Source organism: Tamandua tetradactyla, chromosome 5, assembly GCF_023851605.1.
Source record: "Tamandua tetradactyla isolate mTamTet1 chromosome 5, mTamTet1.pri, whole genome shotgun sequence".
In the NCBI taxonomy this organism is placed as follows: Eukaryota; Metazoa; Chordata; class Mammalia; order Pilosa; family Myrmecophagidae; genus Tamandua; species Tamandua tetradactyla.
In genome coordinates, this window is record NC_135331.1 from 166,340,561 (window position 1) to 166,412,649 (window position 72,089).

General features: G+C 36.7%; 1 protein-coding gene and 1 pseudogene across 1 annotated transcript; one reads left to right on the forward strand and one right to left on the reverse strand.

The window, feature by feature from the left end:
• Positions 1-2,389: 2,389 nt before the first annotated feature.
• On the reverse strand, positions 2,390-49,748 carry OSTM1 (osteoclastogenesis associated transmembrane protein 1). The gene is made up of 6 exons (XM_077162565.1): positions 49,254-49,748; positions 36,884-36,998; positions 18,268-18,365; positions 8,463-8,630; positions 7,058-7,223; positions 2,390-4,471 (listed from the first exon to the last, which is right to left on the reverse strand). The coding sequence occupies exons 1-6, from the start codon at positions 49,638-49,640 to the stop codon at positions 4,416-4,418; spliced, it is 990 nt and encodes a 329-aa protein (XP_077018680.1). The 5' UTR covers positions 49,641-49,748; the 3' UTR covers positions 2,390-4,415.
• A 5,335-nt stretch (positions 49,749-55,083) lies between these two features.
• On the forward strand, positions 55,084-58,506 carry LOC143683376 (store-operated calcium entry-associated regulatory factor pseudogene; annotated as a pseudogene).
• The last annotated feature ends 13,583 nt before the right edge of the window (positions 58,507-72,089 follow it).

Here is a 72,089-nt window from a genome sequence, read left to right on the forward strand (position 1 = left end):
TCAAGTGTACCAATATACACATTATAGAAATTTTAGAAGGAGAAGAAAGAAGAAAGGAGGCAGAGATAATATTCAAAGAAAAAACAGTCAAAAGATATCCAAATTTAACGAAAGAAATAAATATACAATTCAAGATGTTGTGCAAACTCCAAACAGGATAAATCCAAATAGATCCATACCATACCACATTATAATCAAACTGTTGAATACCAAAGATAGAAGATTCTGAAAGCCATAAAAAAGAAGCAACATGTTACATACAAGGGACCTGCAATAAGATCAAAGTGCCAATTTCTAATTGGAAGCCAAGGAGACAAGAAGACAGTAGGAAGGTAGGGAAGACAGGAGAAGAAGGGAGGGAGGGAGGGAGAAAAGGAAGGAAGGAAAAAGATACAGCAAAGGTGGCAAAATGTTAAAACTGGTGTATGTGGGTGTCTGGGGATTGAGGGCAAGATGGAATCCTATATATGGGGTTTATACTATTTTTGCAACTGTCCCAAAATTTGAAATTATTTCAAAATTAAAAGTTGAAAAAATCTATTAAAAAATACTTCTGTTTATCATAGAAAAACATTTTTAAACATCACTACTGATTGATCTTGAGGCTTACTCTTCTGAAAAACACCTGTAATGAATAAGCTAAGCCTACTTATAATTATGCCTAAGAATTATTAAATTTCCATAGAAACTTTTGTTGCTCAGATGTGGCCTCTCTCTTCCTCTTTAAGCCTGACTCTGCAAGTAAAATCATACCCTCCTCACCACATGGGGACATGATGTTCAGGGATTTAAGTCTCATTGGCAATGTGGACATGACTCCCGGGGATAAGCCTGCCTTGGGATCCACAATGCTTACCTGACAGAAAGGGGGAAAAGAAATTTAACAAAATAAGGTATCAGTGGCTAAGAGATTTCAAATAGAGTCAAGAAGCTATCCTAGAGGTTACTCTTATGCAAGCTTCAGCCAGATGCTGCTAACTGCTATGGTATACCAAGCCCCAACAAACAATATTCCTGTAAAGCCTGAAGAACACTCAGGACTCTATGTGACATTCTATAAAAGTTAACTCACTAAGTTCATTTTTCGAAAACCTATAACCTCTGGATGGTTCCTAGACCAGAAAAGCCCTGAAACCCAGAGTTACCAGTCTGTCCAAGAGCATAACCAGTTGTACCTCCCTATCCCATAATGCTGAGACCCCTTCTCAACATGAAGAAGTTAGAATGGCCATCGCTCAAATATCTCTAAAAAGTGGGAGAAGGATCAAAGGAGAAGGAGGAGTTGTATTAGAGAAGGTAAGATTTAACAAATGAGTATGACAGAATCATTATATTGATATTTCTTTTTAGTCTCCAGTGTCTTAGAGCAGCTAAAAGGAAACACCTGAAATGGTAGAACTGTAACCCATGCCACACTTTGAAATCTGTTCTAAAACTACTTGCCAAAATGTACTTTGAGATTTATCGCCTTTTTGTATATATATTTCACAATTAAAAATGTTTAAACATTTTTAAAAATCACTATTGAAAACGTCCATACTTTAAGAAGTAATGGTTCAGTAAACTTATCCTTAAAAAGCCTTCTTTAATTCCAAGAAAACAAAGAAAATGATTAGTAATTAAATGTATTGTATGTATGTATGACTCATATTTATCATAGGCAATGTAATAATTTAGAACAAGAAAGCTTAGTAGAATTGCAATTTTTATGTGCTACATGTGTAATTCAGCTTAGGCCAAAGTTCTTTTTATAATCGTTATGATCATTTTATGGAATTTGTACATTTAGAGTGGTAGTGGAAAAAACACTCCATTAGGCATCTTAGGCCTTATTTTTAGAGTTGACTATCCCACAATAGTTTAGTCATAAATAGAGAGTTCTATGATGCTCTACAACCTTAACTTTAAGGATAGGGAAATAAGTGACACGCTTTGTAGAGGGAATCCAAGCAATGACTAGAAGTTTGGATTAGGTCATCTCTAGTTAATCCAGCTTTGAGAGTCTATGACTAGATGATCTGTAAGGTTTCTTCAAATTCAGAAAATACATGAATGCGGAACACAGGGTTTTTTCCATTTTAAACTGTCACAGAGGACATTAGTATATTTTTGCTTTCACAATTCACTGCTGATGGTATCTATTATTTATCTGATGGCAAGCCTTTGGTCAGGAATGCAACCCCAATTACAACAATGTTCCTATGGGAAAATATTTTACTTTATAAGAAGTACATTGGAGTAAAAAGTAAAGCCCCTCCACGAAATATTAGAAAATACTGGTTCCAATTACTAGTTAACATTTAGCAAACAAACTATAGTGTTATTTACCAATTTCTATTTATACTTTAAAATATCTGACTTTGACCTCTCAAATTCAACAAAAAATAAATAATCCAAAAGTACACTTTTATTTACAGCAAAATTACAAGATAGGTGGAACTTTTAAAATAGGCATTTAAACTAAATACCTGAAAAAGTGAAATGTAATGCTAAAGTTACATCTGAAGTTTTAAAAATGTATAAAAAAATCAAACACAGCATTACAATTTTCTTAAGACGATCTATTTTAAAATGTCAAAAAACCTAAAGATGTTCTTATGCATACACATATGCTATGTGTATTAGAATTCAGAAGTATGCAAAGGATTTTTCAATATGTCTAAAAAAGAAATATTTACACACTTTAGTGTAGCACTTTATACTTATTTTTGAAATCTATTGCTGATGCTACTTCTAAAGAGCAAAGACATAACCAGAAAAATATTAAAGGCTGCCTTCTTTTTAAAGTGCTTATTAGCAACCATATCTAAAAGCAATGGTTTTTACAAACGCATAATACTGAAAGGTGCTCAAAAAGTCACCACTTACAGACTTGAATCTGATTTTCTACTCTGCACATGTAAACTGGCTTTATCTGCATTAATGAAAGATTGCTTTCAATTGCCCTCAAGCATACGCTTCAAATCAGGATAGTGCTATTAGTATCAGCAGCATGAAAAGCGACAGCAGAACAAACCAAAATACATTTTACATGGATCACAGCTGACCAGAAAACCTGTTACCTGTTTACATATTCAAGGATGAGCCTTCTTTCACTCAGCATATACAGTAAACATTAAAAAATAAAAGTATCTTCTTGTTTCTCTGTAGAGAACTGCAACAATTCAAACTCTTGTGCCATTTAACCCAAACTTTTGTTTCTACTTAAATTAAAGCCTATTTTCACCAAGACAGGAAGAATAAATGGATCGCTCAAATCTAAAACCCTGAGGGAAAAATTATGGACAATTCTAAAACAAAGCTCTTTTTAAAGGTTAAAACAAACATAAAAAATAAAATTTGTTTTCTGACAGAAGAGAGTGAAAACCTGACTTCATTTCAATCATGTCACTTTTATCTGATTTAAATTATTTAGAAAAATAAGCATCATCTTAATCTAACTGCTTTCTGCATCACTCGCATTCTGATTCACGACCCCAATACCTCTCCCAGTGAGGTAAGCATCCCCACAGGTACATGTCTATGTTCTGAGCTTTCAATTTTATTTACTCCTCCTGACTCTTCTCTCAAAAAATCTCCATATAGTCTAAGAGAAAATATCCACTAAGAAAAATCACAATTTAAATACAGTATGGTAATGCTACATTTGATTTAAAGTAGTAATAACTTATAAAATGTTAAATAATTCAATGCAATTCACAATGAAAATCCCTGGTATAAAAAAAAAATCCATTTTGCCCTGAATATAACACAACATTACAGTGATGTCAAATTACTTTGAAATAAAAGCAAAAATAAAGTGTAAAATACTATTTATAAAAGTCAAGTAATAAACCTGCTACCATAATTTTTTTTACAAAGATATATGTAATGTGACTTACTGCTTCCAAAAATTGTTAGGGAGGTGAAATTAGAGACCGAATTATATGCATTTTGTGACATATTAAATATATATGTAACACTAATACTACAATGTAGAGTAATTTAGTCTTTGGAATTTGCTACCTTTTGGCAGGTATATTTCCTTCTCAAAGTTTTCACTATAACTGATTAATTTTTAAAAGTTAGTTTTCAAAAACTCTGCCATTTGAGATTCTTATGTTAATAGAGAGACATTAGAAGTCTCAAATAGTAACAAAATGCTTGCAAAATAAAATAGATTGTTCTTGCCCTTTGTTTTATTGTTAACAAATACCCTTTAAAATAGACAACATGCTATGCCTGTGAATTAAAAATACCTAAACACTTATAAAAGGGGTGGAAACGAAAAGAAAATTCCTATTTAAAAGTAAATGTGAAGTCCTTCCATTTCTTAAGATTGACTTGTCAAATCGCAGTTTATCTTCTTTCTGACCACATCATGTCTTCCACCATTCATCCATGCAATACACTGTCAATTCCATACTTTGTAGGTTTCAGCTTGAATTTTCTTGAATGTTCACAAGGCTGGTACTGGACTTGAGACGTTTAGCTAAATAAATCAAAAGTATTATATTTAAACTCAAGTTTAGTTCTCTAAACACGATTATCATTATTTTTATATAAACTGCAGTATTTGTCTATTAATTCCGTTTGAATCTGAATAGGGCCACTATTCTAAGAATCCCAATATTCCTGATACAGAGTTAGTCTCACCCTCCTCTGTAGTCAACCACACTGTACAGCCTCCACTACATCTGCTGTAATATCTGGACCATGGTTGGGTGCACACCTTAAGTGCATGGATTGTGCCGTCTCCTTTTTGTAATCCCTTATTCCTACCACAGCGCTAGCACTAGGAGGTGTGCAGTACCTGCCTGAGGAAGGATGGCATTAGGAAAATGAAAGTACTGTCCATGGGAGGTGTGAGCATGAACTGTTTGCTTATACTAGCATTTCCTTAAGTGTGATTCATAAACATTGTTTCTGTGAAACATTGATGGGTATCATGCAAAGAACAAAGGTTCCATTGTCAAGTTCAGGGAATGTAATCTCAGGGCCTTTAACTTATATTCATGTACATCATGATGTTTCATGAAAAAGACATGGTATGTGACACTTCCCAAGTTTATTTGATTCATAACCTTTTTTTGCACAGAATATTTCACAGACTTGTATTTAGTATGTAGAGGAACATACTCTAGGAAATGCTAACATTAAGTATAATATACTTTTATTTAACAAATATTTTTAAACCCCTACTTTCTAGATGCTGGTGATATGGTGGTGAGCAAGATAAAATAAGACCCTTGTTCTCATGGGGCTTACTGTCTAGCCAGGGGAGACAAACAAATAAGAAAGGAATATATGACAAAGCTAATTTAGATAGTGATTAGGTTCTAGTAATGAAAGAAAATGATACAGAAGAATAATGGGACAGTACATATGTAGATTGGGGTGTCATGAAAGTTCTCCTTGAGCAGGTATTCTTTGAGCTGAGAAATGACAAGGAGCCAGCAAAGACAGTGGGAAGAGCAAGTTTAAGAGCTCTGAAAAGAGGCTGTGTGAATGAGCTTGGTAAAAGAAAGAAGGCTGGCCTGGCTACAGCATCATGAACTAGGAGGAAAGCAGATGCAGTGAGTTTAGAAAGGTAGGTATGGGCCAGATCACATTCACCTTGAAGAGCAGACCCTGGAAATAAGTTTGGATTTTATTCTAGGTGCAGCAGGAACACGTGAAGCATTTTATATGGGAGAGAAGCAAGGTAAAATTTGCATTTAAAAATTTACTCTAGCCACTATATGGAAAATGGATTACAGGGGACAAGTAATGTAAACAAGGATATCAGTAAAGATAAGAGATGATGATGGCCTGGGTTTGGATATTATCAGTGGAAGTAGAAAAAAGACAATTTAAGATATATTTTTGGAGGTACAAATGGCAATACTTGCTGTGAACTGAACGGGTATGAGGAATGTAGGAATGGGGAAATAAAAGAAGAACTAAGAACTGATAAGAAGGTTTGTTGCTTGCACAAGCAGATAGATGGTAGTAACTTTTACTGTGTTAACAAATCCAACAATCCTGTTCAGAAGCAGTGCATACCTTCCACAAAATAAACAGATCTACAAGGCAAATAAGATGCTAAACTTTAGAAAGTACACCAAGCCCTGTAAAAGAAAGTTTCTCAGTAGCGAGATCCCCACAATACTTTGCTGTTATTCTAAGTGTTTTTAGGCCTGAGCTACTACATTATATACAGAATGCTGGTGGTCTTCAAAAAACTTAATGAATATACCCATGACAAAGACTCTTCCCTCTAGGAGCTAGCATTTTAAGGTGTTAAGGCATTACAATTTCTGTTCAAACTAATCTACAAGTACCTTTTTTTTTTTTTTAAAGTAAGATATTAGAAACAAATTCGCTAAACCATGAAGAAATCCTGTAGAGAAGTTTACAAGGGAAAGAATTTTCAAATCTTAGGAATATTCCTAGACTAGAAAGAATATCTGAGAGAAAAAAAGACTGATTTTTTCTCCCAAAAGAGTCTTTTTTCATTCTTATAATAAACAAGAAAATCATGAGACTCAAAAGCCACTCTGCTTCAGCTAGATGGAATCTTCTAAAGTAGTTAGGGCTTTTTTGCTCTGCCTTATTTTATGGGGAGGAAGGAGGAATTCATAAATATTTAGCACATATTATATGTCAAGCAACATTCTTGGAATTATAATGGTTCATAAACAAATTGCCTGCATGTTAGTTATAGTTTCTCCCTGCCTGCGGCACTCTGAGGTATGTCTACTATGGCTCCAACATGCTTAGGAGCTGTCTGCATCCCTACTAGCACCATTTCAGGCCTGCAAAGCCAGTCAGTTGCTATTTCTCTGCTGTTGTCAACCCATTCCAGGCATAATCTAGCTTTCTAAATTAAAGTATTTGAGATGTACTGTACTTTGAGTTTTGATTACCTGGACTTCTAAACTTCTCCCATTAGTAAATAATTGTAAAATTTAAAGCAGAGACATTTTAGGTTAATATACTTTAAGTTCACGAAGTATTATAATATCTAAAACAGGCCCACATTTCTTAAATACAACCCTTCATTTAAATAAATGAGAAACTGCAAAAAATAACTTACGTAAGATAAGTTTGCGTTTCTTTTGCTCCGAATGAAGAAAACTACTAAGGTAGAAGACAACAGGGAGAAAGAGAATGAACACAGAAACAGCAATTACAGGTACTGTGTCACTGCAAGGGACTGAACAGTTGAAAGTTCGACTCCAAAGTTTTCGAGTAATGTTCATCTGGAACAACAACAAATAACATTATTCTATTTTACATTTAACTTGTCTTCAATTCTATACAATTACTTTGAAATCACCCAGAATTTAGACTAGACACACATCCCTAAAAAAAAAAATCTATTGATGACTGAGGACAATTTCTTCTGATAGAGAAATAAGCTGGTTCATAATCAGTCACTGTACAAAATGATTTATAGAAATTTCATACTCTAAATTCAAAATACTGTCCAAAGTGTCCTAGAATGTCAATCTTTCATAGATTTCAGAGAACTTGTGAAACAACAAGAATATTATTTGTTTATCAGAACTCATTTATTATTTATTGAGAGTCTACTAGAAGCCAGGTACTGTTCCAAGCAGTAGGAATGAGCAGCAAAAAAAAAGACAAAAATCCCTTTCCTCATGGAGTGTCCATTTTAAAGGCTTTTTACTACCCCAAATAGTATTCATCTGCTATATTCACTCTGAGCTTCCAAAATATTTCACACTCATCATTTCTAACCATTAAATTCATCCACTTTGACATTGAGTTATTACTGTTAGCCAATTTCTCAGTTTCCACTGCCTACTCGGGTGCCCTATTGCCTTCACAAGGAATGATCGCCATCTATTGGTAGACCATGTCAAGGCTGACCTATACAATGAGAAAAAAAGCACTTTTTTTGACCATTCATTCAATTAGGGCCTGCTATAGGCCAGGCACTGTTCTAAAATAGTTGAACAGTGAACTAAAAGGACAAGATTCTCTTCCTTACATGGATTATATTTTAGTGAGGGAAGACTAATTATAAATAAGTAAATGAACAGATATTTTCAGATGGTAAAACATGTAAAGAAATAATCAAAGTAAAAGGATAGGAAATGACTGAGGAATGACTTCACAAACACATTGTAGCAAAACCTAGAGACTGCCTAAATCAGGCAACACAGGAATCAGCAAGAAACTAAAATGCAAACATATAACAACTCCCAGGTCTCTGAAAATGGCACATATCATCAAATTTTAAAAACAAAATGTCCAAATTATTAACTCACTTATGAAGTACTCGATTAATTTCCATTTCAGTTTTATAGACCAGGATATTCTAAAACTGTATTGCCTTATAACAATTCATGTCTGGTAAGAGATAGCATATGTAGATTCCAATGTACCTCCAAAAGGGAAAATAAATAATAAATAATTATGACATCATGTTCAACACTGCAAAATATATATCAGATCAGAAGCAAGGTACTTACTGCATCTTCCACATCAATGCATAAATGTGTTCCTGGTTCAGCCTTATTCTCAAGTTCATTCATTTTTTGCATTTCATTGTACAGACTACTCAGAGTTTTGTATGCTTCGTGACAGTTTTTACATACTTCTGAATAATTTCTTGGTTGTGGAAGACTATGTGAACTCTCCTAAAATGAAAAAGTGACATGTAACACCCAAAATAAACATTACCCACAATAACATTACAGACAATATCTCTTTAACATAAGCAATTTGCTCTTCAAGAGGACAGGAAACAATATGGTATGTTCAAGTCCCAAGCTGTGATGCTGGGCAGGTTACTGCATCACCCAGAGTTTCAGTTTCACCATCTATAAAATGGGGCTACCCCTACCTACATTTTATGTCCCTAGGATTAGGGACCTAAGGTATGTAAAGTACATAGCAATATATATGGTACTTTCTAGGTGTCTGTAAATTTTGAAAACTACTTCACTAGCCAATGTTAACTGAGGACTCCACCAACTCATAGGCCAAATTACTGATACCTAAATTCCAAATTTCCTAATAATGTTGTCATTTAATATCTGCACTGATCTATCCTTCTCTCACCAAATTAATATGTTATTATTATATATTTATATTTTGAATATATAAATATATATATATGTCCCTGCTTTGGCTGATTTCATCAGCAAAGTTTTGCCTTACTGAGACAGAGAAGACTTCTTTTAAAAAACTTTTTAAATGTAAAATATAACATATATACAAAGCAAAGAAAGAAAAAAGCAATTATTATCAAAGCATATGTCAATAAGGAACATCAAAACAGATCCCAGAGTTTGTCATGGGCAACCATTTCATCATCTCAGAGTTTTCCTTCTAGCTGCTCCTAAGCACTGGAAGCTAGAAGGAATATTAATACAGTGATTCAGCAGTCACACTCGTTTGCCAAATCCTATTCTCTCAGTTATACCTCCTCCTTCTCCTCTGATCCTTCTCCCAATCTATAGGGATCTTTGGGCAATGCCTGTTCTGACTTTTTCATGTTGAGAAGGGGGGGTCAACACTAAAGGATGGGGGATGTTATTAATTGTGATAATTTTGAAGAGATTGGTCCCTCTGAGTTTCAGGATTTATCTGACCTGGGAACCCTCTGGGAATTACAGGTTCCAGGAAGGCAAATCTAGTACGTGAAACCTTTATACAATCTCAGTTTGAGCCCTAGGTATTCTTTTTTAAAAAAATTATTTATTTTTATTGATATATATATTATATATTCACATGCCACATAATCATCCAAAGTGTACAATCCACGGTTCACAATATCATCATATGGCTGTGCATCTATCATCACAATTGACTGGCTTTTTTTGTGTGTGAAAAATAACACATATACAAAAAAGCAAAAAATTTCAAAGTACATTGCAACAATTAGTTATAGAACAGATTTCTGAGTTTGGTATGGGTTGCAATTTCATAATTTTAGGTTTTTATTTATAGCTGCTCTAAGGTATTGGAGACTAAAAGACATATCAATATAATGATTCAGCACTCATACTCGTTTGCTAAACCCTACCTCAGAGGAGACTTTTTTAATGCAAAAGGAAACAGCACCAAAACTACATACCCACCTTTACCACAAAGCTTGTAATTCATGCTTTTCTAGTCAACAAAAAAGGACGAATACCAAAGAATTGTATAACTTATATTTAACAGGAATACCTCAATAGTACCACACCAACACTAGGGGTAAATAATTAGGGGGATGGGGATAAGAATTACAGAGTGCTTTGGTGTGGCTGTGTCTAGATGTTATTTTTCTCTTTGGAGCAATGACAGTTGTCTAAAATTGAGAGCAATGATGACTGTAAAACTAAGCAAGGATACTGAGAGACACTGTTTATTTTGGAGAGAATATATGTTATTTGAATATATCTCAACAAAATCTACATATAATAAATAAATAAATACGCAAATAAATAGGAAGATTCAAGTGCTGGAGAAAATGTGGAGAGAGAGGTATACCTATTCAATGTTGGTAAGGTAGCAGAAAGGTGCAGCCCCTCCAGGGGGTAATGTGGCAGAACCACAGGAGGCTAAAATAGGATTGCCATATGATTAGGTAACCTCGTTACTAGGAATATACTCAGAAGAACTGAAAGCAGGGACTTGAATAGACATGTGCACACTGATGTTTATGGCGGCATTTTTCACGATAGCCAATGGATGGAGGTGGCCGAAAAGTATATCAACTGAGGAGCAGAAGGGTGAACTATGGTGTATACACATGATAGAATATTGTGCAGCTATAGAAATAAATTAAATCATAAGGCATGCAGCAAGGTGAATGAACAATGAGGACATTAAGTTGCACAAAATAAGTCAGAAACAAAAGGACAAGTATTGTATGGTCTCGTTTAGAAAAATACTTGTAAGAAAATTGGGCCTCGACTGTAAGCTCTTAAGCTGCAACATTTATTCTTGAGTTTAAAATGTTATTCCTAAATTCTGAGATGCTGTGCTCTATGTGTATAACCTGGTATTTCCCTAGAACTTTCCCTAGAACCTGTGTGACATCTAAGACTCAGAGTTAAGAGTCCTGCAGCTCTGAAAGTCAGCACGACTCCACACAGCAACTCTTAAAGAGGCTGAAAAAGAGATCAGACTTTAATTAGAGACATGAACGAAGCTGAGCAGGTTGGGACTAAGGTAAATCAGAATACAGGGTAAAGGATGATAATGTCTATACGGTAAAACTTCACTTCCTGTGTGAGCCCAAAGGAAAATATGCTTATTTGTCCAAAAACCTAAATTTTCTGTAGCATACAATCTAGTTTAACCTGTCTGGTCAGTGCATTTAAGCAACTTAAACACATGGAGCCTAGAACAGGGAGTAAGTCTTATAATTCTGTATAGCTTATGTAATACCCTGATGTATTCTAGAGTATGTTGGGCAGATGATAAAAATTATTTGCAAAGTCCCTTGAGGTACTGGAGAACAAATATGAAACAAACTTCCCCATCTGGGAAATTCCTAATACTCTCTCAACCATTGGGAACCCCCAATTTAATAAACCAAGCCCTCAATCTTGAGGCCTGCTCTTATGAAACTTATTTCTGTAAAGGGAAGCTAAATTTACCTATAATTATGCCTAAGAGTCACTTTCAGAGAACCTCTTTTGTTGTTCAGCTATGGCTTCTCTCTCTAAACTCAATTCTTCAATTAAACTCATTACTGTCCCCATTAGGTGGGACACACCTTCCAGGGTGTAAGTCTCCTTGGCAAAGGGGGATGGGACTCCTAGGGATAAGCCTGGCCCTGGCATGTGGGATTGACTAATGCCTCCTTGACAAAAAGGAGGAAAAGAAATATAATAAAATATAGTTCCAGTGGCTAAGAGATTTCAAAACAGTCAAGAGGCCATTGTGGAGGTTACTCTTATGCAAGCTTCATCCAGATATTGCAAATTGCCATGATATGGCAAGCCCTAACCAACAGTATACTCAGGGCTCTATCTAAGACTCCACAAAAGTTAAATTCACTAAGTTTATCTTTCAGTAGCTTAAACCTCCAGATTGTTCCTGCCAAATAAGCACAGAAACTCAGAGGCACCAGTCCCAATGCCTGTTTTTCACCGAACCACAATGCGTTTAGCTAAATGTGTGCAATCAAAATGAATTACAGAACTTTATGGGGGTAGGGTAACCTATAGCAGTTTATATTAAAATTTAAAATGCACAAACCTTTTGACATAGCAATTCCACTTCTAGGAATCTCTCAGATACTCATACAAGTACTTTAAGTCACATGAAAATTTTCTGTCCATGACAGCAGTTTATAACAGTCAAATACGTAACCAAACTAAGTCACCACTAATACAGGGAACGGCCAAAAAATAAAAATAAATTTTAAAAAATGGTGGTGTAGCCATATAATGAAAAGTTATGCCACCTTAAAATGAAATGAGGAAGTAAGATCCTGAGAAGATGATGACATAAACATGTGCCTTGCATCCCGGTTTCTTTATTGAAGACAGTCAACAAAAGAAGGGAAAACCCAGGCACTCAAACAGCCCTGTAAAATGTAATGCACTACATACACATCCTCATCGTGGGGAAGCTGGACTACAGCCGCTACACCACTTTCCAAAGGGAACAGCCAGAACCAGACCCAAGCCTCTTATAAATCTGTATCCGCATGCAACACCCACAGTCTTTTAGAGATGCAGGAGGCTGGAATGAAAGCCCACTCTGCCTGCCTGGCTACCCTTTCACACACAAAAAGCAGCCTCTCAAAGTACCTAAAACTGGAGAACTGTGTTCCGGTAGCCATGTTTCTTGACGATGATTGTATAATGATATAGCTTTTGCAATGTGACTGTGAGATTGTGAAAACCTTGTGTCTGATGCTCCTTTTATCTGTGGTATGGACAGATGAGTAAAAAATATGGATAAGAAAATACAAATAATAGGGGCTGAAATAAATTGAGTAGATTGAAATACCAGTGGTCAATAAGAGGGCAGGGTAAGGGGTATGACATGTAGGAGTTTTTTCTTTTTTCTTTCTTTTTCCAGAGAGATGCAAATGTTAAAAAAAATGATCATGGTGATGAATACACAACTATACAATGACATTATGAGGCACTGATTGTAACCATGTCAAGAATGTTTGTTTGTTGTTTATAATAAAAAAGAAAGAAAGAAAGAAAAGCAGCTTCTCATAGCCACCAGAAGAGTCCAGGCTCCCAGGGAAGCCACCTACAAACAACTGCTACCCAAACAACACTTTGTCAGGAACTTAAACCCACCTCCCTGCCACTCACTGAGCAGGAAGCTATTGCCACAGCCAGCAATTCATTTCTACCCCTTCTCCTCTTATTTTCCTCTATTAAAAGATAGACTCTAGATCAAAGAAAAATATTAAATCCATACATATGTGTTACTTATAACAGAAACATTTTTTAAAAATTAAGAAATGGGCAAAGATACAGGAAACATGCAAACAAGAACAGGGATGAAATACTAATATTAAAGTGGAATTCAAGGCAAAATTATTCAACTGAATCAAGATACCTTATATTTTATATATTTATAATAAAAATACTAACCAAAAAAGACATCAGACTCATAAATCTTTATATCTTCTACAAAATAGTAAAAGCAACACTTTCACAAACACAAGGGAAATTCATCAAAAACTAAATCATACATAGAAACTGTAATACATCCTTCTCAGAATAGGCCAGATCAGATCAATACAAATAAGGTTATCATGGATTTGAATTATACCAATGTGGGATATCTTACTAATTGTCTCCCAAACAATTTGCTCCTTTTTTCCTAGGTAACAGAGCTTTCCGAGTTTCAGTGGGGCACAAGGCCACCCCGTTCAGTATGGTCATTGGCCATGTTCTCACCAAGGAAACAAAAGCACATAAAACGTGCAACTTTGCAAAATTCCCTTAAAAGGAAATGGCTTGTGTTTCTACTTTATTTCTTTCCCCCATCTCTTCCCACAGAATAAATGTGGACATGGTGGCAAGCTTGCTTCAGACATATGAGTACAACTCCTTAGGGGAGGGTGGAACAATAAAAGAGAAGAATTCTGTTCCAGGACAATCTCATGGAACACAGTTTCCTTCTACTTCTGGACTGTTACTTGTTTAGGCTATTTTATTTGGGGATCTTTGTTATACCAGTTTAGCTTTGTATCTTTGATAATCGCTAACAAGTTTGACTTAAAAAATATATCCACCTGGCTATTCCCAGAAACTTCAGGTATTTATGTGACACCTGAGACTCAAGAGTTAGAGCTCTGAAGCTATGAAAGTCATTACCCCAAACAGGAACTGTTTAAAAAATCGAAAAAGTTATCAGACTTCGACTAGAGATATGAATGAAGCTGATATGCACAGGACTAAGGTAAATCAAAATACAAAGTAAAGGATGATATGCTCCATTTTAAAACTTTAGCTTGTGTTTGAGACAAACTTTAGCTTGTGTGTGGGAGACATGTTTATTTGATGTAAAATTTATATTTTGGGTAGCACACTACATAATTTAACTTGTATGGTCAGTTTAGTTGAACACTGTGCCGGTTTGAATCTTTTGTGTACCCCAGAAAAGTCATGTCCTTTAAGTCTCACTCAATATTGCTGGGTGGGAGGTTTTTGATTTTCCATGGAGATGTGACCTACCCAATTGCGGGTGGTAACTTTTGATTAGATGGTTTCCATGGAGTTGTGTCTCCAGCCATTCAAGGTGAGGTTGCTTACTGGAGCCCTTTAAGAGGGAACCATTTTGGAAACAGCTTTAGAGTCACAGAGCCCATGTAGCCAGAGACGTTTGGAGATGAAGAAGGAAAACGCTCCTGGGAGAGCTTTATGAAACAAGAAGACTGGAGAGAAAGCTGGCAGAAGTCACCATGTTTGCCATGTGCGTTTCAGTTGATAGAGAAACCCTGAATGTCATGAGCCTTCTTGAACCAAGGTATCTTTCCCTGGATGCCTTAGATTGGACATTTCTATATCCTTGCTTTAATATGGGTATTTTCATGGCCTTAGAACTGTAAACTTGCAACATATTAAATTCCCCCTTTAAAAGCCTTTCTGTTTTGGGTGTATCGCATACCGGCAGCTTTCAAACTAGAACAAATACCGTAAGTATATGGAATCTTGAAAGGGCATGGGATCTTGTGGGTTTTTGTACAGGTTAGGGTTATGCCCTGATATGTTCCAGAGTAATGTGGGCAGTGAATAAAATAGTATTTACAGAGTCCCCTTGGAGGACTGAGGAGAAAGGAGGAGATACTCAACTTCCCCATTTGGGGAATTCCTGATATTCTCACAAACAGTGGGTATAACCAAATCAAGAGACTGAGCCCTCGACCTTGGGGTTTGCCACTATGAAACTTCTTCCTGCAAAGGAGAAACTAAGCCTATTTATAATGGTGTCTAAGAGAAGCCCCCAGAGAACCTCTTTTGTTACTCAGATGTAGCTTCTTTCTTCAAGCCAACTCAATATGTGAAACTCACTGCCCTTTCCCCTAAACAGGAAATGACTCCTAGTGGTGTAAATCTCCCTAGCAATGTGGGACAGAAGTCCCAGGATGAGCCAGGACATGGCATCATGGGCATGAGAAAGTCTTCTTGACCAAAAGGCGGAAGAGAAAAATGAGTCAAAATAAAGTTTCAGTGGCTAAGAGATTTCAAACAGGATTGAGAGGTTATTCTTATGCATTATATAGATATTCCTTTTTAGTTTATGGTATATTGGAGTGGCTGGAGGGAAGTACCTAAAACTGTTGAGATGTGTTCCAGTAGCCTTGATTCTTGAAGAGGACTGTATAACAATATAGCTTTTACAATGTGACTGTGAGACTGTGAAAACCTTATGTTTGATGCTCTCTTTATCCAGGGTATGGACAGATGAGTAAAAAAAATAAGGATAAAAAATAAATAAATAATGGGGGGGATAAAGGGTGAAAAATCGGGTAGATTGAAATATTTGTGGTCAATGAGAGGGAGGAGTAAGGGGTATGGGATGTATGAATATCTTCTTCTTTTTTATTTCTTTTTCTGAAGTGATGCAAATGTTCTAAAAATGATCATGGTGAGGAATACACAACTACGTGATGATAATGTGAGCCACTGATTACACACCATGTATGGACTATTCGTGGGTGAAGATTTCACAATAAAAATATTTTAAAAATATATATTTAATATAGATTATACATATTATTATATAAAATATATACTTATATATAATTACATAATATATATCATTTTGTATCCTATAAAAACATTCTTTTTTAATGCCATGGAGCATTTTTTTTTTACTAAGCAGAGTGTTTATTTTTTTTAATTACTTTAAAAAAAGACTGTTTACAGAGATGTGGATTTACGTAACCTGGCAACATTTTAAAAATGTATAGCCTATTTCATACTATTGCACTTACTCTTTAATAATATATAAGGCATTTTACTTTACATAACTAAAGGATAATGTATAATACCATACCACAAGTGTGGTGCCAATTAAGTCAACCATAAAATTAAATGAGGTGTGAATGGGAGGATGGCTATGAAATCCTACTTCAACCTACTTGAATGAAATGAGAGGGAAATGAAATGAAACTTACTTCAACCTTGTGGAATATTCTTATAACTACGATTAACATGTTATAACACATATTTACCTTCATAGCTTATTGTGAATGGCTAACGAGTTAAAAACCCCAAACAATGCAAGTTTTAGCAGGACAAAACCATTAGCATTCACTTTAGGACCTGTGGAAATTTATTAGACTAATTAGAGAAACACTAGTCATGTCTAAACACTGAAGACAAATAAATAAGGTGAATTTGGAGGCAATTTTAGAGTCAAAGACAGTATAGTTTTTTGCTTCTTCCCTTAAATTCTGTCAGTCAGGGAACCATTCTGAGATCTAACAGAAATGGCTGATAACTTTATCATAGCTCAGTAAGCAAAAAAAAAAAAAAACTTCTTCATTTATGAGGATTAGGGACTATCAGAGGAGATCTTTTCTGTTGTTCCACATTGCTCTAGAAATTCCCGGCTGTTCACACATCACTGTGCGTTTCAGCTATAAGAGTAGAGGCAAGAAATAGTTTTCAGTGTTAACTTCAAATAGTCTTTCGTCATTTAGGCAAGAAAGCAGAAACCAAAAAACTGACCCCAGAGACTTAAAAAAAAAAAAAAAATCTAGCATGCACCCTGTATTGACTTCCTATAGTATCCTACCTATAATTCTAGTGAAAAGTAGAAACTAAATTAATCCAGTTTTACCAACTCCTGTACTTCATTCTACCCTGTTATAAAATGAGAAATCAGGGCTCAGGTAAGCCATATATTTCATGCCATGGAAGCTTTTTTTTAAAAAATGAGCATTGCATCACAAAAGCATCTTAATAATTTTAAAATGTAGACATGCTACATTTTCTGGTCACAATGAATGCAATAATACTAGAAATTTCTAAACAGAACAGAAAGAATGCCACTCAAATAAAGAAAAATACTCTTCTAAAGAACTCTTAAAGAACAAGTCAAGGTAAGAGCAGTGGTGGCTAAGTGGCAAAATTCTTGCCTGCCATGCCAGAGACCTGGGTTCGATTCCTGGTGCCTGCCCATGTAAAAAAAAAGAATAAGTCTAAATTAAAATAACAAACTATTAAAAAATAAGTGGGAATACTACGCCTTTATGTCAGAATCTATTACTGGATAAGGCTACAATTATAGAAATAAACATATGATCTGAGAATTATTTTATTGTTGAACAACAAAAACTGAAAATAAATTAGCCATTCAAGAAACCAGGAAAAATGACAAAATTAACGAAAAGAATATAAGAGGAATTCATGAATGCAAAAGCACAAAATGCACACACACACAAAAAGTGAAATAAATAAAGCCAAATGCAGGTTTACAAAAAGATCAATAAACAGATGTATATCTGACAAGTCTAAAGGAAACAAACCAGATGGTAAAAAGGACAAACAAAAACAGCATTTGGAATAAGAAACAGAATGTAGCTACATATGATATAACTTTTAAAGTTTAGCCAGTTACTACATGAAATGTGGTATCCTGGATTAGATCCTGAAACAGAAAAAGGACATTGGTGGAAAACTGATGAAATCAGAATAAAGTATGGAATGTAATTAATAGTATTATATCAATGCTGATTTCTTAATTTTGACTAATGACAAACTAAAAGTTTCCTGGTTTGGTAAATACTTTGGTAATATTATTCATTTGTGCAAAGCAGCATTTTAATTTCAAGTATCATATATAAGATACCTGAAGGTTATGTTCAAAGCAGGTCAAGGTGTGATTAAACAGACTGAGGAAATATAAAGTGCTGTTTGATAATTCTTCACTGGTGTTGGTTAAACAATCTGTAAAAAGAAAAAAAAGAGGCACATATGAACATATCTCAAACAACAATTATATGTTGTCATTTATCTCTTAAGCTATCATCTTCTGCTTTGTACTATAGTAATTCTTTATTCAAACAAGCACATAGGAGAATTTTCCAAATATATGAGCTTGCCCCTTTTAGTTACCAAACTTTTAGAAAAATATATTGCCATTTGAGGATCCATGATGGTAGTTTAGAGAGGTGTGGAATTTAATTTGTCCTCCAGAGCAGCTAATAAATAGCCAGAAACAGTACAGAACAACTGTTGGGGCCACATTGGTGACTGGACACACAGCGTACCCCAGTCTGGACAAGCTGGACCGGCTGTGAGCCTACCCAGAATTCCCCAAGCCGCGGCAGCTGATGCCCCTCCCCAACAAGCTGGTCCCCAGAGGGGAAAGGAAAGAGCTTTTACTAACAGCAAGGGGCTAAGTGCAACCAAGCTCCAATTGTGAAATTAACAAATTCTGACTACTGAAAATAGGTCCCCAGCTCAGATAAACCTCGAATAAGAGCTAAAGTTACTAGTTTTTGCCTGATGCAGAGGGGACAGGGCTGACAAAAAGACAAAACAAAAAACAGGTTTTCCAGATGGGACAGCAGTTTTCCAGATGGGACAGCACAAGATACTTGAAAAGATCAGGATCCTAAAAAAGGGGGCGGAGGCACACAGGACCTGGAGATAAATACAGCAACAAACCAATTTAAGCTCTCGATTAACAAACTGGAGGAGCAGGGAGTCCTGATGTGAAAAAGGTTTTTTTTTTTTGCTTTGTTTCTACTGTTTAACCATTCATTAGATACAACTGCAAGGCTTCTCAGGCTCCAACTGCTCCAACTGCCCCAGGCAAGGGCAGAATTGAATTTGTCTGAAAGACAAAGAGGCTGGTTAGGTGAAAGGAGTTAATACCCTGGAGGCTATGCCTTCCCCAGGAGAGGGGTGGGGCCCAGCTCAGGTGGAATCCCCCTCTCAAGGAATTCAGACCCCAGAGTCTGGAAAACTGAAGCGATTAAAGCAAGCCTACAACCTCTCCTCTGTCTCTACCACGCCCCCAGCAGGGACAGTCTGCTGAAGTTAAAGGTCATATTATGATGAAATTAAGTTAAAGCATCATCTTATGCTGGTGGGACCTGAAGGCAGAAAAGCACCACATACTGGGCAAGACAGGAAAAGCACAGAGTCTAGAGACTTCATAGCAAAGTCTTTCAACCTGCTGGGTCTCACTTTAAGGGAAAACTGATGCAGGTGACTCTTTCTTCCTGAGAGGAGGCCAGTCTGGTCTGGGAAAATCTGACTGGGGTCTGTAATAACTGAGTAGACCCTCCTCAGGAAAAAAAAAAAAAAAAGGCACAATATGGCAGGGCAAGACACAAGAAAACAAGAACTGAAAAATTCTGATCCATTAAAACCTATGCTAGAGGTCTAGAGGTCTAGGATAAGTTGAACTGAATGTCAAAGAAAAGGTAGATAACAAGGTCATGGAGCAAGAAAATTTTAGGTAAAAGAATTAAAACAATCTCCAGAATAAACTAATTAAGGAAATTAAATGTCTAGACACCAGCAAAAAATAATGAATCAACTAGGAAAATTGAAGATATGGCCCAGTCAAAGGAACAAACCAACAATTCAGATGAGATACAGGAGTTGAAACAATTAATTCAGGGTGTTCAAACAGATATGGAAAATCTCATCAAAAATCAAATAAATGAATTGAGGGAGGATATAAAGAAGGCAAGGGACAAACAAAAAGAAGAAATCAAAAGTCTGAAAAAACAAATTACAGAACTTACGGGAATGAAGCATACAGTAGAAGAGATTAAAAAAAGCACAACGGAAACCTATAATGTTAGAATTCAAGAGGCAGAAGATAAGATCAGTGAACTGGAGGAAGGGACATCTGAAATCCAACAAGTGAAAGAAAATATAGGGAAGAGAATGGAAAAGTATGAGCAGGGACTCAGTGAACTGAATGACAACATGACGCATGTGAATATGCATGTTGTGGGTGTCCCAGAAGGAGAAAAAAAGGGAAAAGGAGGAGAAAAACTAATGGAGGAAATTATCATTGAAGATTTCCCAACTCTTAGGAAAGACTTAAAATTACAGATCCAAGAAGTGCAGTGTATCCCAAACAGAATAGGTCCAAATAGACATACTCCAAGACAATGTCAGATGTCAAAGAGAAAGAGAGAATTTTGAAAGCAGCAAGAGAAAAGCAATCCATCAATACAAGGGAAGCCCAATAAGACTATGTGTAGATTTCTCAGCAGAAACATGGAGGTGAGAAGAGAGTGGTATGATATATTTAAGATTCTAAAAGAGAAAAACTGCCAACCAAGAATTCCATAACAAGCAAAACTGTCCTTCAAAAATGAGGGGGAAACTAAAACATTTTCAGACAAAAAAATCACTGAGAAATTTTGTGAGCCAGAGACCGGCTCTGCAAGAAATACTAAAGGGAGCACTAGAGAAGATAGTAAAAGACAAGAGAGAGAGGTGTGGAGAAGAGTATAGAAATGAACAGTATCAGTAAAGGTAAAAAAGAAGACATAGATAAGATATAAAATCAAAAAGGCAAAATGGTAGAAGAAAGTACTGCCCTTATAATAACCTATATGTCATTGTATTAAACTCCCCAATCAAAAGACACAGACTGGCAGAATGGATTAAAAACAGGACTCATTTGTATGCCATCTACAGGAGACACATTTTAGACCCAAGGATAAGCATAGGTTGAAAACGAAATGTTGGGAAAAGACATTTCATGCAGACAACAATCAGAAAAGAGTAGCCATACTAATACCCAAAAAATTAGACTTCAAATGTAAAACAATTAAAAGAAGGACACTATGTGTTAATAAAAGGAACAATTCAACAAGAAGATATAACAATCATAAATATTTATGCACCAAGCCAGAGTGTTCCAAAATACATGAGGCAAACACTGAAAACAGAAATAGATACATCTACCATAATAGCTGGAGATTTCAATTCCCCATTTAATGGACAGAACATCTAGACAGAGGATCAATAAAGAAACAGAGAATTTGAATAATACAATAAACAAACTAGACTTAACAGACATTCACAGAACATTACACCCCACAACAGCAGGATACACTTTTTCTCAAGTGCTCATGGATCATTCTCAAGGACAGACTATATGCTGGGTCACAAAGCAAGTCTCAATAAATTTTAAAAGATTGAAATCATATAAAACATTTTCTTGGCTCATAAAGGAATAAAGTTGGAAATCAATAATAGGCAGAGGGCCAGAAAATTCACACATACATGCAGGCTCAACAACACACTCTTAAACAACCAGTGGGTTGAGGAAGAAATTAAAAAAAGAAATCAGTAAATATCTCGAGGCAAATGAAAATGAAAACACAACATATCAAAATTTATGGGATGTAGCAAAGGCAGTGCTACAAGGGAAATTTATTGCCCTAAATGGCTATATCAAAAAAGAAGAACCAGCAAAAATCGAGGAATTAACTGTCCCCTTGGAAGAAATAAAGAAAGAACAACAAACTAACCCCAAAGGAAATAAAAGGAAAGAAATAATGAAGATTAGAGCAGGAATAAATGAAACTGAGAACTTGAAAGCAATCGAGAAAATCAACAAAATCAGAAGTTGGTTCTGTGAGAAAATTGGTAACATTGATGGACCCCTACTGAGGTTAACAAAAAGTAGAAGAGAGAGGATGCAAATAAATAAAATCAGAAATGGAAGAGGTGACATAACCACAGACCCTGCAGAAATAAAGGAGGTAATGAGAGGATACTATGAACAACTTTATGCTAACAAACTCAACAATGTAGATGAAATGGACAACTTCCAGAAAGGCATGAACAACCAATACAGACTTCAGAAGAAACAGACGACCTCAACAAACCAATCACAAGTAAAAAAACTGAATCAGTCATTAAGAAGCTCCCCAAAATGAAATGTCCAGGACCAGATGGCTTCACATGTGAATTCTACTGAACATTCCTGTAGTACCAATCCTGCTCAAACTCTTCAAAAAAAATTGGAAAGTAAGGAAGGCTACCTAACTCATTCTATGAAGCCAAAATCACTCTCATACCAAAGCCAGACAAAGATAATACAAATAAAGAAAATTACAGAAACCAATCTAATGAATATAGATGCAGAAATCCTCAACAAAATTCTTGCAAATCAAATCCAGTAGCACATTAAAAGAATTATACACCATGACCAAGCAGAATTCATCCCAGGTATGCAAGGATGGTTCAATATAAGAAAATCAACTAATGTAATACACCATATCAACAAATCAAAGCAGAAAAACCACATGATCATCTCGATTGATGTAGATAAGATATGTAACAAAATTCAACATCCTTTTTTGTTGAAAACAATTCAGAAGATAGGAATAGAAGGGAACTTTCTCAACATGATAAAGGGAATATACGGAAAACCCACAGCCAACATCATCCTCAATGGGGGAAGACTGAAAGCTTTCTGCCTAAGATCAGGAACAAGACAAGGATGTCCACTGTCACCACTGTTATTCAACATTGTGTTGGAAATGCTAGCCAGAGCAATTAGACAAGAAAAATAAATATAAAGCATCCAAATTGGAAAGGAAGGAGTAAATCTCTCACTGTTTGCAGATGATATGATACTGTATGTTGAAACCCTGAAAAAGCCACAGCAAAACTATCAGAGCTAATAAACGAGTACAGTAAAGTGGCAGATTACAAGATCAACACTCAAAAATTTGTAGTGTTGAATGAAGCTGAATGTGAGAATGATAGAGGGAGGAGGGCTGGGAGCATAAATTAAATTAGAAAGAAAGACAGAAGATAAAGATTGAGATGGTATAATCTAGGAATGCCTAGAGTGTATAATGATAGTGACTAAATGTACTACAAATTTTTTTAATGTTTTTGCATGATGAAGAACAAAGGAATGTCATTACTGCAGGGTGCTGAAAATAGATGGTAATTAATATTTTAAAATTTCAAATTATGTGCGAGACTAAAGCAAAATAATGTTTATTTGGTACAAAATTTACATTTTGACTATTGCATTTCCTAATATAACTTATGTAGACAGCTTAATTGAACACCATAAGTACATGGAACCTTGAGTAGGACATGAGATTTTGTGGGTTTGTCCAGAGTGATGCCCCGATAAATCCCAGAGTGATTTGAACAGTGAATAAAAAAATACTTGCAAAGTCGCCTTCGGGAAATGGTGAGAAAGGGGGAAAATTCAACTTTCCCAAGTTGAATTCTTGATATTCTCACTAGTGTGGACAACCAAAGCTATAGGCTGAGCCCCCAGTCTTGGGGTTTGTTCATATGAAAATTAACTCCACAAAGGATAGGTCAAGCCTACTTAAAATTAGGCCTAAAAGTCAACCCCAAGAGAACTTCTTTTATTGTTCAGATGTGGCCTCTCTCTCCAGCCAACACAACAAGCAATCTCACCACCCTCCCCCTGTCTACATGGGACATGACACCCAGGGGTGTGGAACTTCCTGGCAACGTGGGACAGAAATCCCAGAATGAGCTGAGACTCAGCATCAAGGGATTGAGAAAAAACCCTAGAATGAGCTGAGACTCAGCATCAAGGGATTGAGAAAACCTTCTCGACCAAAAGGGGGAAGAGTGAAATGAGACAAAGTGTCAATGGCTGAGAGATTCCAAACAGAGTTGAGAGGTTATCCTGGAGGTTATTCTTACACATTAAGTAGATATCACCTTGTTATTCAAGATGTAGTGGAGAGGCTGGAGGGAACTGCCTTAAAATGTAGAGCTGTGTTCCAGTAGCCATGATTCTTGAAGATGACTGTATATATGATATAGCTTTCACAATGTGATGTGTGATTGTGAAAACCTTGTGCCTGATGCTCCTTTTACCTACCTTATCAACAGATGAGTAGAACATATGGAATAATGGAATAAAAATAAATAATAGGGGGAAAAATGTTAAATTTAGCTTGAAATGCTAGTGATCAATGTAAGGGGTATGGTATGTATAAATTTTTTTGTTTTCATTTTATTTCTTTTTCTGAATAGATGCAAATGTTCCAAGAAATGATCATGATGATGAATATGCAACTATGTGAGGATATTGTGAATTACTGATTATATATGTAGAACAGAATGATCAAAATAAGAATGTTTGCATTATTTGGTGTTTTTTGGTATTTAAAAAATAATAATAAAAAACAAAAATAAAATAAAATCTGTAGTGTTTCTGTACACTAGTAATGAGCAATCTGAAGGGGAAATCAAGAAAAATTCATTTACAATTACAATCAAAAGAATAAAATATTTAGGAATAAATTTAACTAATGATACAGAAGACCTATACAAAGTAAACTACAAGAAACTGCTAAAAGAAATCACAGAACACCTAAGTAAATGAAAGGGCATACCGTGTTCATAGGATGGAAGACTAAATATAGTTGTCAATTCTACTATATTTAAACTGATTTACAGATTCAATGCAACACCAATAAAACCCCAACAACTCACTCTGCAGAAATAGAAGAACCAATAACCAAATTTATCTGGAAGGGCAGGGTGCCCCAGATAGCTAAAAGTATCCTGAGAAAGACAAATGAAGTTGGAGGCCTCACGCTACCTGACTTTAAATCGTATTACAAAGCTACAGTGGTCAAAACAGCAGGGTACTGGTATAAAGATGGATATACTGACCAATGGAATCAAATAGTGTTCAGGTATAGACCCTCTCATCTATGGACAATTGATCTTTGATAAGACAGTCAAGCCAACTCACATGGGACAGAACAGTCTCTTCAATAAATGGTGCTTGGAGAACCGGATATCCATATGCAAAAGAATGAAAGAGGATCGATATCTCACACCCTATACAAAAATTAACTCAAAATGGATCAAAGATCTAAACATCAGAGCTAAGGCCACAAAAACTTTTAGAATAAAATGCAGGGAGATATTATATAAAACTTGTAATACGAGGCAGCTTCCTAGATCTTACACCCAAAGCACAAGCATTGAAGAAAGAAATAGATAAATGGGAACTCCTCAAAATTAAACACTTTTGTGTATCAAAGAACTTTGTCAAGAAAGCAAAAAGGTAGCCTACACAATGGGAGACAATATTTGGAAACGACATATCAGATAAAGGTCTAGTATCCAGAATTTATAAAGAGATTGTTCAACTCAACAACAAAAAGACAAACAACCCAATTTAAAAATGGGCAAAAGACATGAACAGACACTTCTCAGAAAAGGAAACACATATGGCTAAAAGGCACATGAAGAGATGTTCAATGTCCCTGGCCATTAGAGAAATGCAAATCAGAACCACAATGAGATATCATCTCACACCCACCAGAATGGCCATTATCAACAAAACAGAAAATGACAAGTGCTGGAGAGGATGTGGAGAAAGAGGCACACTTATTCACTGTTGGTGGGAATGTCAAATGGTGCAACCACTGTGGAAGGCAGTTTGGCAGTTCCTCAAAAAGCTGAATATAGAATTGCCATATGACCCAGCAATACCATTGCTGGGAATCTACTCAAAGGACTTAAGGGCAAAGACACAAACGGACATTTGCACACCAATGTTTATAGCAGCGTTATTTACAATTGCAAAGAGATGGAAACAGCCAAAATCTCCATCAACAGAAGAGTGGCTAAACAAACTGTGGTATATACATACGATGGAATATTATGCAGCTTTAACATAGAATAAACTTATGAAGTATGTAACAACATGGATGGACCTTGAGAACATTATGCTGAGTGAGACTAGCCAAAAACTAAAGGACAAATACTGTATGGTCTCACTGATATGAACCGACATTAGTGAATAAACTTGGAATATGTCATTGGTAACAGAAACCATCAGGAGATAGAAATAGGATAAGATAATGGGTAATTGGAGCTGAAGGGATACAGACTGTGCAACAGGACTGGATACAAAAACTCAGAAATGGACAGCACAATACGACCTAACTGTAATACAATTATGTTAAAACACTGAATGAAGCTGCATGTGAGAATGATAGAGGGAGGTGGGCTGAGGCCATAAATGAAATCAGAAAGAAAGATAGATGTTAAAGACTGAGATGGTATAATCTAGGAATACCTAGAGTGTATAATAATAGTGAAATGTACAAGGTACAATTTTAAAAATGTTTTTGCATGAGGAAGAAAAAAGGAATGTCATTATTGCAGGGTACTGAAAATAGATGGTAATTAATATTTTAAAATGTCATTTTCTCTGTGAGACTAAAGCAAAAAATGTTTATTTGCTACAAAATTTATATTTTTACTAGTGCATTTCCTAATATAACTTATGTAGATAGTTTGATTGAACACCATAAGCACTTGGAATCTCAGGTAGGACATGAGATTTTGCTGGTTTGTCCAGAGTGATGCCCCGATGAATCCCAGAGTGATTGGATCAGTGAGTGGAAAAATATCTGCAAAGCCCCCTTCGGGGAGTGGTGAGAATGGGGAGAAATTCAACTTCCCCAAGTTGAATTCCTGATATTCTCACAAGCAATGTGGCAACCACTGGAGGTTACTCTTATGCATCAAGTAGATATCATCTTGTTATTCAAGATGTTATGGAGAGGCTGGAGGGAACTGCCTGAAAATGTAGAGCTGTGTTCCAGTAGCCATGTTTCTTGAGGATGATTGAATAATGATACAGCTGTCACAATGTGACTGTGTGATTGTGAAAACATTGTGTCTGATGCTCCTTTTATCTACCTTGTCAACAAAGGAGTAGAACATATGGAATAAAAATAAATAATAGGGGGAACAAATGCTAAAATAAATTTAGCTTAAATGCTAGTGATCAATGACAGCGAGGGGTAAGGGGTATGGTATGTATAACTTTTTTTCTGTTATCGTTTTATTTCTTTTTCTAAATCGATGCAAATGTTCTAAGAAATGATGAATATGCAACTAAGTGATGATATTGTGAATTACTGATTATGTATGTTGTTTTATTTTGTTTCTTTGTTTTTTAATTAATAATTTTTTTAAAAAGCCAATCAGAATAAAAAAAAAGAAAGCATCTCCGAAAAATGAAAAAATTAAATCTCTTCTATTTTATCAACAGCCATTTTTTTCATTTAAAGTAATTTGAAAATTAAACTAAAAATTACTAATGGACTGGCCTTCTTGTTAAGTACTCCACTAATGCAGTACTATCAAATTTTTTCTATGATCAGTAGACAGTGGTATTATAAAGCACAAAGGAGATCTTTATATAATGGGATTTAAAATGTCATCCTTATTAAAGGGCCTTGACTTTCTGATTCAAAACAAAAGAATTCCAGTATTATTCCTATTTTATGTACTTACAAGAATTGGAAGCTTAAGGGTATAAGCAGAGAGAAATTAAACATTAGAAATTAGTAAATTAAAGGATTTTAGTAATAATAAAGTTTCCTATAAGCACTAAGTGAAGTGGTCATTACGAATTTTCCCCATCTCAGATAATCAATGGAGTCTCATCAAGGATAAATTATTATAACCTCTTTCTCAGTGAATGCTCAGACATCAGCTCAAGAGGCATTTTTAAAGGTATTAAGGATTCAAGTTAAGATCTTACATAGAAACCTAGTGCATTGCCATTACAGGAATTATGCATCCTTAAATAAAGTATTCAGCATCTATTAGGAGCTTGTATAAAGATTCCTGTTGTTTTTCAAAACAAAATTTATAGAAAACAACAGAGACAATCACCAATTTCTAGAAAATAGTGCCAGTTTCAGAAAATATACTATAAATTGTGAATCTCTGTTCCTGAACTTACTTACTTAACATAATTAATTAAGTTTAGCAGATATGAAAACTAAGACATTTTAAATTGTAAAATACAAATAAGTGAACCTAATGTTCAGTTCATTTCCATTTAGATAAAATATTGGAAAGAGGGTCACAGAGGGGTTCTGGTTAAATAACTTTTTGATTAACCATTAAGTTTTATTACCGATTTTTTAAATCAAAAGACATAAGTTATACTAATCAAAAGTTAATTTTCCTTTGATGAACCAGAATGTACACCAGGATTATATAGTATTTCAAATGTATCACTGTGCTTATAAATTATCACTCTGATCACTCTAGATATACTAAGTGTCTCCTAAATAAAGAATAGGTTTTCAGTATATAAGAATGAATATCTGATAATTCAGTATACAAGAATGAATAACTGAGAACCACAGAGCACACAGCCAGAGACCTTTGGAAATGAAGAAGGAAAAAGCCCCCAGGGAGTTCATGAAACAAGAAGCCTAGAGAGAAAACTAGCAGATGTTGCCACATTTGCCATGTGCCTTTCTAGTTGAGAAACCCTGAAGTTCATCGGCCTTTTTCAAGTGAAGGTAACCTCCTATTGGTGCCTTAATTTGACATTTTTATAGACTTGCTTTAATTGAGACATTTTCACAGCCTTAGAATGATAAAATCCCCCTTTTAAAAGCCATATCATTTCTGGTATATCACATCCTCGCAGCTAGAAAACTAGAACAGATTTTGGTACCAGAGAAGTGGGGTGCTGTGGTTTGCAAATAGCAAACATGTTAGAACAGCTTTTTAAATGAATAAGGGGAAGATTTTGGAGGAGTTGTGAGGAGCTTGACAGAGAAAGCCTAGAATGCTTTGAGGAGACTGTTGGTAGAAATGAGAACTCTAAAGATACCGCTGACGAGGCCTTAGACAGAAATGAGGCACGTATTATTGCAAACTGGAAGGATGGTGATCCTTGTTTTAAAATGGGAGATAACCTGGCAAAATTCCAGCTCTGGCTGGAAGGCAGATTTTAAAAGCCATGAACTTGGGTATTTGGCAGAAGAGATTTCAAACTAAATGTGGAAAGTATAGCCTGGTTTCTTCTTGCAGCTAATAGCAAAATGAGACAGGAAAGAGATAAGCTGAGAACTGAACTCTTGAGTACAGAGAAACCAGAAGTTGATGTTCTGGAAATTTCTGGGTTTCCAGGAAGGGAAATCCCAGAGAATAGTGCCCCACATGAGGATTTAATCAAATGTGGAACCCATCAGCCATTTCAGAAAAAGCCAGGATTGGAGATAGAGTTATCCAGGAAGGATGTGCGGAAACTCCTGCTGCCTGATGGGCACAAGCCTCGCTTATTAAATAGAAAGGCAACAAGAGTGCTGTCAGACCAGTATAAACTGAACCACTGCCAGTCTCAACTGTGGCTCAGAAAAGGGAAAAAGTAAAGGTAAAATGTCTTCAGAGGCACAATCATGGAAGCTGGGGTCTGAAGTCAAGAAATCTCGGGCCAGGAGAGTGGACCCACCCATGCATGTGGAGAGGGTGAGTTTGCCCCAAAGGCAGAGGCTGGGCCTTCCACCCCATTGCAGTGAAAGAGTTGTGCCACCTCAGAACTTGGAGAGGGTGGAGCACATTCCTTGGGGATTGAGGAGAGCCTGGCTGCCACCACATGGAGGAGTTGAGTTTGTGCCCTCGAGATGGCAAAGAACCCAGTGCACCCCAATGCTTGGAGAGGGTGGAGCCAAGAAAAAGGCAGTCTCCCCAGTGTCACCCAAGGTTGCATTCGGAGAAAGGCAGGCCACTGCATAGGCCCTTGGAAAGGGTGGGACTGCTGCTTTCTAAAGCCCTGAAGATAAATGACTCTCAGACTTTGAAATCTAATAGAATTTGCCCTGCGGGTTTTCAAAACTGCTTGTGTCCTCTGACCCTCATACCACAGTACAGGGCTTATTGTGAAGCTCAAGTGAAACAACAGCTATGAATGAACTGTAAATTGTGAAATAATAATTAATTCAATTGCTGGTGTGTTATTCACCTGGTTTAGTTCTCCACCTTTTCCTTCTTTTAAATTTTTTTTCTCATGTTTCCAATCTCTAACTACTTTGTAAGAGAAGACTATGTTGCTCCTAAGAATGTTTTATTAAATTTTGGTAGAATTTTTAAGCTAATTTTCAGAAAATGTTCACATTACCTTTATTAAATAGTAACGCAGAGAGGTTGACAAAAAGAAGAAGAGGGAGAATGCAAATAAATAAAATCAGAAATGGAAGAGGAGACATAACCACTGACCTCACAGAAAAAAAGGAAGTAATGAGAGGATACTATGAACAACTTTATGCTAATAAACTCGATAATGTAGATGAAATGGACAACTTCCTAGAAAGGCATGAACAACCAACATTGACTCAAGAAGAAATAGAAGACCTCAACAAACCAATCACAAGTAAAGAAATTGAATGAGTCATTAAGAAGCTCCCCAAAAAGAAAAGTCCAGGACCAGATGGCTTCACATGTGAATTCTACCAAACATTCAAGAAAGAATTAGTACCAATCTAGTCAAACTCTTCAAAAAAATTGAAGAGCAGGGAAAGCTACCTAACCTATTCTACAAAGCCAATATCACCCTCATACCAAAGCCAGACAAAGATATTACAAAAAAAGAAAACTACAGACCAATCTCTCTCATGAATATAGATGCAAAAATCCTCAACAAAATTCTTGCAAATCGAATCCAACAGCATATTAAAAGAATTATACACCATGACCAAGTACGATTCATCCCAGGTATGCAAGGATGGTTCAACATAAGAAAATCAATTAATCTAATACATCATATCAACAAATCAAAGCAGAAAAACCACAGGATCATCTCAATTGATGCAGAAAAGGCATCTGACAAAATTCAACATCCTTTCTTGTTGAAAACAATTCAGAAGATAGGAATAGAAGGGAACTTTCTCAACATGATAAAGAGAATATATGAAAAACCCACAGCTAAAATCATGCTCAATGGGGAAAGACTGAAAGCTTTCCCCCTAAGATCAGGGACAAGACCAGATGTCCACTATCACTGCTATTATTCAACATTGTGTTGGAAGTTCTAGCAAGAGCAATTAGACGAGAAAAAGAAATACAAGGCATCAAAATTGGAAAGGAAGGAGTAAAACTCTCATGGTTTGCAGATGATAGGATACTATATGTCAAAAACCCCAAAAAAGCCACAGCAAAACTACTAGAGCTAATAAATGAGTACAGCAAAGTGTACAGGTTACAAGATCAACACTCAAAAATCTGTAGTGTTTCTATATACTAGTTAAGAACAATCTGAGGGTGAAATCATGAAAAAAATTCCATTTACAATTGCAACCAAAAGAATAAAATATTTAGGAATAAAATTAACTACAGAGACAAAAGACCTATACAGAGAAAACTGTAAGAAGTTGCTAAAAGAAATCACAGAAGACCTAACAAATGGAAGGGCATACCGTGTTCACGGATTAGAAGACTAAATACAGTTAAGATGTCAATTCTCCCTAAATTGATTTACAGATTCAATGCAATACCAATTAAAATCCCAAAAACTTACTTTTCAGAAATAGAAAAACCAATAACCAAATTTACCTGGAAGGGCAGGGTGCTCCAAATAGCTAGAAGTATCCTGAGAAAGAAAACTGAAGTGGGAGATCTCACACTACCTGACTTTAAGGCGTAATACAAAGCTACAGTGGTCAAAACAGCAGGGTACTGGCATAAAGATAGATATACTGACCAAAGGAATAAAATAGGGTGTTCAGATATAGACCTTCTCATCCATGGACAACTGATCTTTGATAAGGCAGCCAAGCCAACTCACCTGGGACAAAACAGTCTCTTCAATAAATAGTGCCTAGAGAACTGGATATCCACATGCAAAAGAATGAAAGAGGATCCATATCTCACACCTTATACAAAAATTAACTCAAAATGGATCAAAGACCTAAACATTAGATCTAAGACCATATAAAACTGTTAGAAGAAAATGTAAGGAAATATCTTATAAATCTTATACTAGGAGGTGGTTTCCTACACTTACACCCAAAGCATGAGCATTGAAGAAAGAAAGAAATGGGAACTCCTCAAAATTAAACACTTTTGTGCATCAAAGAACCTCGTCAAGAAAGTAAAAAGACAGCCTACACAATGGGACACAATATCTGGAAATGATATATGAGATAAAGGTCTATTATCCAGAATATATAAAGAGATTGTTCAACTCAACAACAAAAAGACAGACAACCCAGTACAAAATGGGCAAAAGATTTGAACAGGCACTTCTCAGAAGAGGAAATACAAATGGTCAAAAGGCACATGAAAAGATGCTGAACTTCCCCGGCTATTAGGGAAATGCAAATCAAAACCACAATAAGGTATCATCTCACACCCACCAGAATAGCCATTATCTATAAAGCAGAAAACGACAAGTGCAGAAGAGGATGTGGAGAAAGAGGCACACTTATCCACTGTTGGTGGGAATGTCAAATGGTACAACCACTGTGGAAGGTAGTTTGGTGGTTTCTGAGGAAGCTAAATAAATAATTGCCATATGACCCAGCAATACCATTGCTAGGTATCTACTCAGAGGACACAAGGGGAAAGACACAAACGGACATTTGCACACCAATGTTTATAGCAGCATTATTTACAACTGCCAAGAGACAGAAACAGTCCAAATGTCCATCAGTGAATGAGTGGCTAAACAAGCTGTGGTATATACATATGATAGAATATTATGTAGCTGTAAGACAGAATAGAGTTATGAAGTATGTAACAACATGGATGGACCTTGATGACATTATGCTGAGTGAGATTAGCCAGAAACAAAAGGACAAATACTGTATGGTCTCACTGATACAAACTAGCATTAATGAATGAAACTGGATAATTTCAGTTAAGAACAGAGGTCATCAGGAGATAGAAATAGGGTAGATATTGGGTAATTGGAACTGAAGGGATATAGATTGTGTAATGGGACTGATTGTAAAAATTCAGAAATGGATAGCACAATACTACCTAACTGTAATACAATAATGTTAGAACACTGAGTGAACCTGAATGTGAGAACGATAGACGGAGGAGGCCTGGGGGCACAAATGAAATCAGAAGGAAAGATAGACGATAAAGACTGAGATGGTATAATCTAGGAATCCCTAGAGTGTATGATGATAGTGACTAAATGTACAAATTTAAAAATGTTTTGCTCCAGTAGCCATGTTTCCTGAATATGATTGTACAATGATAGAGCTTTCACAATGTGACTGCATATTGTGAAAACCCTGTGTCTGATGCTTCTTCTATCTACCTTTTGGACAGATGAGTAAAACATATGGATTAAAAATAAATAAATAATAGGGGGAACAAATGTTAAAATAAATTTAGTAGATTGAAATGCTAGTGATCAATGAAAGGGAGGGGTAAGGGGTATGGTATGTATAATTTTTTTGTTTTCTTTTTATTTCATTTTCTGAATCGATGCAAATGTTCTAAGAAATGATATGATGATGAATATACAACTATGTGATGGAAAAAAAAGAATGTTCATATTGTACGTTGATTGGTTTTAGTAATAAAAATTTTTAAAAAAGAAAAAAAAATAGTAATGCAGAGAACATGACCAGCAGTGTTTCTACGTAAATTGGTACAAGTTACAAAATTCTAGTTAAAATAATTATTTTAGAATGCCCAGCCCAAGAGAAAACAAGTGAGAAATTTAGGGAGTCTAAATTCATAGTTATATTTTATTTCCATTTAAAATACAGAATATGAATTATGATGAAATTTCAAAATGTGAATGAATCAATGAATGAAAGACAGGGGTTTTTTTAATGCATAATCCTGGAAAAGAAATAGCCAATCTCTGATTACATCTAATATATAATACTCACCCTAGATTTGAGCATTTTATTCAATCTTTTTACAATTTTACATATTTTTTAAATAGCTATTAAATCCACATGGCATAAAATCCAAATGGTACAAATGTTAATACAGTGAAAACTAAACCTTCCTTCCTTTTCTGCCCACTCAGCCATCTAGTACATATGTACTTTTAGAACAAAAGTTTCTTTCAGTTGATCATGTGTCTTGGCCAATTCAATTTTAGTTAGGAAGTAAGAGCCTCTGAATAATTTATATCTAATTCCTCAGCAGTTCATTTGTTCTTCAGAGGAAGTTCAATCTAAGGAATATTTTCAAGATAGGATACCTAATAGAAAACCAAAGGAATCCTAAAAATTTATTCTAGAGTTTTATAACCACCACACTCAGTTAATATGCTATAAAACATCCCCCCCCCTTTTTTTGTTTTGTTTTGTTTAGTTATATGGACAGGCACCAGCATACAAACCTGGGACTCTGGCATGGCAGGTGAGAGCTCTGCCACTGAGCTACCGTTGCTCGCCCTCCCTTTCTTTTTCTTCTTTTTTTAAAACTAACTAGAAAGCCACTTTGAATTAGTGAAGTCTTCATCATAAAATACATTTCAAAAGAAAAGATATTTTACCTCTCTTAAGTACATAAAATAAATTAGTCAAAAGAAGCCAACTTCTATTTATTCTAATAAACATTTTAAATTATCATCCTTTTCTTTATTAATAGATTTTTCCAAAGCATTTAAGAAAACTTAAAAAAAAGGAAGCCCGCCTGTATATCTTAAACAAACTTTCTTCAACTTTACCATACTAGAAATTTTCACTCTAAAAAAGTAAAGGTTTTGCTTTAAATAAAGAAAAAAAGTTAAATATTAGCCAAGCCTCTGTTCAAATAGCTGGAAAATTTGAGTTAAAAGAAAAAAAAATTAAAAGATACAATATTCAACATAACATGGTATTCTGCAAAGGAAAAGAAACATGGCAGGAGTCTTTTCCCCATTTTTAGTTTTTCTTCATTGGCACTAAACAAAAAGACAAGTCCTTAGGAAAGTTAATCTACTTTATGATTTATAGGTACACAGAGTTTTTTTGTGTGTTTTTTTTAAATCCATCTGCTCTTTCTATTTCCACTGCCCTTGCCGTACTTCATGTTTTCACTGCTTCTTGATTAAACCAGTATAATAACCTCCTTACTGGTCTCTTCTCTTTCTCTTCCTGAAGGGTTTCATGAAAAAAAGTTCTTTGTAGTTGAAAAATTTTTAAAAGCTTTAAAAATGCTGGATTAAGTGACATCAAAAAGTTGTTTTTTAATCTGCAAGACTTCTCAGTGGCTTTGATAATCCGTACGTCTTGTAATGCTCCAAGATATTGTAGCATACAAACCTTTCTTAATAATCTGCTGGTATTTGAAGCAGTATGAAAACTGTTGGCCCAAGTGATATATTCCTATCAGTAGAGGTCCTACTTTCCCTTTCCAACTATATCTCCGGTTGTGTTTACAGGACCCTGGTACATCTATCACCCTTTTATGCGTCTAGCCTCTGTCCATGATGCCTCTCTATGTGCAATGCCCTTCCTCTCATTTCTACTTGAAATCATGCCCTGTCATAAAGGCCTAGGCTCAAAAGGTACCTCCTCAAGGAAGTCATTTCAAATCCTCCCTAATTAGAATTATTTTCTACTTCCCCCAAGGACTTTATCACTTAATTAAGGCATTTATCTATCTGCTTAGGTGATATTTGTAAGTGTATATATCTTTCTCCTTCACCAAATTATAAGGCAAGACAAAAATTGCCTAACACATTAAAAAACACTTCTGATGAGTAAAACATGTGGATTAAAATTAAATAAATAATAGGGGAACAAATGTTAAAATAAATTGAGTAGACTGAAATACTAGCGATCAATGAAAGGGAGGGGTAAGGGGTATAGAAAAAAACAAAGGTTAAAATATACTGGGTAGATGGAAATACTAGTGGTCAATGAGAGGGAGTGGTAAGGGGTATGGTATGCATGACTTATTTCTTTTTTCTTTTTATTTCTTTTGCTGGAGTGATGCAAATGTTCAAGAAATGATCGTGGTGATGAATATACAGCTATGTGATGATACTGTGAGCCACTGATTGTACACCAAGTACAGAATGTTCATATGTTAACAATGTTGATGTTTATATGTTGTTTTGTTGTGTCAATTAAAAAAAACACTTCTGAATTGAAATAGTGATTTTAATTTTTTCAAAGAACATCTGAAATTAGATCTCATTTTACTATATAAACACACAAAAACCTGCAAAGTTGGTAGAACAGTTATTATCCCCTCATTTGACAAATTATCATAAACATCATAATTATTACCAAACAAGCAGTTAACATTTTTTAACATTAACTATGTATCAAACACTGAGCTAAGTGTGTTATACAATTTATTTTATTTCATCCTCAGAATAACCCTATAAGGTAAATTCCAATGCTACCTCAATTTACAGATGAGGGACTGAAGTTCCAAGAGGCCAAGTTACTTGCCCAAAGTCTGATAGCTGGTAACTTAGGTTAATGTCAGAGAGCTTAGAATGAAACCCAGATCTGTGTCACTCCAAAGCTCATGCTTTGAACTGCGATACTCTCTCAGCTTTCAGTATATGCCCAAATAGCTCCCACTAACAAACCAAGATGCCAACCACAGTTCACTTTGTAATAAAAAGTACTATCTACCTTCAAAGATTCCAAAATTCACTAAAATAAAATTTGACATCTATACCACTGAACCAAAACTGCAATATGAAAATGAAAAGAATTACTTACTTGCACAATTTGCCTCCTGCCACGTAGATTTAAAAAACTCAGAGAGAATCACCACTATTTGCATTCTGTCTGTCATCAGGAGACTTTTAGCACAACCATGGTTCTCGGAAGAATTCTGTAACATAAAGCAGAAAAATACAATCCGAATGTTTTTAGACTTTACAAACAACAACTTGAAGAAAAAAGCCTTATAAAAAGAATTAAAATATTTTCTATAAATCTTTTAACACTTTGTTTGATATAATCAGATAACGATAACATTAATAGCAATGGTAACAATAGCAGCTAGCATTTACGGTGTCGGGTACCAGGTTCACCTACAAAGGAAGAAAGTCTTTGCTTCTCAAATAAGTACTTGCTTGTTTCTATAGTGTAATCTCAACTACTTAGGTCTGAATCGGATGTGTTCACATTGCTTGCTTTTTATTCATCGGAAAAAGTTGTGAAAGCTATTCATCAAAAGGCAGCAATGGGTTATCTCTGGATAATGGATATATGGATGAATTTTGTCTCTCTTATACTGTCTAAATTTTTCTACATTGAACTTGTTATTTATATATATATATATATATATTTAAACTGATATAAATATTTAAACTGATGGGTAAATCATTTGGTTTAATTGTCCAGGTAATTTTAGTTCAAAGACTAATAATTCATAAGAGAATATGAAACATATCGTTTACCCACATTCAGATTTACCCAATTAGAAGAAAAAGCTTTCCATGGATCATTTTAATAAAGAAATTCATACTGTGCAAATAGTAACATCACAACATGAAAAGACAACTTGATTTTAAAATGGGCAAATCAATTTTAAAATGGGCAAAAGACATGAATAGACATTTATCCAAAGAGGAAGTACAAACAACTAAAAAGCACGTGAAAAGATGCTCATCTTCACTAGCTATTAGGGAAATGCAAATCAAAACAACAATGAGATATTTCATACCCACCAGAACGGCCACTATTAAACAAACAGGAAACTACAAGTGTTGGAGAGAAAATGTGGAGAAATTGGAACACTTATTCACTGCTGATGGGAATGTTACAGCCACTATGGAAGACAGTTTGGTGGTTCCTCAGAAAGCTAAGTATAGATCTGCCATATAATCTGACAATCCCACTAGTAGGTACAGACCCAGAAGAAATGAAAGCTGAGATGTGAACAGACATCTGCACACCAACATTCACAGAAGCATTATTCACAATTGCCAAAAAACGGAAACAAGCCAGTGTCCACAAACCAATGAAAGGATAAACAAAATGTGGTATATACATATGATGGAATATTATTCAGCAGCAAGTAGGAATGAAGTCCCCAAGCATGTGAAAATATGGATGAACCTTGAAGATGCTACATTGAGTGAAATAAATCAGAAACAAAAAGGCAAAATATTATATGATTTCACTAATATGAACTAATTATAATGTTTTATATAGAGATAAAATCTAGAATATAGGTTACCAGAAGATAAAATAAGGGTTAATAATGGGAAGTGGGTTCTTAATAGGTGCAGAATTTTTAACTAGGTTAAAGTTAAATGTCTGGAGATGAACAGAGGTGATGGTAGCAAATTACGGTGAGTGTAATTAACAGCACTGAATTATGTGTGTGTTGTGGTTGAAAGGGGAAGCCTAGAGTCTTGTAGTCACTAGAAGGAAAGCGAGAGGTTAAAACAGGGGACTGTTTTATATTTGTTATGTAAACATATATATATGTTATACAGGAGACTGTATAACACAGTGAACCTTGTGGTCGATAATGACTATGATTAATAATGCAAGTATCAAAAAAAGTTCTTTCATGACTTAGAACAAATGTACATCTCTATTAAACACTATTAACAAGGAATTAATAATAGAATGGTATATGGGAAAGAAACCATACCTATTGCAAACTATGGACTATAGTTAACAGTAATATTTTAATATTTCTTCATCAACATTAACAAATGTACCACACCAATACTTGGGGTCAATAATACGGGGGACAAAGGGCATGGGATGTTTGGGGATTTTTGTTTTATGTTATACTTCATACTGGACACATTTTGTTTTCCACATGACTATTCTGTTATCACAGCACCATTTGCTTTGTTTTGTTTTTTTGAGTGCATGATCCGGTCTACCGCATGGCAGGCAAGAGGTCTACCACTGAACTACCCATGCACCCCATGTTTTCTTTTGTTTTGTAGTAATGAAAACGTACTAAAATTGACTATGGTGATGAAAGCACAACTCTGTAATGATACTATAAGTCACCAATTGTATACTTTGGATGCATTGTACAGTGTGTGAATATATCTCAATAAAACTGCATTTTAAAAAATGGGCAAAGCAGACCAGATAAATCCTGAGATTCAGAGGGGCCAACCTCTCCAGAACATCAACTAGTTCCATCCCCCTATCCCATCTAATCGACAGCCACTTCCAAAGTAAAAAAGTTAGAATGGCCATAGCCCAAATACTCCCAAATATGGGAGAATGATCAAAGGTGATGGTGGAGTTATACAGAGAAGGTAGGGTTTAACAAATGAACAGAATTGCTGAATCATTATATTGATATTTGTTTTAGTCTCTAGCATCTTAGAGCATAGCATCTTAGAGCAGCTAAAAGTAAAAACCTAACATTGTAGAACTGTAAGCTATACCAAACTCTGAAATCTGATCTCCAACTAATTGTGGCAATGTGCTTTGAAATTTATTGCGCTCTCTCTCTCTCTCTCTATATATATATATACACATGTGTGTTATTTTCCACAAAAAAGAGAAAAAAGTTGATTGTAATGATAATGCACAGCTATATGATGATATTATGAAACATGGATTGTACACTTTCGATGATTACATGGTATGTGAATATATAATACATATCGATAAAAATAATTTTAAAAATATCAAAGAAGGTGGAGTTATAAAAGAGAAAATAGGATTTAAAAAATAAGTATGACTCCTGAATCATCATGTTGATATTTCTTTTAGTCTCCAGTGTCCTGGAGGAGTCAGGAGGAAAAACCTAAAATTCTGGAACCATACCAAACCCTGAAATCTGTTCTATAACTAATTGTTGTGCTGTGTTTTGAAATTTATTGCTTTTTTGTATAAATATTATTTTTCACATTAAAATGGGCAAAGGACTTAAACAGCTATTTCCCCCAAAGATATACAAATGGACAATAAGCACATGAAAAGATGCTCAACATCATAGTTATTTGGCAAATGAAACCTACTAGAACAGCTATTTAAAAAAAAAAAAAACAGAAAGTAATAAGTGTGGTAAGGATGCAGGAAAACAGGAACTCCAGAACACAGCTGGTAGGAATGTAAAATGGTGCAGCTTCTGGGGAAAACAATTTGGCAGCTCCTCAAAAAGTTAAACATAAAAGTACCATATGACCCAGCAATCCCACTGCTAGGTACACATTCAAATGAACTGAAAGAAGGGATTCAGTCAGATATTTACATAACAGTGTTCATAGCAGCATTATAACATTCGCCAAAAAGTGGAAGAAACCCAAATGTCCATCAGATGAATGGACAAAATGTGGCTATTCTTTTTTAAGGCTGAATAGCCTTAAATACCACTACTTCGATGAACCCTAAAGACAACATATTGAGTGAAATAAGTCAGGCACAAAGAGATACCTATTATATGATTCCACTTACACGAAATAGCCAAAATATGCAAATGCACACAGATAGAAAAATACAATACCAGTTACTAGGGGTAGGGGCAGGGGGAACAGAGAGTTAATACATAATGGGTACAAGGTTTCTGTTTGCGGTATTGGAAAAGTTCTGGTAATGGAAGGTAGCAAGGCAGCACAACATAATGAATGTAATTATTCCTACAGAATGGTATGCTTGAGGATGGTTGAGATAGGAAAATGTATGTTGTATATAGGGTCCCACAAAACAAAACAAAAAACAGAGCAATTAAAGAGCCAGTGATCCTGGACTGGATCTAATAATAGAGAGGGAAAGGCTGAAAGGACATTATGAGGAGATATGAAAAAAATTGGAATATAGACTGAAAGTTTTATGTCAAAGTTAAATCTCTTGAATTTAATAACTATACCTATGGCATCTGCATAAATGAATAACCTCGCTTGTTAGGAAATATACAAGGAAATATTATGTGTTCAAGAAGCATGATACATACAATCTACACTGAAATGTTTAGAAAATTGATAGATCAATAGACAGATACAGAGGACAGATGGATAGATACATGGATGGATAGACAGAATGATACAGCAAATGTGACAAAATGTTAAAATTGATGGATATGATTATCCTTGGGGGGAGAGGAATGATGGAGTTCTTTGCATTTGTTTTGTATTCTTTTTGCAACTTTCCTGTAAGTTTGACATTATTTTAAAATAAAGGGGTTAAGGGGCGGGCCGCGGTGGCTCAGCGGGCAAAGTGCTTGCCTGCTATGCCGGAGGACCTCGGTTCGATTCCCGGCCCCAGCCCATGTAACAAAAACGGAGAAACAGAATACAATAAAACAAGAAAATGTTTAAAAATGTTTCCCTTTCTTCCTTCTTTCCTTCCTTCTATCCTTCCTTCCTTCTCTCTGTCTTTCCTTTAAAAAAAAAAAAAAAAAAAATAAAGGGGTTAAGAAAAAAATGATAATATCAAAATTCCTAAATGATGTGAGCCTTATCTCCTCACAAGCAGGTGCCCCAAGCAAGGATTTAAGTCCTGCTGAATTTTGCATCTTTAAAATTTAACTCCTACCATTTTCCAGGCACTGTAAAAATCCCAGAACTTTGAGCATACGAAGAATGTGAGGGAATGCCATCAACACCGGGTCTCGTAGAACCTCACTCACCACACACACAGACAAGCAGTCACACAATGCAATGAGTGATAAAAGAAAGAGTGTAACTCCACAGAAAAAACGTGAAAAATATGTGGGGAAGACATAAGGGCTTAAGGAAAGAATTATTTTAAACACCACTGACATTCATTTTGAAAAGGTTACCTTCTCTGTGGCTACTTAGTTTAATCATCCATGGAGTTGAGAGGGGTTTTTTTGGTTTGCTTTATAAACCTTAAAAAGATGTCTCTAAATGAATGCCTACTTTTAAACTAGTCACTTGAACAAAACCTTTTTAAAGCTCCCTTCTTGGAATTGCTTTCAGAGCACTATCAGTCTTAGAAGAAACTTTCTGGTATTACTTTCTAAGAAAGAGCTTCGCCTAAGGCTTCAGACAAGTATGGGCCACAGGTGATCTTGGGCAGCTGGCCTAAACTCTCTGAGGTTCAGGTTCATAATAATCACTATAACCAGGGTTACTGTATTAAGTGAAATACCATATGTTAGTCATTAGCATAATGTCTGGCACGTAGTAAGTGCTCAATACATGCTACTTAAGCCATCTACGTTGCTACCAACCTGCTGGTAAACAGATGTAGGTGACTGAGTAGAATCAGTTACTGAAGTTTAATCTCCATAAGTGGGTGACAAACTGTTTTATAAAACAAGAGTAGGGCCTCTGTAGGTGCTCAATACGTACAACAGTTCAGTCAAGGAAGATACTGGTGTAGATGCGGGAAATCAGGAAACAGCTCCCATAGGAAATGGGATTTGAGCTGGGTCGTAAAAGACTAGGACTTTCTCTGCTTATGCTAAATGTTAGGAATGAGTAAAAGAAAAAAGAAGCACATAATTTGGGAATCAATTAACAGATCTTTTCAGTCTTTTTCTAAGGAGTTGCTCCTACTGAAGTGCATGAAATGGAGCATTCTGTTATTTATGCAAGAACTGTATTCATACATGCAAGAAAAAATGGCAGGAGCTTTACTATTTACTTATATAACTTACAGTATAAAATCAATTTTACTTTTTATCCATTTGGTATAGCATTACCAATGAACTCCTTGTTCTTTCTTGTCTGTACTTGGTTTAATTGCACTAACTCTAGAATTTTGTTTTTAAGTTTATTTGTTTATAGTAGATTAGCATTAAGTGCAAAAACGTCTCAGTCGATACTGTTTTTGCAAATAACGTTAATCATCTTCATTTTTAAAATTATCTACTCTATTGGAGGCAGTAGAGTTGATATTTCAGTCATATGGTAAAAACAATTGATTAATTTTCAGGTACCTACAAATAAAATATTTCAATAAAGAAAAGAACAGACTGTTGTAAAAAACTAACAAACAAAAAGGATAGGACTAAGCCCTATACTGAGAAAAGGAAAGGGATTTTTTAAATGAGGGACTAAAATATGATCATGGAATAAAAGTGAAAATGATTATACAGTATTCAGGGAGCATTCAGTAGGTCAACAGAGGAAGTAGGAGCATTAGAAGGAGAGAAGTTGGGGCAAGGCTGTTGTGCTGGTTTGAAAGGAAGCATGCCCCCTAAGAAAAGTCATGTTTTAATATAAATCCCATTTCATAAAGGTAGAATAATCTCTATTCAATACTGTATGTTTGAAACTGTAATGAGATCATCTCCCTGATGGATGAGATTTAGTTAAGAATGGTTGTTAAACTGGATTAGGGGATGACATGTCTCCACCCATTTGAGTGGGTCTTGATTAGTTTCTGAAGTCCTAAAAAAGAGGAAACATTTTGGAGAATGAGAGACTCAGAGAGGGCAGAGAATGCTGCTGCACCACAAAGCAGAGTCCACCAGCCAGTGACCTTTGGAGATGAAGTAGGAAGATGCCTCCCAGGAAGCTTCATGAAATAGGAAGCCAGGAGAGAAAGCTAGCAGATGACGCCGTATTTGCCGTGTGCCCTTCCAGCTGAGAGAGAAGCCCTGACTGTGTTTGCCATGTGCCATCTCACTTGAGAGAGAAACCCTGAACTTCATCGGCCTTCTTGAACCAGGGTGTCTTTCCCTGGATGCCTTTGAATGGACATTTCTATATACTTGTTTTAATTGGGACATTTTCTCGGACTTAGAACTGTAAACTAGCAACTCATTAAATTCCCCTTTTTAAAAGCCATTCTGTTTCTGGTATATTGCATTCCAGCAGCTAACAAACTAGAACAGCTGTGAAGGGCTTTGGAGGCCAAGAGAGTCTGACAGCAGAAAGCTCTTTAAGATTTTTAAGGAGTGCAACAGGCACAGCAAAGTTTGGGGAACAGAGACTACATCATAATATGTATAGTGAGGAAGCAAGGAGACTAATAAGACTATTTCCAAAGTTCAGATATGATTCAAAGACCAAAACAGTAGTGGGGATCTAAAGAAGTGATGAATAGTCCTGATGATGATGATGATGCACTTACTAAGCACTTATCATTTCTGAATGCTCCATGTGCAGACTCACTTAATCCTTATAACCACGCTATGAAATAAGCACTATTATTACACCCTGGATGTAAAACTGGGCTCTACTATTCTGTGGCCTTGGAGAAGTTACTTAATCAACTGTAAGATTCAGTTTCTTAAAGCAGGATATCCACATACATGTCTAGGTTCCTCAAATGGACACAAGTTCCTTTAGGATGGAAACTGTCTTACCTCTTTGTATTCCCAACATGTAGCACAGTGACCAAAAAACACTGGCCTTTGATTTATATTCATAACTATTAATAACCAAACCTGTAATAATCACTTAATAGAACCTTAACCCATAATGAGCCCAGCCAGCCATTTTTATGCATCCAGGAAGTTGAGAGCAGTTAGCAAAGAGCAAATCACCACCCAGGCTGTTTTCAGAATTCCAAATCTGAATACTCATTCTTCTGTCTGTTCAAAGTCCCCTCTTTAGAACCATTATTTCGAATCTTCTCCATTCTTTTTGAAATTCTAAAATTCCCCTTCTGAGAGTGAAGGGTGACACAGCTTCCTAGATGACAGTGAAAACAGAAGCCATCAAGCTGAAACTCTGACCTGCCTACCTCTCTCAACAAACTCTCCTGCTTCCTATCAGAGGCCCATCTCTCCACAGATGGCCTAGATTTCATCTACTTCTGCCTTCTATGGAAGCTGATGTCAGTTTGCTCCTCCATTTCCTCCTGTAGATCTTTACCTTCTCTCAAGAATCCTTTTTAGTGGCCTGTCCTGTACATCTCCCCTTCATGGCCAAACTTTTCAACTGCTGTCTAGGTTCATTCTTCCAATTCCTCACCTTCCATTCACCATTTAACCCACTCTAATCCTGCTTTTACCTGCAAGCACTCAATCAAAACCACTCTTCTTAGTGTCACCAATAAGGCCAATGCTGATAGATGTGCTTTGAGTCCTTGGCTCACTTGACCACTTAGCAGGATTTGAACAAAAATAACCACTCCTTCCCCTTCCCTTGATTTACAGAACATCAAACTCTCCTGGTTTTCCTTCATCCCTCTGACACTTTCTCCTCAGTCTAGTTTAACGGTTTATCCTATACCCATTCTTAACTATTAGTATTCTTTACTCATTCATCAGGTATGCTCATCTATGCCAGGGATTTCAAATATCATTTTTATGCTAACCACTCCCAAACATATTATTTCCAGTCCAGACATCTAAATAGGTATATCCAACCATTTATGTATCCAGTATCTCCACTTAGATGCTTCATAAACACCTTAAAATCAACAAGCTCAAAACTGAATTGATACTTTCCCCATAAAACATGCAAATGCTTCATCCATCTCAGCAAATGGCAACCCTATTCAAAAAGCTGCTCTTACTAAAACCCTAGAAATCATTCTCTCCTCTCCCTCACTCCCCACATTCAATTAACCAACAGACTTGTCAACTCTACCTCCTAAATCTCTCTGGAATCTCCCCATTTCTCTCCATCACAATGGCCCCCATGTAGCCTAACCAATGCCACTTCTCACACGATTTCATCACCACTGCAACTGTCTCCTAATTCATCTTCCCAGTTACTCTACTCCCTAGTCCCTGGCCCTCTACATTATGTTATGTAGCCAGATGGCCTTTTTAAAGTACAAATCTAATCATGTCATTCCCCAGAATAAAACCTTTCAATAGCATCTCATTGCTTTAAAATTAAACTCTAAAATCCTAATGTATCCTAATACGTTTACTAATCCTAACACCTGCACAAACTCAAATCACTAGTCTCCTCCTTGCTTGCTGTACTTTGAGTTCTTTCTAGTCCTCAAACACACCAAACTCCTGCCCATCTCAGATGTTTCACATCTGCTATTTTTTTTTTTACACGTATACCTTCTCTCCCCTGCAAACACCCTCTCAAGTTTTAGGTGTCAGCTTTAATTACTGACCACTCTACCCAGCCCTATCCGTAGCCAAGATCAACATCCTTGTTATATGCTTAGGCAACAAAACATAAAGCATATTTTTTTCTTTATACTATTTCTCACACCTGAATTAAATAATTACTTGTATCATCACAAGTTTAATGTCTGTTTTCCCTCCTGACTATTAGTTCTTGTCATTCATAGTTGTATCCCTAGCATTTATCATTAGGCTATACGTTTAATAGGCACTCAATAATTTTTTGAATGAATACACAAGCATTACATTTTCAGAAAGATCTCCAATGAGTTTAGCTTTTGCTATTCTATGTTCTGATTTTCTCTATATATTCCTAAGAATTCATTAATCCACATTAAAAGTATACTCAACACTAATCAGACACATCCCAAATTGTTAGCATCTTCACAAACATATTTTTTTAATTTAAGCAAATCATGTAGAATAGGTTAGAGCTTAGCAATTCAGAATTTGGGACGCCAAAGACCCCTTGGTGATGCTGATGGCTCAATGAAACCACATCACTATCAGCTTAAACTAAAAGGAGAAAGTATGACTCAAATGAAGAAGGAATCAATTAGTTCTACTATTCAGGTTTCACAAATCATTGCCTACTTTATCCTGTGATAAGAAAACTATATGTAGTCCTTGTTTCAATAATTCCATAAGGAAATGACAAGAACATAAGATAAAGAATTATCATGAGATAATTCCATTATAAACTAATTAGCTTGTTGTACCACATAAATAGCATACTAATGTCTATATTTAATTCTTTTCTTTCTGTTATACCTCTTTCCTCTTTCAATCAACCCATGTCCATTCACCTTGAAAGTGAGAAAGGATGCTTTGTTCAGAATTTAACTTCTAGGTTTTTCTGATTAACCTCACCTTGCTCTGTTCCTTCCCTCAACTCAATATCTCCTTCACCTTTTTGCCCTCAACTGCTATTATACAATTTATAACTCTCACACTGGTGATTTTTTCCTTTTTTCTTTATCTTAATATGGATTTATTTCCCTAAACATACTGATAGTTTGAGACTTGGACCTTATCCTCCTATTTCGTCTATATCCTTTTACCAACCTAATATTCATGAATAGTAAGTACTTGCTAATTAAGCTTATTTAAACAAGTAAGGATTCTATGTGAGTCAAAGAAAAACTCCCCAAAGGAAAACTGGCTGTTCAAGTTCACGCATAAGAAACTCAGAACACACTTTTTCCATAGATTCATTAATAGACAATTCAGTTTCCAAACCAGTTCATAAGATCCTATTAAATCCATAAAGTATCTCAGAACTGTACAAACCATGCTTTCTACAGAGACAATGAGAGACCAGGATCTAGGATGAGTTGGAAAGGAAATGTAGACTGGGAAGAGGGTTTTCCTGCCTCTTTTTATCTCTATTCCCTCTTCCTTTCCCACTAGAGTGAGGTGTGAATGGGAAAAGGAAGAAGAAAATTTCTGCAACCTCTACAAGTGAGGACTCTCTACTGGGCACACGGAAACAACAGATACAGGTTGGCCAATGTCCATAATGCTGTACCACCAGAGTTTGGGGTAATTTTTATAAACCTCTTCTTAATTCCACAGTACCTACACAAATGAGGAAAGCATTTGCTGCCCCCAAAGTTCCAAGCATCATGATTTAAAACCATTCTGCCTACAACTGCACTTTAAAGTAATTCTTTAAAGCAAATGGTACCCTAAAAACAATTCACCCATTGCTCAAAACACAGTATGACATCATAGTATTCCCTGCTGCAGTTGTAGCTGACAGAGATGTCAGCTGACAGGGATATCTTAGGCACCTTACTTTGAAATCATAACATACATATATACATACATACATACATACATACACACATACACACACACACACACACACACACACACATATATATCCTTCACTATAACCAAGAAATGCAGATGTATGCCTGGAAAATATTGCAAGCAAACTTAAACTATTTAAACAACTACCTTGAAAACTTGCTCTTTACAGCAAGATTCAGCATAGAATTTGTTTAATACAAATAAATTCCCCATTTATATAAAAATTAGATTTAAGTAATACCAAGTTCATTTAAAGCAGGATACAACTGCATACAAGCTTATATTTTGTACAATCAACTATGATTTATTAAATAATTCCAACCACATTTTCATGAGACTACTTGCTGTTACCTCAATATAAGAGGAACTTTTCCATTCTCCAATTCCAATGTCATTTCTCATGTTTTTCCTTTACGCAGCATATCCAACCACGTCTTGTGACTCCCACCAGCCCTGCCACTCTAATCCTTCCCTGATCTAGACCCTATAAGGTCCTTAGGGGCAGGGACTGTGTCCTACTTTTTAAAATTAAACACAGCACCTACCAGAACAGCATTTAGGGTACCAAGAATAGGGGGAGGGGATTTACTATTTCCTGGAAAGATTAGCTCCCATTTAGTGAAAGATACTAGTATCAACCAGTTTTCTAACAACTCCTTTTATCCCCATTTTACAGCTGAGAAAACAGGCACAAAGATGTATGTAACTTGCCCAGAAGATACAGCTGATAAGCAGCGCAGAACTGGGCCCTCGGCAGACTGCTAATCACTCATCATTTCATTAATCTCTAAAATCAATACATGTCTCTTTAAATCAGGAGCTGTTTTTCTCCAGTCTACGAGGAGGAACCTAAGGCTCTGAGAAGACAATTAATCCAAGGTCACAAAGCCAGACACCAGTGGTCGTGGAAATTTCTAGCTACAAGGTTCACGCTCCTAACCACTACCATACTAGACGGTTTTCCCACTCCACTTGGGGCTCCAGGAAAAGTCTTAGGGACACAAGGTGGAGATGGGAAGGAAACTATGGCAGAGAAGGGGAGAGGAAAAGGGAGATAAGGTTAGGAGTTGTAGCAGCCCCAAGAAAACCAGTCATACCTCCATGCAAATATGTACCAAGAGGATGCCCAATACAAGCCATGGGTGCAAAAATCCAAGCCCCAAGTCCGAAAATGCCACCCACTGTTCTGATGCCCCAAACTCACACAGACCCAGTCCAAGCCCCTTTTCTTGCAGGTGAGGGAACTAAGGTCCCCACAGTTGACCACCCTTTACATCCTCCTTCTTTACCAACCCTCCACGCCAGAAGCCTAGGGTGTATGCCCCTACCCACCCCCACGGCTCGGCTGATGTTGTCCATTTTGCTGGAGACCTGCTGGAAGAGCGGGTAGCAGGTCTGACAGAGGCGCACCGGCCGGGCGCTGCGCACTAGACACCCTGTCAACTCCGCGCTGCTGTTGGCGAAGTCCAGCAGCAGCTCCCGGCACTCAGGTTCCAGATCCGGTAGGTCCGGCGGCAGCAACAGCGGCCCCGGCCCTCTGCCCTGCAACAGGGAGAGCGACAAGTCCTCCACCTCTAGCAACTGCTTCTCTGACAGGAGGTCGTGGAGGACCCTGTGGGGGTTGCTGCCAAAGGCAAGCGTTCCCAGCCCCGACCACAGCAACATCAACCTCGGCAGCAGCGACAACCACAGCCGCGCGACCATTGCATCCAGACCCATCGTCGTGTTGCCAAATTCCAGGCTCTCGCTAGCCTCCCCGCCTCACACCAGCGACACCGACCGCTACCGCTTCCGGCTTCCGCGAACGCCGACGGGACCGGGTCACGAGGTGCGTGCGTTACGGCCCCGCCCCCGGCGCGCGGCGCCCCGCCCCATTGGCTGCCGAGGGCTCTTGCACGGACTGTGCGCGTGCAGGCGCGCGGGGAGAAGAGATTGTTAGCGTTCGGAGCCAGCGTTCGGAGCCGGCGTCCGGCGTGCTCCGAGGGGTTTACGGTGTGTTGCTGTGGTCGATGGAGCCCAGGCCGGCCCTCTCTGTGCATACCTTTTTTTTGTTTTTTTTTTGCATTGGCAGGCACCGGGAATCGAACCCGGGTCTCTGGCATGGCAGGCGAGAAGTCTGCCTGCTGAGCCACCATGGCCTGCCCTGTGCATACCATTTTAAACAGCTAATGGTCGGGGGTCTTGGCCCTTGCACACGCCCGCTCTGAGAATCCTTAATCCTCGAAATCTGAGGGTCTACCTTCGCCTTGGAAATCACTGTCTAGTGAGTCCGCAGAGGGAGCTCGGAGTCAGGAGTTTTTGCAGGATTTTTACTTGGTGTTTCTTAGGAAAAATTTACCCTCGTCCTGTTTAGAATGAATAGTAATGCCTGTTGATTATTTTGGGTAGTGGAGCCTAGTGGCGTTCAGACTTTTTTTTTTTATCCCAGCAATCTAAATAAGCACCGACCAATAGAACTTCCTGCCATAACGGAATTAGATATATTGGCACTTGAAGTGGGCTACTGAGGCAGAGGAAATGAAGTTTTTAAAAACTTATGTAAATAGCCACATGTGGCTGGTGGCTCCTGTGTTGGATAGCACAGGTCTAAGTTCTCACTCCGCTGAGACGCCCGCTAACTGCAGCACCGCAGAAACAACCAGCACGCTTAGTGCACAGATTTTTGGATTCTGTCTTAGTTTGCCAGGCAGCTATGATAAATCACTCACAATGGGTTGCCTAAAACAGCAGAAATGTATTGGCTCGTGGTTTGAGGGCAGGAGATGTCCAAAATAAAAAAAAAAAGATATTGGCAAGACTTGATTTTTCCCTGAAGGCTGGAGTATTTTGGTGCTGACTGCTGGCAATCTTTGGGGTTCCTTGGTTTAGCATATTTCTGCCTCCCATCACATAGTAATGTCCTATCCTTTCCAACATCTTGTGTGACTTTCTGGTTCTCCAGTAATCCAGATTAAGGCCCGCCTTGGTTCAGTTTGCCACTCCTTAACTAAACCTAACTAAAAATAGCATCTTCAAATGGTCCTGTTTACTGTGGACAGGACTAAGAACAAGTATTTGCTGGGGTTCATAACTCAAACTACCACAGATGTCTCTACTAAAAGGAACCAGGTGTCTTTGAAGAAATGGCTGATTTCCCTACAGGGGCAGAAAAAAGTACAAGTTGAGCCTGGATCATTTTGTCCTGCCAGAAAGCAAGGAAGTGTTCAAAGAATGATGTCGACATGTCAAGGGTATACAGAAACCATCTTGATTCCACTGACCAAATCTGGGACACTTCTAGCAGTGAAATAATAATAGCTAGCATATAAATATAATAAAAAAGGAAACTGAGAGCCCATAGTGATATATTTGACTAAATGAATAAACTGAATATTTGATGAGGAATAAGGTATTTACATATTTTCAAAGATTCCCTGCCAAAAAAACCTATTAATTACTAATAGAAAAAGAATAAGTTTACAGTGGAGAAGTCTGTTAGACCCCATGATAATCAGAGGTTTGACATGAACATCATCATAATGTGACAAACAGAAATTGTGAGCCACCTGATAGGACACAATTAAAATATGACAACATCACTTTTATTATATTGCTGCCAGAGATGCATAATCTGAATCTAGTCATGAGGAAACATCAGACAAGCCAAATTAAGTTTCTTTATACAAAATCTCTAACCTATAGTCTTCTAGCCTATACGCATAAGTGTAAGAAGCCAAGAAAAAAGAAAGAACAATACCAGACTGCAGGAGAATAAAGACATGACAACTAAATGCAAAACATGGTTCTGGACTAGGTTATTTTAATGTAAGGGCATTACTGGGGCAATTGGCAACATTTGAATGGGATCTGAGAATTAGATGGTAGTAATATATAATGTCAATTTCCTGATTTTAATCATTGTGCTGTGCTTATATAAGAGAATGTTTTTGTAGAAAATACGCAGGAAATTATTCAGGGGCATAAGTCATGAGGTCGACAACTTGCTCTCAGATGATTCAGGAAAAAATTCTTTGTATTCTGCTTGCACTTTTTTTGTAAGCTTGAAATTATTTCAAAATCTAAAAATATATTGTAAAATAATAGAGTCTAGCAATATAATGGAATTCTCTGCATTTGAAATCTCCAGTGCTGATGTGGAACATTTGCCAAGATAAATGAAAAAAAAACAAATTTAAGAAAAAAGATGTGTAATGCTTGTGCATGCGTATGTATAATCTGTCTTAAGACAGTGACAAGAAACTGGTCACTCTTAGTGGAAGAGTAATTGTGTAATAAGGGATCAGGAATCAGAAAGAAACTGTTCACTTAAGGCTTTAGTATTTTTTTTTAATTTCTTTCCATGAGTATATATTTCTTAGTTTTAAATTCAATAAAATAAAAAGATAATTTTCTTAACTTGTCAGCTATCAGTGGGCCCAGGACATTTGTGAATCCCACAAAACTTGCTCACAGAATTTTATGGGTTTGTATATTTTTCTGAGATGAAAGTCAAAACTTTCATGGCTTTTTTCATAGGGGTCCATGATCTAAAGAAGTTTAAGAACCATGGATTTAGAATAAACCCAAATAAAATTCCTCTCTCTAACTATGGAGTTGCATTAAAATTGCTTTTCACCTCATGTAACTTAGAAACAAACAAGAAACAATGCATTAATTCATTTTGGTAGGCACTAGAATAAAAGAGGTGACTAGAAAACAGTTGTGTTTGTGAAGAAGACGTAAAAACAAATGTGTACAGTAAAATTAATATTAAAGGAGACAATGCAGAGATATTTTGGAAGCTTCGAAGTTGGAGCTACACACAATACTGTAAGTGTAGTTTGAGCTGAGTATGAGTATGTTTGAAAAAAGAAGATTGGAATCACATATGTCACAAAAAGCAAAGCTAGAGGATAAAATTGGGACTGTATAACTTAGCAAAACCTAGAGTGGACAATGATGGTGTTAACTGTATAAATATAAGAAAACTAGAACAAATGTACATCACTATCACAAGGTGTTAATAATAGGATGACATATGGGAAAAATACAGTTAATATAAACTCAGGTCTAAGTTAACAGTAACATTGCAATATCCTTGCATTAATATAGGGCACTATACCAATGCTAAATGTCGATAATAGGAGAATGTATGGGGTATGGTACTTTTTTCTTCCGAAGGAATGAAACTGTTCATTCCTTATTATTCAAATGTACAACAATGATTATGAGCCATTAATTGTACAATTAGAGTAGATTGTATGGTGTGTGAATAAAACTGTTCAAAAATAATAATAGGAGGGAAGGCAAGAGTGGCTCAGTGGTAGAGTTCTCACCTGCCATGCCAGAGACCTGGATTTGGTTCCTAGTGCCTGCCCATGTCAAAATAATAATAATAATAATAATAATAATAATAGGGGAGGGTGGGCCACAGTGGCTCAGCAAGCAAGAATGCTTGCCTGCCATGCCAGAGGATCCAGGTTCGATTCCCAGTGCCTGCCCATGTAAAAAAAATAATAATGCTAATAGGGGAGGCTAAAGGGTATGGAATATTTGAGGTTTTCTTTTTTATTTCTCTTTTTTGAAAGTAAGGAAAATGCACTAAAATTGATTGTGATGAATGCACAACTAAGTGATGATATTGTGAGCCATTGATTAATACTGCAGATGGACTGTATGTGTATGAAGATTTCTTAATAAAAATATTAAAAAAAAAAACAAAACAATGGCTACACATCTGACTAAAAGATAAAGACCTTAGTGTTACCATGACCAGGTCTACCTGGTCTGCTACTCTCACAAGCAAGTGCTTTCCCCTAACCTGCCTTAATTTTTGCCACACCATTAACGTCATGCAAAATCCTATTTATTTACTTGTTTAGTTATTTTCTGTCTTCTCCCACTGGAATTTAAGTTCTGTGAGAGCAAAGAATGTCCATTTTGTCCACTGCTCTATCCTCAGTGCTTAGAGCAGCCTCAGGCACATAACAGATGCTCTGTAAATATTTATTGAAAAGATGACTTTAAATGAAGTCTCATTTAAATGAGAGAGCAAGGTGTAAGAAGTTTGAGCTTGAAAAGAAGATATGAAATCACTTTGGATAATGAGTTAAGGAACATGTTAGATAAGTGTAATAAGATTTCCAGGCAATATTGAGTGCCTATTTGAGATTCATGGACATAATTTTAAGGTCTGTCCCGTTGGCCTAATTATGTGTTTTCTTCAGCAATGTTTAGTTGTCAGCTGGCAGCATAGAGCAGCATAATGGTTACACACAGTTGTGGCATTGCCTAGGCCACTACAATGAAGGGACAGAGAACCACACCACCCTATAGATCTCCTTCTCTACCCACCTGTCCTAGTTTGCTAGCTGCCGGAACACAATATACCAGAAACAGAATGGCTTTCAAAAAGGGGAATTTAATAAGATGCTGGTTTACAGTGCTAAAGCCAAGAAAATGTCCCCATTACGGCAAGTCTATAGAAATGTCCAATCAAAGGCACCCAGGGAAAGATACCTTGGTTCAAGAAGGCTGATGAAGTTCAGTTCAGGGTTTAGTGAGAAGGCACATGGCGAACACAGTCACAGTTTCTCTCTCATCTGGAAAGGCACATGTTGAACACGGTTAGGATTCCTCTCTCATCTGGGAGGGCACATGGCGAACACAGCGTCATCTGCTAGTTTTCTCTCCTGGCTTCCTGTTTCCTTCTTCATCTCCAAAGGTCACTGGCTGGTGGACTCTGCTTCTCATGGCTGTATTGTTCCCTGCTCTCTCAGAATCTCCTTCATTCTTCAAAATGTTTCCTCTTTTACAGGACTCCGGAAACTTCTCAAGACCCACCCAAATGGGTGGAGACATGTTGTCACCTAATCCAGCTTAAGCAACCACTCTTGATTAAATCACATCTGCAGGGAGATGATCTGACTACAGTTTCAAACATACAGTATTGAATAGAATTATTCTGCCATTTTCCGAAATGGGATTTTGATCAAAACATGGCTTTTCTAGGGTCCATACATCCTTTCAAACAAGCACACCACCTTCCCAAACTGTTCCACTGAGCCCTTTAAAACTCATGAGCTGTCATTTGTAATCTCTCTTTTCCTCTAAACATCCCTTCATCTTCTTTGCCTTAACACAAACCTGTCTGTCCTTTAATGACCTCACTTCCTTATGTTTCATGGCCTCTGAGGAGTTCCTGGGGTTTCCACACGAGCAGCCCTATGTTGAGGGTAAGAAATCAGGCAGCACTGCAATTCCCCAGCCGAGAAGTTCACTTTGATCTGCTTTACACACTAGAAATCCACGTAATATTTTTAGAAGGCTTTCACTATTTGGAAACCACGGTTTTGCTGCATTTTGCAGTGGGCCGATGTCTGCTGTGTGTCCCCAATCTTCCCATTTTCTGAGGCTATTCTATTGCTGTTTTATCTCATATACTGGAAAATGAGGAGCAAGAATTTAGCTCTTTAGTTCATAGGTCTCTGAATCAAATAGGACAGTTGAAACTATTGTAAATTCTACCACACATCACTCAAAGATGCTAGACTTTGAGCTTTGTGCTGTGACAGAATGGGACTCTTGGGCTGTCTCACTTAGAGAGGGGAGTGAGTGCATTTTTCCAGCAGAAGGGAAAGTGAACCAAATATTTGGGTGGGCTGTGGTCATCATTAATGCCTCACTGTGTATTTCCAGTTTGTCTCCTTCCTTGCACATAATAGGATTGCTCTTTCTTGCGCCCTTCAAGTTTGGCTAGCCATGTGACTTAGTTTGGCCAATGAAATATGAGCAAAAATGATATTTGGAAACTTGAAACCATGTATGATTCACCAGGTTCTCCCTCCGTGCTGTCACAGAGACTAATACTTTTCTAGATGGCAGAAGCCCCGTCAGCCTGAGGAGGACGCATGGAGCAAAATGCCCAGCTGACTTGTGATAGTCATCCTACTTAAGAAAAAAAAATGTGCCGTTGTTTTTGCAAGCCTCTAAGATTTAGGGATTTTTTTTGTTATTACGGTTAAACCTAATCATCCAACACATATTTCCTTGGTGAGTTCCTCCCCACCATTTTCTCTGGTTCTCTCATTTTGAATTTCACTTTATTTGGATTTAGACCTTAAGTGGAGGCTGCTCAACTTCTTCCAATATCTATTCTGTCCTTCCTTTTAATAATCAAATTCCTGAGTTTTACCTGAAAATATAACCGTGTAGGCAAGAGTACATTCCCGAACTGCCTTGCTGCTAGCTCTGGCCAGGTGAGCAAGTTTAGGCCTGTGAGAGTACACAGAAGTGATGCATGTACTTATGAGTCATATATTTAAGTTGAAAATTTTATTGACCCCCTTTTTGCTAACTTGGAAATGCTAATGATGAAACAGCATCAATGGGTACAGAGATTGATGCCACATGTTAAGCTTCACAGAGCCAGCTGGTCTAAATAACATCTACCTACCCTAGGCCACAGAGAAATAAACTTAAAATAAATTTAAGCCATTTAATGGCTTAAATGTGCCATTTGAGCCAATATGTTTTGGAGCCTCTTTGTATTACCAACTTAAGGCTGTTCCCTAATACAGCCCTCCTGGATTGTAATTCTGATTTTCCCATCTTTTATGTTCTATCCTATTCTTCCATCTCTTTTCTTTTGATTTGGATTTCTGGAGATTTCATTGTATTTGTACTCCACCGCTTCTATTAAGTTTTTCATTTCTGCTGTCATAATTTTAATTTCCAAGAGTTCTTACTTTGTAGATGCTGCATCTTTATTTTGAACTTTTCTTCTTCCTCATAGTCTGTTTCCTCTAAGTTGCTTTTTTTCTTCTTTGGTTGTTTTGGTCTGTCCCTTTCCTTAAATGACTGGTAAGCCTTAGCTTATCTGCTTGTATTTAAAAGAAAGACACTACAGAGCTCATTGGAAGCTCTGTGCTCATGGGTGGGGCTTTTTTTTTTTTTTTTTTTTTTTGGTATGCTGTATGGCAGGGGTCACATTTCATTCTTTTCCCATGTTATTATCTTTTTCCATGTTAGTATCCCGTTATTGCAGCGCCATTTGTTGAAATTTTTGTTTGGTGTTTGTTTTTGTTGATTGGTTGGTTGGTGCATGGGCCGGGAAACGAACCGGCTCTCCCACGTGGCAGGCAGGAATCCTACCACTGAACTACTCTCGCATCCCCTGGAAGGGCCTTTTTTACCGTGGACTTTTCTATATGCCAGTGGTTCTCAACCGAGGCTAGTTTTACCCCCTCCTTCCCCCCACCACCCCGCCTCGACGGATCATCTCGCAATATCTGAAGACATTTTTGTCATACTTGAGGGCAGGGGATGCTACTGGCATCTAGTGGGCAGAGACCAGGGATGCTGCTAACCATTCTACCATGCACAGGACAGTCACCCACCACAAAGAACGGGATTACTAATATCTATATTTAAGATCTTTTCTCTTGGCCAGGTCAGACACTCCAGAGAAGACTCTACCAAGATACTACGTAGCTGGCAGCATTCTGCAATCCTGTCAGTGGAATCAGCTGATGGGCCTTCCCTTTGCCACCTCTGAACTGTCAGCATTACTGTGCAGCAGCATGTGGACCTTCATGGCCTGTGTTCAGGCCATTGCAGGTGGTGGTCGCGAGCCATCTCCACAGAGCTTCCAAGGCTTCAGACAGACACAGTGTGCCCTCTGCTCAGACTCCTTTTCCTTCTGTTCATCTTGAGCTCTGCCCTGGGCTGGAACGACTCTGATAGAATGTTGCTGTGGAATGTAAAAGCTCTTACTCTCCACCAGGACAGAGAGGCCACCTCCCATCGGCTGGATCTAATATGTTGAAATGTGTTGGAGGCACACCTGGATATGATTCTTATACACCAAAAGCCATACAGTGTCAGAGCAAAGGCTGGGATGGTTATGTAAGATCAATTCAGATATTGCATACACATTTGGAGACATTGTGCTGAGCTGTGGAGATTGTGAATCCTCTGAAGACCACTATATACTAAGAAGGTCCTGTGACCTGGAGTGTAGTTTAGATTACCTGGAACTTGGCCTGAAGAAATTGAGTCAGGTGAGAAAAAAAAAACACACAGCTCTAAATATGTCTCTGGTGATTGTAATAGATTGAACTCCCCAGACTCCTGTGGCTTGATTGCCATCGTGGAACTACCTTGGGAGTCTATAAGCTGTTCGTCACTGATGGTCGAGATTCTCCTCCACCATGTTTTGGGTATCCTCCATGTTCTCACCATTACCAGAGATTCAGCAATTCAGCAGGACCCCCTCCTCCAGTCTTTAAGCCTGAGATCACAGGACTGCAGAATACTGACACAGCGCTTTCACAGAACCTCTAGAACATGAAAATTCAGAGCCAGCATTCTGGAATGGATTGAGAACTAGAGGAATATTAGGATATTTGGCAGCAATGGATCCGCAACTCCTTTTTCAGACTTGTGGTTATACTTATTTTATCTTCCACCCAACTCCAGCACATGGAGTGCTTATACTCTGCTTTGGGAAGGCTCAGGCAGCTATTTGGCATATTCAAGTTCAGATACAAGAACCGGAACAGCATCAGATGTGGTGGGAACAGAAGATAAGAAACTCAAAAGTTGAAATTAAAGTTTTGATATAAGATTTCTGATTTTTCATCACTTTATCTTTAAAAAAATGCTTATGAAGCATGCAACTAGATGAATGAAACTTAAGGACTGGATGTTGACTGCAATGTCAGAAACAAAAAGACAAATATTATCATGCCTCAATCAGATGGACTAACAATAATATAAAAACTCAGTGTTTCCGGTGCCTGCCCATGCACAAAAAAAACTCAATGAATTAAAATTGAGAGCATGGGTTATCAGCTTGGGACCTATTTATTGTAAAGGGTCCTAGATTGTAAGCTCTTACAGCAGTCACGTCTATTTCAGAGTCGCAACTGTTATTTCTAAATTCTGAGATACTAAGCTGTTTGTATATAACCTGGTCGTTCCTAGAAACTTTGGGTATTTATGTGACATCTGACTCGGAGTTAGAGCTTTGAAGCTATGAAAGTTAGCAGTACCCCATACCAGAACTGTTTAAAAAGTTGAAAAAGTGATCAGACTTTGACTAGAGATAAGGATGAAGCTGATGTGGATATGTCTGAGGTAGACCAGAATACAGGGTAAAGGATGATATGATCCATATTTTAAAACTTCAACTTCTGTATGAGACTGAAGGGAGAGATGTTTATTAGATGCAAAATCATTTTTTGGGTAGCACATTACCTGATTTAACTTGTATGGTCAATTTAGTTGAATACCATAAGCACATGGAATTTTTAATAGGGCATGAGATCATGTTGGTTTGTCCAGGTTAGAGTGATACCTCGATATATCCCAGAGTAATTTGGGTGGTGAACAAAGAATTGTTTGCAAAGTCCCTTGGGGAACTGGGGAGAAAGGAGGAAATATTCAACCTCACTGTTTGGAGAATTCCTGATATTCTCACAAGCAGTGGGGACAACCAAATCAGTAGGTTTAGCCCTTGGTCTTGGGGTTCACCCCTATGAAACTTATTCCTACAAAGGATAGGTTAAGCCTACTTATAATTATGCCTGAGTCACCCCCAGAGAACCTCTTTTGTTGCTCAGATGTGGCCTCTCTCACTAAGCCAAATCAGTATGTGAACTCACTGCCCTTCCCCCTACATGGAACATGACTCCCATGGTGTAAATCTCCCAGCAATGGGGGACAGAAATCCCGGGATGAGCAAGGACATGGCATCCAGGGATTGAGAAAGTCTTCTTGACCAAAAGAAGGAAGAGAAAAATGAGACAAAATAAAGTTTCAGTGGCTGAGAGATTTCAAACAGAGTCGAGAGGTTATCCTGGAGGTTATTCTTATGCGTTATATAGATATACCCTTTTTTTTTTATTTGTATGGGCAGGCACCAGGAATCAAACCTGGGTCTCCTGCTTGGCAGGTGAGAACTATGCCACTGAACCACCGTGGCCCCCCAAGATATACCCTTTTGTTCGCGGAATATTGGAGTGGCTGGAGGGAAGTACCTGAACTGTAGAACTGTGTTCCAGTAGCCTTGATTCTTTAAGATGACTGTATAACGATATAGCTTTTACAGTGTGACTGTGGGATTGAAAAATCTTGTGTCTTTGCTCTTTTTATCCAGGGTATGGACAATGGAATAAAAAATGGATAAAAAGTAAATAAATAATAGGGGGATAAGAGGTAAAATAAGTTGGGTAGATTGAAATACTAGTAGTCAATGAGAAGACATGATAAGGGGTATGGGATGTATGAGTTTTTTCTTTATATCTCTTTTTGTGGAGTGACACAAATGTTCTAAAAATGATCATGGTGATGAACACAACTATGTGATGATATTGTGAACCACTGATTGTACACCATGTATAGACTGTGTATGTGTGACGATTTGTCAATTAAAAAAGAAAAGTGCTACCTGCTAACTAGGGAAAGGGAATATTCAAAAGTTCTGTGATGTTTTGTCCTGTATAGTTTTATGTATTTTATTATTTGAAGCTAAAAGTGGATATATGACAAAATGCTTATGTAGAGATTTTTATGTTCATATAACATGCAGATGCAAATTGCCGTTTTTGAAAGTGAGCATTACTGTGGAATACTGAACATGAATTGTTTGACATCTAAAACCTGTGACATGGGCGGACCACAGTGGCTCAGCAGGCAGAGCTCTCGCCTGCCATGCTGGAGACCCAGGTTCAATTCCCGGTACCTGCCTATGCAAAAAAAAAACCTGTGACACCATAAAACACATAAATAATGAAAGCTTTATATCAATAGGTGCAATAGAAAACTTCAGTCTTACAATGATTTTAGTTGATGAGTCAGGACCTCAAGAAAGCAATATTATTCTATTTGGCAACATGTTATTTGGTTTTTGCTATTTTTCAAACATTTAAACAAGATTTGAATGACTAATTAAAACAACCTGTGGAGGTGATAGAGGTGGTAGCGCTGGTGGTAGGAGAGTAGGTAGGTAGAGAGCGCTCTGGTAAGTGAGAATTATTCCGTAGAAAACAAACATCTAGAAAGTTGTTATGAATGATTATGTGCTAATAAAAAGGCTTAAATCTTCATGTGTCTTCATGTCCTAAGAAGTAAAGTTCAAATGCTTAAACAAAGTTCTTTTAATAGCAAAAGCATGCAGTTTTCTGTGGAATCTCAAATATCATTACAGTCGTCTATTGAAATCTTACATTAAAATGACAGAATAAATAAATAACAAACAAGGGTGGGGGGAGGCTGGCAGTCTCAACATTCAACTTTAACTTAATCCCCCTGGTTTCAGCAAAATGCCGGAGCCCTCAAATATACCTGTGCCTCTTGTTCCTATCTCTGCTTTAACCTCTCCAGAGATCAGAACTTCACAAAAGAATGTAGAAAAAATGGGTGTAGGCCATAGAGTTGAGGGGAGAGTATTTTATAGAGACTTTTAGTCACCCTGTTTTAGCACTTCATGTACACTTTCAGAGACACCCGATGTTCCCTGCTTCCTGGGCCATTTGTAATATAATTCAGTTGCTTTTTACCCCCACTGCAGGGATTCCGTTTTCCTGGGTCACTAACTCCACTGCCATTAGTTCATCTGCTTTCCAGTTTCTAATATTTTTATAATTTTTCTCCTCTCCTGTTCTCTGTGCCCTGTGTGTCTTTTTTAAAATCCCTTTCCTGTCATTTTGGTGGGTCTTCAGGAAGGAGGAGATACTAATCATGCATCCAGCCTACTGTGTTTATATGGCAGTCTCCTCTGCTTCTTAGCTCATTCTTAATTAAAGTAATTGCAGTGTAGTTCCTTTATGTCCCCTCCACTCATGAGATTATAATTTTATGGAGGATGTGAACTATTTATGTGTACATACTCAGAAGTACCTGGCATGATATGTTTCACATAGTAGGCACTATGTACAAAGTATATTTATTACACTGGATTTTTGTAATGCAAATCTGCTTTAGATACTTTTTCCATCTATACATTGATAGAAACTTGTATTTTTATTTTTCTAATTCTTTAATCAGCAAAAAGTGTAGTAAGTGAACCCCTAATGCCCATAAACTTTGTATTAATGTGCTCTGTCACATATGGAACTTGTAAATCACATTGCCCATTCAAGACACTTTCTCAAGAATCTCATATATTCACTTTGATGGCCAATCTCATTTTCAAATCCCCCTCACCCAACTAGGTTGTCTTATAGCCTCTGCATTAGGAGATATTTTTAAAACAATGAAATCTAATACATTTACCTAAAAAACTATCTGTTTGCACGTATAGATTTCTAATACACAAAAATCTTATTGGAACTTTCAGTTCGTAACAAATAATTTTTTTCATAGATATTTGTTTAATAAAGAAATGAGTGGAAATATACATGAATATGTGTGCTTTAGTAGGTATATGTTATCAGTGAGCAAATTCTGATCCCTGAGTCCATTTCCAAACATGACAAGAAAACCTGTGGCTGAATAGATTCCTTAACTGTAAGTAGAAAAGCAACAGCACTACTTTAAAAATTCTGTTCATTAATTGTTCAGTAGTTATTAATAACCACATATGGATTTTGTGTATCTCCTGGCAGTTCCAAAGTGTGTTTCATTATTTACTCCTTATTATTCGTTATCCATTTAAGTTCCTGGGATATATATATATTGCTAGAGAAATCAACAATTTTTGTACTGTATGCTTTTTTAATATCAAATTTTAATTATTCTTTGTAAGTCATATTCAGCTGTGTACATGACAGCAGAGGCAGACGGAAGCAAATGTTACAGACAAGATAAAGTGTGCAAATGTCTATGTCTCAGAGAAGTGGGTATTCTTCAATTTACCCATGGCAACATTTGAAGCAAGTACTACTTGCTATCCTTCTACTAGGCTTACTTGGAGACAGGGCCAGTGTTAAAAATGTTTGCTTCTTTTATAAGCTATTTTCTTTTCCTTCCAATTCTAATTCCGCCCAAATGCTCTATTCAGTTAAAGTCATTTAATCTTCCCTGTTCTGATTGATGTTTTAATTATCCAGTTCTTTCCAGCTGAGTCCACCCCGGCTTTTTATGAGGAATGGAGAGTTATGTTTTCTGTATTTGAATGATAAAACTCTTGGCTGCGTCTTTTTTCCCCTCCCCCAAAATAAAGAAATTACCCACTAAAAAAAAAAGCAGTTTTATTGCTCTTAGAACCATGGAAGAGATGTTTGCCTATCAGCTCACTTTTATTAGTCTGCTAACATTTTTTTTCAGTATTTTTATTGCGATATCTTCACACACGCAGTCCATGCAAAGTGTACAATCAATGGCTCACAATATCATCACATAGTTGTGTATTCATCACCATGATAATTTTTAGAACATTCGCATCACTCCAGAAAAAGATAAAAATAAGAAAAAATAAGGAAAAACTAATACATCCCATACCCCTACCTCTTCCACTCACTGACCACTAATATTGCAATTTACCCAATTTTTAACCCCTTATCCCCCCCTTATTATTTGTGTTTTCTCCTTAATTTTTTTATTCCTCTTTCCATACTCTGGATAAAAGGAGCATCAGATACAAGGTTTTCACAATCTACGCGGTCGTATTGTAATAGCTATATAGTTATACAATCATCTTCAAGAATCAAGGTTACTGGAACACAATTTAACAGTTTCAGGTACTGCCCTCTAGCCACTCTAATACACCATAATCCAAAAAGGGGTATCTATATAATGTGTAAGAATAACCTCCAGGATAAACTCTGGATTCTGAAATCTCTTAGCCACTGAAATTTTATTTTGCCTCATTTCTCTCTTTCCCCTTTTTGGACCAGAAGGCTTTCTCAGTCCTATGATGCCAGGTCTTAGCTCATCCCTGGAGGTCTGTCCCATGCTGCCAGTGAGATTTACACTCCTGGGAGTCGTGTCCCTTATAGGAGGGAAGGCAATGAGTTCACCTGCCAAGTTGGCCTAGAGAGAGAGAGGCCACATCTGAGCAACAAAAACGATTCTCGGGGGGTGACTCTTAGGCATAATTATAAGTAAGTATAGTTTCTCCTTTGCAGGAATAAGTTTCATAGGGGCAAATTCCGTGATCGAGGGCTCAGCCTATTGATTTGGATGTCCCCACTGCTTGTGAGAATATCAGGAATTCCCCAGGTGGGGTAGTTTAATATTTCCTCCTTTCACATTCCTCCTTTCAGCAACCTTGAGTTCCCCTCTCACCTCACTGAGGCTCACAGCTCTAACCTCAGTTATTATTCCATTCCACCCCTCAGAGAAGTAATTAATCCCAATTCAAATGAATGAGAAAGGTCGTAACTACATCATTTTTAAATGTATCCTCTACTTCTACTTGTAAATGATATAGCTAAATTTGAAAGAAAAAGTTAAGGGGATTAGAAGCTATAATGAAAACACAAATTCTAATAGAAGTATTAGTTTCTTAAAGTATTATTTTAAATATAAAGCTACATATGTATTCAAAATCAGTTCATATGTGATCGAAACATCATGTCTCAAATGTGCTTCTTCATCAGGCTATACAAAAGGGTGCTGGAGGAGGAGATTAGTAGGACATGCATTAATGGGTATAAGGTCTTCTCAACCTCAGATGCTTGTACAGGATGTTCTTTGTGGAGTAAGTATAGTGAATTTCTTCCTTGAAGCATCTGTCATCTTTAGACAAAATTAACTTTTTTTTTTTTTTGGTGGGTACATGACAAGGAAGAGGTTCGAAGTAATATACAATCACACTATTTTAAAAAGCTCCATCTGAAATTAAGTTTATATGTGGTAGCTTTTTAGGGAGGGTGAGTTGCAACATGTGAGCAATTTAAGAAAGTAACATTTCATTTTCAGATTCAGAGTAGCTTTCAATCCCCTTACTAGTGTGCTTCTAATTAAATCTTAATTGTACCATTCATTATGAAATGAAAGAAACACTGTTATACTGGATTTTTTATGAGAGGAAATCAAGACGGACTCATAAAATGACTGATCCATAGAAAAGGATAAAACTCTTTGGAAATGGTCCTTAAAATTAATTTGCCCAAAATCTGAATTTGCATAATTATCAAATTATCATAAATAACATATCTTTTTGATAGACCTAAATGACTTGAATCTATGTGGTTAGTTACACATTTTACATCACCAGAATGCATGAGGAACACTAAGTGGCAAAATGTGATAAAATGATGTGTCCAATAATTTAAGTTCTACATTTTTTATCATATACCAATTAAAATATATTTCTTTATGAAGTAAATATCTTTAAGTTGGTTTATCTTAAAGTCAATAGAATAAAAAAACAAAAATAAAAGTCACCCCAATGATGCTTTCTGATGGGAGAAGGATTTTGTCTGTATTATAGGATAATTCTTACACTTTTCCCATTACATCTCTTTGGCATGTGCTGAGGTAATTTATAATTGCAACAGCATAAAATAATTTTCAACTATAAATCAATTCCCCAACTGTTTGAGTTTGTAAGCTGTTGGAATGTAACATAGCAGAAATGGAAAAGCTTTTAAAAAGGAAATTTATTAAGTTGCAAGTTTACAGTTCTAAGTCTGTGAAAATGTACAAATTAAGGTATCCAGAGAAAGATACCTTAACTTCAAAGAAAGGGCAGATGAAGTTTAGGGTTTCTCTCTCAGCTGGGAGGGCACATGGTGACAATCTGCTTGCTTTCTCTTTTCATTTCATAAGGCTTCCTCAGGGGCATTTTCCTTCTGCATTTCCAACGATCTCTGGCTCTGCTGGCTCTGAAGCTTTTTCCAAAATGGTTCCTTCTTAAAGGACTTCAGTTAGCAACCCCACCTTAAATGGGTAGAGACACATCTCCATGGAAACCATCTAATCAAAAGTTACCACCCGCAGTTGGGTGGGTCACATCTCCATGGAAACAATCTGAAAGCTCCCACCCAACAATACTGAATGAGGATTAAAGAACTTGGCTTTTCTGGGGTACATGACAGATTCAAACCAGCCCACCATCTATTTTTAATTTTTCCTAATATAAAGACATCATTCCTGAAATCTGATAATATTGAATTTGAAATCTAAATAAACTTAATCTCTTTTCCATTATGTCCTCTAGCTAGTTCTATAGAGAATAAAGTAAATAGTGACTTAGAGAATGTACCAAGAAAATCTCCAACAATTTTGTAGAACTGAAATTGGAGGGGAGAAAAGTATATTTCTCATATCCAGAGAGCTTAAAGATGGCATCTCAGCCCTAAGCTTTTCTCTTAATCTTGAATTGGGAATTCATCATATTCTTTTTTGGAGAAATGAAGAAAACACAGAAAAGCAAGTATAATAATGTACCAAACACATATGACTCGCCACCAGAACTGAACAATTATTAACATTTTGTTATGTTTGTTAAAAGTTGCTTTTATAAAAATAACTTTTAAAACTCTCCTTTATCGTTCCTCTAATTCCATTCCCTTCTCTTCCCTCTTCAGTCTACAGACTACATAACCTTCATAATTTGCTGCAAGTTTTAGTAGCTCTTGCTACATAGCAAATTATCCTAAAATTTAGCGGCTTAAAATGACAATGTTTATTACCTCAGTTCCCATGGGTCAGAAATCCAGGTGTGGCTTGACTGGGTCCTCTGACTTCAGATCTTTTACAAAGCTACAATTAAGCTGGCAGCTGGGGCTACAGTTATCTCAAGGTTCAATTGGGTCACAGTCCACTTCCAAGCTCACTCAGTGGTTGTTACCAGGATTCATGTTCCCAAGGGTTGTTGGACTGAAGCCTTCAGTTCCTCATTGGTTGTTGGCTGAAGGCTTCCCTTAGTCCCTTGCTAAACGGATCCCATAGAGCAGCTCACAACATGGCAGCTTGTTTCATCTCAGTGAACAGAGCCAGAACCAGCAAGAGATAAGTCACAGGCTGTTATACCTAAGCTTGGAGGTGATGCATCCCATCACCTCTCATCATTAGAAGGAACTCACTAAATCCAGCCCACACTTGAGGGAAACGGATTATACAAGGACATGAAGATTAGGGTGCAGGGATAATTGAGGGCCATTGAAGAGGCTGGCTACCAAAGTGTATATGTTTCCAGCTAATTATTTTATATTTTGCATAAATGCCTATCAATCAACATTATATAAGTATAAAATATACAAATGGTTCACATTTTTTCTATTTATAGAAATGGCTTCATAATATGCCAATTTTTATGCATCTTGCTTTTTTCTCTCAATATGATATTTTTTACATCTATTCATGTTGATCTATTTAGACCTAGTTAGTTTCTTTCACCAGTATTCAGTATTCAATCTATGGATTACCACATCTTATGATTTTACTTATTCATTTTCTATTGATGGACATTAAGTTTTTTTTGTTTGTTTTTGTTTGCTTTGGTTTGGGGAGGGTATTGCAACGTAACAGTGAGCATCTTTACATATGTCTCCTTGAGTATATATGCAAGAGTTTCTGTAAACACAGAAGGTGTTATTTTATAGCATACTTCCAAATTGTTTTCCTAAGCCATTACTTCTATGACATCTATTTATATACTCATCAGTTCAAGAAATTTGTCTTTCACCAACTTTCTTGTCAGCCCTTCATTGGTGATTCATGATATCTCATGTTTTACTTTTTTTTTTCCCCCAGATTACCTGTGAGGCTTTTCATATGTTTCTTTTTATATGTTTATAAATCCTTTGGGTTTACTTGTGTCTGAAGTCCCTGTTCTTCATATACTGTACCATTTTTCTATTGGCTTATTTGTGCTTTTACTACACTTTGATTACATATCTTTTGTCATACAGGACATTGTGACACATCCAATATCAATCTTTGGCTTTATGATTTGTCCTTTTTGTGTCTAGTTTAAGAAAATTTCTGTCACCCAAAATCCTAAAGATAATCCCTATATTTAGAGCTTTAATCTATCTGAAATTTGCTTTTGTAATTTGTGTGAAGTAGGGATATTGTTTTATTTTATTTTTCTATATAGGTAGTGAATTGTCCCAACATTACTTACTGACTACCCCATTCTTTCACCTTTGATTTCTAATGCTACCTCTATTATAGAACAAGATCAAGGATTGCCTATGTGCATGAATCTATTTCTGGATTTTCTATTCTACTCATCTGATCCATTTTAATATCCTAAACCAATCCCAATCATTTAATCACTAAAGCTTTATAATGATGTTATTTGAAAAAGCACATCCCATCTTGTTGTTCCTTTATTTTTTTCAGAATTGTTTAGTCTATTTTTAGATCTTTACTCTTCCATTTGTGTTTTAATCAGTTTCTCAAAAAAAATCCAGGTGGAATTTTTATTGGGCTTATGTTAAATTTATACATTAATTTGGGAAGATTGGCAGTGTTCCAAAATTGAGTATTCTTAAACAAGAGCATGATATATATCTCCATTTTTTAGAAGTCTTTGCTCTTCCTTTCCAAGTGAGCATTTGTTATTTGTTTTAGCCACCCAACATCTTTCCATGTTTGAGGAATTTGTCCCGCTCTATAAGTCTTGCTGGAAGAGAAAGACTGTTCCCCCAGAGGAGCTTAAAATGTTCCAAACTTGGCCTAGATTGTAAGCTCTTACAGCAGTTACATTTAGTTTGGAGTGGTAGTTATTATTTCTGAATTTTGAGAGGATGTTTTATATACGTATAACCTGGTATTTAGAGATAAGAATGAAGCCAATCAGGTCAGAATTAAGGTAATTCAAAATGCAGGAGTAAGGAAGATGTTGTCTATATTTTGGAACCTCATCTTCTCTTTGAGACCAAAGGAAGAAAGGTTTATTTTGTCCAGAACCTAAATTTTCTGTAGTATGTAATCTAACTCAACCTGTCTGAATAGATCATTTAAACAATTCAAATACAGGGAGCCCAGAATAAGAATGAGGGCCTTTAATCCTGTATAGCTTAATGTAATTTCATGCCAGAGTATATGAAGCAAATAATCAAAAAGTATTGGCAAAGTCCCTTGAGGGATGGAAGAAACAATATGGAACTATTAAATTTTAATACCGGGAAACCCCTGACACTATGCCAAACATTAGGGATACCCAAATCAATAGGCCAAGCCTTTGATCTTGAAGTTTGCTCTTGTGATGCTTATGTATATAGTGGAGAAGCTTAGCCTACCTATAGGTATGCTTAAGAGTTACTTCTGGAGAACCTCTCTTGTTGCTCAGATGCGGCCTCTCTTTCTCTAAGCCCAGCTCTGCAAATGAAATCATTGCCTTCCCCCCTATGTGGGACATGACATCCAGGGGTGAAAGTCTCCCTGGCGGCATGAGAAATGACTCCCAGGGATGAGTCTGGGCCTGGCATCATGGGATCAACAATTCCATCCTGACCAAAAGGGAAAAAGAAGTGTAACAAACAGAATATCAGTTGCTGAGAGAGTTCAAACAGAGTCTAGAGGCTACTCTGGAGGTCACAAGCTTCAGTTAGACATTGCTACCTACCGTAACCTGCCAAACCCTAACCAAAACCATTCTTGCCAATCCTAAAGAACACCTAGGGCATTATATAAAATTCTGCAAAGTTTCCATGCACTAGAGTAACTTTCCAGAAACCTACAACCTCCAGATGGGTCCCTGGACCAGATAAATCCTGAAGTGCAGAGGAGCCATTCTCTCCAGAACATCAACTAGTTCCATCCCCCTACCCCATATTACTGACAGCCCCTTCCAACGTGAAAAGTTAGAATGGGCATAGCCCAAATTCACTCAAAGAGTAGTAGAAAGATCAAAGTTGATGGTGGAGAAATACAGAGAAGGCAGGGTTTAACAAATGAGTATGAATGCTGAATCATTATATTGATATTTCTTTTAATCCTCAGTATCTTAGAGCAGCTAGAAGTAAAAACCTAAAATTGTGGAATTGTAACCCATTCCAAACTCTGAAATCTTTTCTACAACTAATCATTGCGATGTGCTTTGAAATTTATTGCTTTTTTCTATGTATGTTATTTTTAACAAAAAGAAAAACATATTTCTTCCAGCCTCCTGTGTTTTGAAGCAGCTAGAAGGAAAAATCTGACATAGTGGAATGGTAACCCATAACAAACTTTGAAATCTGTTCTATGACTACTTGTTGAAGTGTACTTTGAAAATTGTTGCTTTTTCTTTCTTTTCTTTGTATATATGTTATATGTAACAATAAGAAAAATTTTTTTAATGTTCCAAACTTCCTTTCCCAGCCTTTTTTGCAGCTAAGGCAAAGACATGTGAGTAAGGCTTCCGAGGTTGCAGCAGAAGCTGAAAGGTGAAACACCTGGAGCAGAGATGGCGTCAGCGTTAGCAGGGATAACAGTTGCAGTCAAGTTTCAGGAGTAGAATTGAAAGAGAAAACTAAATTTGTAGTCTGTTCTATTCTATAGATGTTGCCATTGCGTGGCCCTGGTAATAAACTGTTGAAATGTGCACTCTAGCTGGGAGGGTTAGCTATCCCCCTAGAAGGAGACGTCCTTTGATAAGGTTATCTAGGTCCCAGGAAACTCCTCTTAGTCCCTAACCAGTTCCCAGATGACCAGCTAGGCCTGGTCATGGAAACTAATTGGAATCCAATCACTATTGTGTAAAAATACCATATAAACTGCATGCAATCATTTAGACAGGGAGAGAGTCTCATGACAGAGAGAGAGAGCGAGAGAAAGAATCTTATCTGGAAAGAGGACACTCTGTTGCGGATTTTTACCAGTTTTTACCCTGTATACTGTCTCGGAGACATCCCAGCACTCTTCTTTGGGTATAGGTGCTCTCCCATTTGGTGATGTAACTAAGTTCTGTTTTTATATCACTGAAGTCTGTGTTATCCATGAATCCAAGCCTATAAATTAAGTGGCCACAAATATCAGGTTTCCTTTCATGCAATAAGAAGTGACAATGGTTTACAATAATGTCTGGGACTCAGTGGCAGCACCAAAGGGATTCCTCCTCGGAATTTCCACAGCATATTATGAGCATTTCTCCTGGAAAACTCTGTCGTGAATCTGATTTTTCAACTCTCCCATGATTCTGTGAGCTACCCAATATTCTCATAATGAGCTCCTCTTCTGTTTAATAAACCAGAGTTATTAGCATCTATTGCTTATAACTGAGAATCTAAGGGTTGTATTTTGCCTCTTTAAACCTTTTTTCCCCTTTTTTGTCCCATTGGATTGCCAAGGACGTCCAGTACAGTATCAAATAGTAGGAATGAGAGTTTTTAATGTTGTCTTGTTCCTAACCTTGAAAGAAATACTTCCTGTATTTTCACCACTGAGCATGCTGTTTGTTTATATTTTTGCTAGGTATCAAATATCAGATTAGGAAAATTTTCATCTATTAATGTTTTGCTAAGAGGTTTTTGTTTTTTTTAGATCATGAACAGGGATTTAATCAAATGCTTTAAAATGAATCTTTTGAGATAACCACATTACATGTCTTCTTTAATATGTTAATAATATGATAATTAATAGTTTTCTAAAGTTTTTCTGAATTCTTAGTATAAATCCTATTTTATATTTTATACAATGCTGGACTCAATTTTCTAATGATTTATTTAATATTTTGTATTTATGTTCATAAGTGAGATTACCAAAAATTTTGTTTCCTTCTACTTTGGTTTGGATACCAAAATTATTCAACCCTCATAAAATGAGTTTAGTAGCTGTTATGGGTTGAATTATGTACTGCAAAAAAGATATGTTGAAATCCTAGACTCCAGTATTTCAGAATGCAACGTTATTTGGAAATAGGATCATTACAGATGGAATTAGTCAAATGAGGATGAGGTCATGGAGGAGAAGGGCAGTCTCCTAACCCAGAGTGACCAGTGTCCTCCTAAGAAGAGAAGAGGCAGATGAGAAAGGAGAGTGCCATGTGACAACACAGGCAGAAATTGAAGTGCTGAAACTGCAAGCCAAGGAATGCCAAGAATTGCTGGTAAAACACCAGAAGCTAGAGGAGGCAAGGAAGGAGTCTTTTCTACAGGTGTCAGAGGGGGGAATGGTCCTAATGACACCTTGATTTCAGCCTACTAGCCTCCAGAACAGTAAAATAGTTTATTTCTCTTGTTTTATTTCACCAAGCTTATAGTACTTTCTTAATGGTAACCCCAGGAATCTAAGATTTCCCTCCTTCCTATTCTCTAGGACAGTTTGTACAACATAGAACTTTTTTCTTAACGGATTGGTAAAACT

What these genes read in the sequence shown, in the direction of transcription:
- OSTM1 (XM_077162565.1), bottom strand. Translation starts at nt 49,640, where the DNA reads ATGGGTCTGGATGCAATGGTCGCGCGGCTGTGGTTGTCGCTGCTGCCG. An exon ending in GCAGGAGGCAAATTGTGCAA is followed by an intron (nt 18,366 to 36,883) that starts GTAAGTAATTCT and finishes TTCTTTTTACAG; the next exon opens with ATTGTTTAACCAACACCAGT. An exon ending in GCATTGATGTGGAAGATGCA is followed by an intron (nt 7,224 to 8,462) that starts GTAAGTACCTTG and finishes TTGTTGTTCCAG; the next exon opens with ATGAACATTACTCGAAAACT.